This window comes from Dryas octopetala, chromosome 6, assembly GCF_963921425.1.
Source record: "Dryas octopetala chromosome 6, drDryOcto1.1, whole genome shotgun sequence".
In the NCBI taxonomy this organism is placed as follows: domain Eukaryota; kingdom Viridiplantae; phylum Streptophyta; class Magnoliopsida; order Rosales; family Rosaceae; genus Dryas; species Dryas octopetala.
The window spans coordinates 20,284,982-20,356,632 of record NC_141371.1 but is presented as its reverse complement, the minus strand read 5'-3'; the positions used below and the strand labels follow the sequence as shown (position 1 = coordinate 20,356,632).

The window sequence follows — 71,651 nt, the reverse complement described above, 5'->3', positions numbered from 1 at the left end:
TGCTCCCGCAAGGATTGATCATCATGGTGGTTCCATGCCCTTCTCATACCGGGTGGAGTCGCATCGTCAGGTGCACCATTATTTAATTTAATATATATATATTTCTTAGTATTGTTTGAGTTTTAATCAACATTACATTCTTTTTCAGGCTGGTTCGCAATTTCCGGAGCTCGACAACTACGAGGATGTTTATGGCCGACCCGGCAACGAAAAGGGCATGGCGAAGCACGTTAGTTTTTTATATTTTAGTTTTATTGAACAATTTTTAATATTTGCATTTGATTTTCTAATTTCTAACTTGTGTATAACATTTTGAAGGCTGAGATGCTCGCCAAGAAGGCGAGTTATTTGGAGGAGGTGGCCAGCCAGTACCCTCCGGACACTCTGTTGGCGTCGATCTCAGTCCTGATCGCGATGCCGGTCTTCGTATTATGACGGAGACACTGGGTGTTAGGCGTGGTAGGGAGATACGCGGAATGGGAGCGGGTCGGGTTCGTGATTTCAGCGCCGGGTCTTCGTCTCAGCCATCTGCAGAATTAGTCAACCTATCCACTGAAGTGCAGCTGTTGAAGGGTCAGCTAGAAGAATCGAGAGCGGCATATGCGGAGCAAACGAGTAAGGTGCAGCAGATGCAGCAGATGTTTGGCCATTTGGCCAGGATTGTACCTGGGTTTGTGCTGCCGCCGAACATTGACCAGTGCATGCCAGACTCCTCCACCGGTGCCGATGATGCTACTGACCTAGGGGCCATTAGTGATTGTATGTACTAATTATATTTGCATAAAGTATTAAATTGTTCCTACTTTGTATGGATATTTGGATATATAAATTTATTAATTTTGTTTTATATAGTTTTTGAATAAAGATTTTTCTTTTAAATATTAAATTCAAATATATAATTTAAATTAAAAAAATTTTTTAAATAAAATATGTTTAGGCGACGGACAATATTAAAGCATGTTTAGGCGACGAACCTCCGTATTCCTCGCCCAAAGCATGTTTGGGCGACGAATTTCGTTCCTCTCCCAAACTTTTTTTTCTTGTAGTGATAGTAGGTATGTACTAGGAAATTAACCCATAATCCTTATTAGTCTGACTATAACAATTTTAATCCAACATATCAGGATTGTTATATGGACCACACTCATCATTAGCAAACTTAATTATAAAATATTTAATTAATTCCAACAAGGGAAAGCGTATCAGCAGTTTGAGTCGCGAAGGGGCCGCTTGCTTAATTAATTATTATTATAATTAATAATAGATATATATTATAATATGCTGCTGCCGGAGGTGGCTGCACTACTCTGATACCATGATAGCCATGTGAGAAATTGACGAAGATAATGAACACAGTTCAGAGAAAATGAAAGAGAAAGTAACCAAGAGATTAATTGTTTTTGTTTTACACTTACTGAATGAATATACTAGCTGCAGTAGATCAGCTTTATACCGTTCATTACAAAGACAAAAATGCCCTTGTCTTGTCCTAACTATCTAACCAATTATGCAACAACTAACTAAATAATTAGCTGTCTTAACTAACATAGTGAACACGTTGATCACTCATTAATCCTAGACATAACCTCTATCAGGGGCTAGGTGAGTAGGGGGAGCGATGATGCAGATCTCCCCTATTCTTTCTCTTATTTTTTTTTTTTAAATTTTTAATCCTTTTTGTTTTTTTATTTATTTCAATTTTAATATTTTCTTCTTTTATGTTTTATTAATTTTAATCTTTTGTAATTCTAAAAAATTATTTTTAAATATTTTTATTTATTTTTATTATTAATCTTTTTAGTTTTTGAGTTTTCATATTTATTAAATTAGAAATTGAATTAAAATTTTATTTAATATGAAATGACAAAATTATCCCTCATTTGGACGGAAAATGTAACGGAATTGACGACAAATCCTAAATATGTGTCCTACATTAATACAAACTCAAACGTGTGTCCTAAAATAGGATTGACTCCAACGTATGTGTCCTTAACATTTCTCAATCCTGTTTGTTTTTAGAATAAAACTATTTGTACTACATTTTTAGTACTACATTCTTAATAGAGGTGGAGTGCATATATATAACTATAACACATCTCTACTACTAGAAATGTGATACATATGCCTAACACTCTGACAAAAAAAGAAAAAAAAAAAGAGTCGTCTAATTAATATTACTTTTTTTTAATGTTATGATTGGCAATTAATAGAATATCTTGTTTATTTCCATTTATTACTCAAATATGGATTTTAATATATAGAAAATTAGGATTAAATACCAAATATCAATAGTTTTTTAATAAAGCAGCAAGACACTAATTTTTTTTAGTTTAGGTAGTAACCTAGAGTAAAACATTTTGGATTAGGTGACAAATCAGTTTGTTATACAGTTGTGACTGTCGAACAGTTACAGTTGTAATTGTCGAACAGTCACAGTTGTGACTATTTAAAATTTATAAAAAATCAAAATTTTTAAGGGTTTCATACTTTTGATTTAGGTTTGGGGGATGAAGTCCTATAACCCAAAGACTAAATATTAAAGTTTAAGCCTTGCAAATATTGAAAAAAAAATAAATCAATAAAAAAGTTATGTCTGTTAGACAGTAACAGTTCGATATAACCATGTTTTTTAAAGTTGGTACCTAAAGTGAAATGACATAAATGTTTTAGTAGTTGAAATGAAAAAACATTATAATTTGGTACCTAAAGTCAATGTACCTTTTAATATATACAATCCTACTTTAATTATATAAGATTTGGTAGCCAACTAAACAGATCCGCAAGATCATAGCTTTTATGCATCTATAAAAAGCCTTACAAATTCGCAATAAATGTAAGCACAATGTAATATAAATAGGCCTTCTCTGTCCATATGATTCAATCATTCATCAAATATAACAAAAGCTAATGGGAAGAACAATAACCATGGCACTATGGTTTCCACCAACATTGCTCAATGCTTTGTTTGTGGGGCTTTTTTGCATTGCTTTACTTCTTGTGAGCTCAGGTACTGAAATCCCTCTTGAATACTTGCAATGTTGTCGTAGTGTGTATTAATTATACGGTTTGCGCGTGATAACGTAAAAGTAATGTTACATATATTATATTTATTAATTATTTAGGCCACATTTATAATGGTAAGAGAGCTAAGGGTACGTGCACGGACCAAGAAATTTGTATAGGGACTAAGAGTGTAAATGTCTTAATTGGAATACTATTATTATACAAATGTTTTTCCAAAATTTTCAAAAATACTCCAAATATAGGGTTGGGGGTTATGGTGACCTTAGACCTACATATAACTCCGCCTATAGTGAGACTTGCGTATACAAATGGATTTCACTTCTTTAATTTAAAGATGCAGCCTATACAATGTTGTGATAAAAAATTTGATTCAAATAGTTTTATGGACATTCATTATAAGCACGGAAGTAAGATTTATTATTATTTTTTGTTTTGTTTTTTATATTGAATTTGAAGGCCTTGCAGCTGCAGAGGGAACATTACTTAGAGATTTTGGGCCATGCTCAACCTCATCTGAGTGCAACGATAATTGCAACGCAACTTTTTGCCTTGGTGGATTTTGTGATGTGATCCCTCCATCTATAGAAACCAGATGTTACTGTAGACTTTCATGAGTGTGCATGTCATATATGGCTAGATCACATCGAGTTGGAACAACCCCGCCAATTTCATTTTCACTTTTTTAAATTTTATCAAGTGATCGAGATGTACCCAAATGTTTAAATAAAAATTTGCACAACCAATGTGGTTGAATTAATTAGCTTTCTTTTGTTACAATTTTGAATTTCTGAAATGGGTTTTAAGGCAGTTCCATTCCATTCAATATAATTATCTGACTTCAAGATGTTTGTAATGAAGGAATAAGATGAAGAAGAAGAAGATAAATCTATAAAAAAATAATAATAATTAAGATATTCAATAATACTATTATTAAAAAAAACAACCATATTAATAAATTAGAGCGAATTTCATGTTTGGTCCACTAATTATTCCATAATTTTCGTGTTGGTCCACAAATTTTTTTAAGTGTCAAATTAGTCCACGAATTAACGGACTTTTATCAACTTAGTCTATTCCGTCAAAATACCATAAACGGCCGTTAAAGCAAGTCACGTGGCCCGCACGTGGAGGGGGCGAAAGCATCCTTTCAAGTCCTAAACTGATTCCCCGCAACCCAGCACAGTGAACTACATCCTCCTCCCGCCAAATTCTTCCATCCCCGCCAATTTCGATATCATTTCCCTCCAAACTTTAATTTTTTTGGGTTATGTGACCTATCAGATCATAATTAAGATCATTGTTGGGTTATATGTGAGCCTTGTATTTGTAAAATCATTTAATGCCTTACCTTGCTCCTAAGACCTGCAATCAAGATGTCCTCCTCCACATCATCCACACAAAGCAACTATGGTGGAAGGTATTGTGACTGTGGGAGGCTCGCCCGGGTAAGTATCAACTGGACAAATCGTAATCCCGGTAGGAGATTTAAGGCATGCCAATTGGGGAAGGTCAAAAAATTGGGTTTTTTTGTTTTTTGTTTTTTTTTTTTTTTTTTTTGTGTTTCTTGTGTTTTGCATCTGAGGGTTTAACGGTTGGCTCTTTTGCAGCGAAATGGAGGATGTGAGCTCTGGAATTGGTTGGACTCCCCTATGTGTATACGTTCTAAGCAGATCATTCATGGATTGCTTAGAAGAATTGGATCTTTGGAAAATGACATCAAAAGGCAACGGAAAAAAGATAAGGGATTGGTGCTCTGTTTGGGTTTGTCTTGGGTTTTTTTTATGTTGATGATGATGATGCAATTTGAATGGAAATAGGAAGAATTTAGGTGCAAGGAAATTAGGGATCATGTAGTGAGAAGGGATTATAGTTGTGGGATCAGCTAGGTTTTTGGGTAAGGGCTCTGTTTTACTTGCAAGTTGTATTTTGGAATGGAGTTAGCTTTGTAATAGAAATGGAGTTGCCTTTGAAATTTTACCTTACCTAATATTTTCAATTTTAATGCTTTACTGGCTCATTTTTTTGGAGTTAATTACTAGCTCAATTTTTGGCACAAAATGGTTACGAAAATGCATATGAAATGGAAAACTCAAAAGAGAGAATAATGCATAGTCCTCTGCCTAATAATAACCAACAAGCTTCATAACAAATTATTCACAAAAACTCAGCATAGTCCTTTGCATACCAAAATGCATAGTCCTCTGCATACCAATCCATGTACAAAAACCATATGCATAACACTAAAGTAAACATATTCATTCAATTAACATTTTGTCAAGGAACCATAACATGTCACCATGACTTTAAATTGTCCAACCTGTTACATATATATATATATATATCATAGTCACAAAAGCCACAGTTTTCCAAAACACATCGCCTGACAACACAGTTCTCTTAACCCATCAAAATAGCAAAATGATGTATATCCTGCAAGTATACAGGGTGGATGTAATATAGTATATGAAAAAAAAAAAGGTTGTCGTACCCACGAGGATTTTTAATTTAATTCAAAAACTTAAATTCCTTATTTAGATCTAATAAAAATAAATACAACTTGAAAATTAAAAATGACTTTGAGAAGATTATTGTGATGATTTATGATGAGAGCAAATGAAAACGCAACAATTAAAAACAAGGATCAAGAACAATAAGTAAACTAATGAAAATAAAATATTATGGTTTAACAGTCAATTGGAAGAACTAGGGATTCAGAATCAACCACAAGCAATCCAGTTTAAGTTTTACTACATTCAACAAATTCCTTTGATTCTTTAGATGATAATTCTCGTATCTAAGTTCCTCTCAAACACTTAGACCATAGTTTTCCTTAAGTGCACGATTCTTTCCTTCTCAGGCAAAGGTCGTATATCCTAACATGCAATTTATCCTTCTCTGACATAAATTTAACAAGTAGAATTCATTACGCTCTACAAAACAAGATAACCAAGCAAATCATTATTCTCTCTCGAGCACAATGTAATTTACCACACTCAACCACAAGAAGCTAATTCAAATTATATTGCCTCTCAGCCTCAAATTTAACTTCTGTTAGTTTCTAGGATTTGTTATATTGGCTATGTTCCTTGTCAAAACAATTGTATTAATTTGTATTTAATCACTCACAAGCTCTAGGCTAGATTTAGGACAAGTTCTGCTGCTTTGAAGAAGTCAAGAATGATCAAAGACACAAGGTATACTGCACTTCATTCATTTCATGAAATTAACAGATTTTTGTCTATTTGACTAGTCATTCACTGATCATAAAGAACACTGTTTTTCACGTACAGTGACTGTTATTTAAGTCACAGTCGCTACAGTGGGTCCATTTCGGGTCTCTACTTTTTAAGCCCATTTCTTGAAAGCCCATGTTCTGTTTAGTACTAGACATGCATGTGCATTGCACATGGCTTGGTTCCCCTACTGTAGCAATCAGATCTGATTGCATCTTTCCCATTCACGCACACACCTTCACACATCAGCACTATTCATCATCTTCCTCATTTCTGATTTTTAAAAGAAAAATTCCTTTTGACAGCTGCTGATTCCTATCCTTAGTAATACTAGGATACCCCTCTAGGACAAAGAGAATATGCCCTTAATCCGTCTCTTGTGGACAGCCATTGATTGGCTTCCACGTGGCTTGGGCGAACATGATTTTTGCGTGGGTGTGTACGGGCATAAGGGGGCTGGCTGTTCAGATCTTTTTGGTGAGTCGATGAGCAATTTTCAGCGTGCATTCTTGGGGTTTTCACGTCTGGGTATTTTCCATGTGAAGTGCTCATCTTCATTATTTTCAGAAAATGGTCTTTTAATTCTTGAAAAATCACAAAGAGATTTTCTGAACTTGTTTTGTTAAATCTAAAATTCTATATGGGTTTGAGTGCTTAAATGTCTTCATACATTCTTCAAACACATTTATTTTAGATTTAAGTTGAAGGATTCAATATTGATCTTTTCATGCCGATAGCTTGAGAAGGTTGATCTTTGTTTGTGAATCCTACATTTGCATATCATGTTCATGCATTGATGAAACCACAGAGCTTGGTGCGAATTGGTGCCATGGGTTGATGAGTTTGGAGTGGAGCTGCCTTCTTCATGAATGACCAATTGCCTTGCTAATGGAAGTTGCACAAAGGGGTAAGATAGCTGCCACTTAGTCTAGGACTTAGTGATTGAGCTTGTGTGCTGAGTGCCCTCTTTTGTATTGAACTTCTGATTTAGTGGATTGCCTGGTCAGCTGGATAGACCCCCAGTTTTTACCCTTTGTGGTTTTTCTGGGTGAACATCTTGTGTGCATCTGTCTTCCCTGTTTTGTGTTGTTATGATTACTGACTCACTCATCTTTTAAACACAAATCTGTACTGGAGCTATTTGCTTAATATTGATATATGCCTTATATAACTATTTAGCTAATCACACACCACTGTAGTTGTGGATAACACTGGGATGCCTATTGTGATGGGTCCTCTGAGTGTATAGGATGTCACTTGATCCTTGGTGTGTTTGATTTGTGTTGTTTACTGAAGTGATTTTTGGTTTTTAGAAGTCAATGTGGAGTTTCACATTTTTGTTACTGGACTGTCTGAGTTGTGTTTGGTTGACTAGTTCGTGAGTGATCACATAAACCAAAAATTGGGGTCCGATCACTGAAAGTGAAATTAATCAAGATAATTGAGTGAATAGATCACCTAAATTAAACTTTCAACTTCAAATTTACTAGATGCAAAGCCCTAAGGTCAGTCAAAGAACTTAACACATAGCAACAATTAAAACAGTGATTAAGCATTCATCTAAAAAAACTAGAAATCGATTGAATAAATATTAAAAACCATAAACATTCATGCTAGGGCATCATCCTATCCCTAGAAAAAGAGTTTAGTTACTCATGTTTAAAGAAAACATAATTAAAAATCTAGAAAACATTAAAAACTTATGAACTATGATAACGGATGGAAGAAAATAATGATGGCAGCCACTTCTTGTCTCTCCCTCTTCAAAAAAAAAAAAGAATAAACCCCCTTTAAGATGATGATCTCCTCCCTTTAAATAAGAAACAAATCTTTTTCTTCTTTGGTAAAGACTTTCCTTGTTGGATTTGGATTATTCTTATGATGAGTTGTCATTGATGATTTGGCACCCAAAATCCCAACAAAAATAGGATTAGACCTTCAAAATAAACCTGGATCCCTCTAGATACTTCCCAAATACACATAACATCAATTGGGCTCCAAGAAAGAAATCTAAAAAGAATTACTTTGCATTTTCACACAAAATTTTCTGCCTGAACTACCTTCACTCCAATAGTCATAACTTTTCCTAGAAAAATGCAAATCACAAACCGTAAAATTCCTCGGAAAGCTAACATCCGTATCTTTCCAACGGTATAAGGCACAACATCTGGTTTGCTCCGAGGAGGTGCAGTTTATTCCGCGAAGTTGACTGATTTGCCCAGTAATTTCTACTTCGAAAATATCCCTTTTGCTTTGTTTTCTCCTCTTTACTCTTCAAACCTATAAAAATACAAAACTAAATTAAAATAAACTAAAACCACTCAAAAACATAACAATAATCCAAGAACAAGAGTATAAAAGTATATGAAATAATAGTCAGATCACAAAACCTCAAAAATATATCAAGTAGGTTCAAGGCATCCAAGCTTTGCCCCTTGTGCCTTCTCCAGAGGTTCAAACACCATTACCACTGCCAGTCCCAAAGGTTGATACATCTCTGCCAGTGCCTCTCTCTCCCTTCATTCCTCTGCCTCTGCCTCTGCTTCTGCCACTGCCAATCCCAAAGGCTGATACACCTCGGCCAGTGCCTCTCCTTCCCCTCATTCCTCTGCCTCTGCTTCTGCCTTTGCCCCTCCCTCTGCATGTTGATTGTTGAGATTGGACTTGAGCTGTTGTTAATTGCTGAGTTTAGAATTGAGTGGAAGTCCCACTGCCTTCACCTTGCACATTTTGTCAAGGAACAACAATTAGCCAAAAACCAAGCCCAAGCTTGAAATTATGAAAACACAGCATAGAGAATGAGAAATAGAACAACCTAATTTCCTATGACCCTTGTACAAGTCTTGACATTGTGTCCCTCATCTCCACACTTGATGCACCTGATAGTAACCCAGTGTCTTCTCAACACTTGTACTGGGGCTGGTTCTAATGGGTTAGGGTTAGGAGGAGAAGGGTTTGCGGCTAGAAATTCACTTGGCCCTTTGGTGTTTGCGGCTAGAAATTCACTTGGCCCTTTGGTTCTGACTCTCTTGGGCCTACCAGGTTGTTTTTTGAATGGAGGTGGTAGAATCTTGTCTAATTCCCCTTCACCTCACATATCCATTGATGGCATTGGATATATTATAAGATCATATGCCTTAAGATGCTTGACATTGTTTTTTAATTGCAAAATGTCGCACATTTACTGATTTTAAATTAGAAATTGTCGCACAGTTTCAAAATCATATTAGAGGCAATGTCTAATATGCCGATTTTAAATTGAAAATTGTCACACAGTTTCGGAAACAGATTAGACACTGCCAGGTAGTGTCTAATATAATGATTTTAAATTGAAAATTGTCGCAGAGTTTCAAAAACATATTAGACATTGTCAGGCAATGTACATATTATATACTATATGACAGTTACTGATTCGAAATCAATAATTGTGTGACAGATACTGTCACACAGATACTGAAAATCAGTATCTGTACAAACCTAAACAGATACTGTCACACAGATACTGAAAATCTGTATCTGTAAAAACCTAAACAAATATTGTCACACTGATACTTAAACTGATAATGTTACACATATACTACAACATATATTGTCACACATATACTGAAATAGATATTGTCACACAGATACTAAAAATCAGTATATATACTGTCACACAGATATTAAAACAGATAATGTCATACATATACTAAAACAGATACTGTCACACAGATACTGTGCGACAGTCACTGATTCAAAATCAGTAATTGTGTGACAATCACCAATTAAAAAGTGTTTATTATGTTCTTGTGATTTTAGATAGATTAAAGATCAAAAAATTTGGGCACCCCAATTTTATATAGGAAAAACTTATTAACTTGACATTTTAGTGCATAAAACTTTAAGAAAAATTCAATGGGTAATGTTGACTTCACAAAGGGATATTTCACTAATTGCGATCCAAATTAGTTAACATCAATATTAGTGTGCATATTAGACACTATCAGACAGTGTCTAAAAAGTCAATTTTAAATTGGAAATTGTCGCACAGTTTCGGAAACATATTAAACACTAACAAGAAATTGGAAATTGTAAAAACCTAAACATATACTGAAATAGACACTGTCACATTGATACTAAAACACATTGTCACACAGATACTGAAACAGATACTGTCACGCAAATACTGAAAATCAGTATCCGTTTCAGTATCTGTAAAAACCTAAACAGATACTATCACACAGATATTGAAACAGATACTGTCACACATATACTGAAACAGATATTGTCACACATTTAGTGAAATAGATAGTGTCACACAGATACCGTGCAACAGTCACTGATTTGAAATTAGTAATTGTGTGACAATCACCAATTCAAAACTGTTTATTATGTTGTTGAGCTCATCATTAGTTCATACAAAAGTGTCAAAATGATAATTAACAAATGCAAATTCAGTTTGAAAAAAATAATAGTAAAATTAGTGACAGTGCGACAGTGACTGAATCTACTGCATACCATACCAATTAGACACTGTCAAGCAGTGTGCATATTATACACTATCAGACAGTATTCATATTATACATTGTCAGACAGTGTGCATATTATACACTGTCAAGCAATGTGCATATTAAACACTATCGCACAATTACATTAATGTACAAACAAACAATTGTAGGCTTTGATGAACCCTAAAAGCAGTAAACCATTGCAGACATTTAAACTTACAAGCTACAAAAGGCATTATAGCAAAATCAAAGATTGGGTAGATTTGGCATGCATTTGGATCCGCTCCATTTTGTTGCTAAATAGAGAAGTCCATTTAAGAAATATTGGCCCTTTTATCATAATCAGCAAACTTTTGGATACATCTTATTCGGTAGTGCAGTTTACATCATCTTATTCAGTTTATTTGTAAATGAAATTATCAATTCAGTTCATTTCCAAAGCAATCATCTTACCCATGTATCATGTACTATTCTATTGTTACATGAAAGGAATTGTAATATTAACATTTTTCTTTTGTCAAAAAGAAACCTGTAATAGTAACTCAGTTTATTTCCAAAGCAATCATCTTACCCACGCATCATGTACTATTCTATTCTATTGTTACATGAAAGGAACTGTAATATTAACATTTTTCTTTTTGTCAAAAAGCAACCTGTAATAGTAAGTAACAATTTGAATCAGAACAAACACAAAAGAACTTCAATATCAGTCAAAGAATTACAAAAAAAACCCAACCCAAGAAACAACTTTTTTTTCTATACTTACAGAAATAAAAAAAAATCATGAAAATATGTTGTGTAGATGCATGTGTACCTCGAAAAATTATTGTGTATATCCGATACACCGCCACGTGGTGTAACCAATTCAACGTGTAAGGGTATTATTAGACGGTATATTTATATTAGTAAGGTATAATATTAATAACATCCACCCATATTATAACACGTTAGATTGGTTGCATGCACCACGTGGTGGTGTATTGAATACACAAAATAATTTCTCGTGTACTTGAGGCAAGCTTTAGAGAGCTCCCAATAGCAGTGAGCATAGTGGCAAGCCAAGTGCACAGCTTTGGAGGCCGAAGACGCGAGATCAACAGCACCAGGAGCTTAATCTCCGAGTCCTAGATTGCTCCACCCCTCCTTCCTGAAACTCCTGCTAACAATCAGATTTTAGATACAAATTAACACAATCAGAATCACATACATACAAGACATGGATCGAAGATGACACGTACATCTGGTTTCAAGTGCTTCCTCAAAGATTCAATCACTTCGCTCTCCATTCAATCAATTTTCAATTTAGCGATCGATTGAACGAAACCTCATTCAATAATTATATCCCCAGTGTGACCTGTAGCATTAACACATAATAATTATATTGAGAAACTTAAGTTTAAATCAACTTGATCATACTAATTAAATTAAACGAGACTTAGAATTCAGTCCATTTTATGAGTCTTTCTTTAGACTAAGACCGATAGTGATTTAGGATTTTTAATCAAGTCTTTTTATTTTTCTTCTTTGACGGCTTTATGTCCACCCAAAATTCCAGAGTTAAAACCTAATATACAGCCTCTACAAAGCCCACTCTACACCCTTCAAATCGGAGAAAATACCCTTCAAATCGAGGGAGGACTTTATTATGAATTAAAATAATTTTTTTATAAATTTTAAAACACCCCTAATCTCCATCTAAAAAAATTTTTAAAAAGAATTTAAGCCTAATTATCTCTTAAATTAATCGCAAAGGGAAACCATGTTTCTAGATATAAGAAGACAAAAAATGAATGGAAAATTGGAAAGCATTTATTCCTGAAGGCCAGCCATGCCAACAGTAGCTCCAATCAAAGATCGAACTGTAGGATGTATGTCAAACTTCTTTGTTGACCACCACAAAGCGCCAATTGAAAATAAAGTTGCAGTTGCAAGGATCCGATGGTCAAGCTACATACATGGAAATATAGATGTGAAGCTATGAGTTATAAAAGGTTTAATTATCGATTTACCACCTAAAACTGTAACTCATTCCCATATTACCACCTCAAAAATTTTTTGTCCCAGATTACCACCTGTAACTTACATCTGTATCCCATTTTATCTTGTTCTATCAACAATTCCGTTAAAAATGTTGACTTGGAGTGGCGCGCTGGATGTGCGCCACGTGTCACATCTTTGCTTTTATTTTTAGATTTTTTTTATTTTCTTATTTTTATAAACTTTGAAAATTAATTAAAAATAACTCTGAACTCAGAAAAATACATAGAAAATTTCTACAGACACATCTTGACTAGTACTAATTTAATATAGGGTTAAATTACCAATTTGCCCTCTAAAAATTTCCAAAAAAATTGGAAAGTCCAAATTTATTTCTAAAAAATTGTTGCAGATAATCAAGGAGTAAAATTTCGGTTTCGAGGAAATTTTCGATGGAAATTTCGACGGAAATTTGGATTAAAATTTCGATTTCGATAAAATTGGACAAAAATGACGAAAATTGCTATCAAAATATGAAAATTTTGAATGAAACTTGACCATATGTTTATTTAACATATTATCTACTACATTGATAAAAAACATTGAAGAAATTAAATAATATAGTAGATTTCATGTGATATGTGATGAATATAATGCGCGCTGGAGATAATACTGTTAAAAAAATATTTCACTAATTAATAATTACATAATAAAATTACACGAATAAATCACCAATGTGGCAACGGAAAGTAGCAAGCTTACTCAAAGAGACTTGGAAATTGTCTTCGATAGTTAAATTAAGCCGAATTGGGTTAAAATAGAACCAATCCGATGGCAGCAGCGATGATAACAGTTTACCTAAAATTTCAATTTTACAAATTATCGAAATTGGAAAACCAAACAGTAAGGAAATGAAACTTCATCATAAGGGGATAAATTTCTTTTTCATAATTTATGTTTACAACTAAACGAAACACCAAAATGACCAAATCAAACTCCAAATAAAATCTCAAACCTTTTTTTTTCTTTCCAATTGCCTAAAGACTCCAAATCTCAATCTACCTTAAAAAAAAAATTTCTTTCCTTTTTTTTTTTCTCTTCTTTTTTTTCTTTCCTTTTTTTTTTCCTTTTCCTTTCTTTTCTCTTCTTTTTTTTCTTTCCTTTTCCTCTTCTTCCCACGTGACTTCCTCCTTTTTTTCTTTCCTTTTCCTCTTCTTCCTCCAGTGGCCTTCGTCTTCGTCTTCTTCCTGTTCCAGTGGGCAGTGGCCTTGCTCTTTTTTTTTCTCCAGTTTTTCTTTTCTTCTCCCTTCATAATCTCTCTCTTCCATTTCCCTCCTCCCTTCCTAATCTCTTTCTTCCCTCTCCCTCCCCGGATATCTTCTCTCCCTCCGACGATGGCGCGGCTCTGCAACACCCTCTCCGATCTCTTCTCTCCCTCCGGCGACGGTGCTCTCCTCCCCTCTCCCTCCGGTCTCTGCCTCCCCTCTCTCTCCGGCCTCTACATCGAAAATTTCGCCGAAATTTCGAGGATTTCAGAAAATTTCGGCGAAATTTCGGCGACATTTTTCGAAATTTATTTGATATGGTGTTAAAATTTCCATACCCCTTAAAAACGAAATTTTACTCCTTGCAGATAATTACATACCACATTTCATGTATTTATCTCCGTAGATAATCTCATATGATATTAGCTAGATAAATACTCATCCTATTTTCCTGTTTTATCTTAGTGATAATATATTTATCATAAGAGTTATATCTTATGTAAATGTTTATCACTTGAAGCCTATAAATAGAGGCTCTATGGAATGGAAAAAGACACATTGTTCTCTGATCGATCTTTTCTCTTTAAATTCTTTTTATTTACAACACGTTATCAGCATGAGAGCTCTAGTATATTTTTGTTCTTTATTTTGTTTCTTTATTTCTAATAGCAATTTTTATTTACAAGCCGATGACACTTGTGAGAGGCTTTATTATTATTATTATGAGGCAAGAGCCTATGTGCTCAAATTTACGATGCCCGTACTATTTTCTACTACTGCAATTATATTTTATACTGTGTTCCCTATCATGTAGTTAATCAAATGTAAAATCAACAATATTTTCTTGTTCGGTTTTGCACTCAGTTGATATTGCAGTTTATTCATTACATGCTATTTGGATGGTTTTTCTTTTGTCTTTTGTTCATTAATAAATGCTCTGCCATAATGCTTTATAGCTAGACTTATAGTTTGTATAAATTTATACTTGTTATTCTCTATAGAAAAACATTCTATGTAAACAATTATGATTGGTTTTCAAACTTGGCCTCACTGAATGCTTTTTCTAATAGAATAGTATTCAATCTAAAGTTTGTTTTGACTACAACCAATTACGTGTAGAAGTAGAACTACCTATCTAGTTTAATTGATTGTTTTGTATTCTTTCTTTCTTTCATGTCAAATACTGTTTTGATTCCACCATTGTTGTTAACACGAATTGCATGAGTTATTTATACTGTTAATTAAATTTCTTTATGCAATTATACTGATGTTTATATATATGGCTATACTTTCATACGTGACTTATCTACTATTGTTCCTAAGTCTTTTATTTGTACCATTACTTTATCAATTATTTATTACTCAATTGATTCATATTTTGAACCTGAAATTCAAATATATGCCATAGAACATGAAGTTCTAAATTAACTTTATATGTTCTTATATCAATGAACCTGAAGTTCGAATAAGATATGCGAAGATTTTAGAACCTGAAGTTCTAATTGTATTTATGGCTTCTTTTACCTTAAACCTGAAGTTTTTGGTATATGTGTATATATATTGGAAATATTAAGAACCTAAAGTTCTATAATTATTTTTCATGAGTTCTAAATATCTATTTTCTTGATGTAGAAAATGACGAAATTGACCAAACGAGAATTTGTTGAACTCGACATCTCTGGAAAGAACTATTTGTCCTGGGTCCTTGATGCTGATATCTATCTTGAATCCATGAATCTTTGTAACACTATCCAAGAAGGCAATAAAGCGTCCCCGTAGGACCATGCCAAAGCCTTGATCTTTCTTCTCCATCATATTCATGAAGGGTTGAAGAGTGAGTATCTCACTGTCAAAGATCCGCTGACTCTCTGGGATAATCTGAAAGAGAGATATGATCACTAGAAAACTGTGATCCTCCCTAAGGCACGTCATGATTGGATGCATTTGCGTCTACAAGATTTCAAGACAGTTTCTGAGTACAATTCTGCACTTTTTCGAATAAGTTCTCAACTCAAATTATGTGGTGAGAAAATGACTAATGCAGAATTGTTGGAGAAAACTTTCACCACTTTCCATGCTTCAAATGTGCTCTTGCAGCAGCAATACCGTGAGCCTGGGTTCAAGAAGTACTCTGAACTAATCTCTTGTCTTCTCCTTGCTGAGCAAAACAATGAGCTCATGATGAGGAACCACCAATCTCGTCCAACTGGGGTGGTATCATTCCCTGAAGTGAATGCTACTTCATCTCGTAGCCGTGGTCTTGGTCGTGGCTATGGGCGTGGTCAAGGACAAGAAAGTGGTAATAGGGGCCGTAATGGTCAAGGTGGTCGCAATAATAACTTGGGTCTTAAAAATACGCAAGCATCACATACCCACCAGAAGTGGAACAAGCAACACAAAGGGAAAGGTTAAATGGACAAAGCCCCTAAAGCTTCTGAGGGTGCCTGTCACAGGTGTGGTGGAACTGGACATTGGTCGCGTGCCTGTCGCATGCCCAAGCACTTGGTAGACCTTTACCAAGCCTCTTTAAAGGGAAAGGTTGAAGTCAATTATGTTGACTAAGTTCATGACCCAATGGACACTTCAGACCCAGTGGACATAAGTCATCTTGATGTCTCTGATTTCTTCGCTGACACCGATCCAAAGTCTTTTGATGCTATGATTGGTGGTGGGGTTGTCCATCCCAATTAATTTGTCGTTTATTTAATCAGTTTATTGCTTTCCTTAGGATTAGTTTCACATTTGCATCTGTTACTTTTATTTAGTTGTTTTTCAGGTTTTGCACCTGTCAGAATAATTTTTTATTATCGAATAAAATGTCGTAGTTATTTCTTTAAATTGAAAGTAATTATTTTCATTTATTTTATTAGAAGGCATTAAATATGGATTGCGGTGGTCAAAATCATGGCAAAGATATTTGTCTTGTAGACAGTGCGACTACGCACACTATACTTCGAGATAGGAAGTAATTTTCCAATATAGCATTAACAAAAGCTAGGGTAACCACTATATCAGGTTCTGTAAACCTGATAGAAGGCTCCGGAAGAGCCCACATTACGTTACCCAATGGAACTCAACTGTTCATTAGCAATGCTCTATACTGAAGCAGATCTAGAAGAAATCTGCTTAGTTTTAAAGATATTTGTTTAAATGGTTATCACATTGAAACCACAACTGAGCATAATGCTAAATATCTTTGCATTACATCCAATATTTATAGCCAGAAGCGTATATTGGAGAAACCCTGCTTTCTCATCTAGGTTGTATTATACAACTATAAAATTTATTGAGGCCCATGCTGTCATGAACCCGAAGTTCATTGACCTAGATATTTTCATGCTTTGGCATGATTGGTTGGGTCATCCTGGATCCACTATGATGCGTAGGATTATTTCAAATTCTTGTGGGCATCCATTAACGACTCAACATCTAGTTGGATCTAACAAAAATCTTTGCACAGCTTCACAAGGAAAGTTGGTTATCAGACCATCTCCCTTAAAGCTTGATATAGAATCTCCATCATTTCTGCAAAGAATTCAAGAGGACATTTGTGGGCCCATCCAACCATCATGTGGTCCATTTCGTTATTTTATGGTTCTAGTTGACGCATCCAGTAGATGGTCACATGTTTGCCTCTTGTCAACTCATAATGTTGCATTTGCTAGGCTATTGACTCAGATAATTAAATTACGAGCCCAGTTTCCAGATAATCCTATCAAGTCGATTTGACTTGACAATGCTGGTGAATATATGTCTCAAGTCTTTAATGACTATTGCATGTCGATTGGCATTGATGTTGAACATCCTGTTCCTCATGTCCATACCCAAAATGGTTTAGCAGAAGCTTTTATCAAGCGCCTTCAATTGATTGCTCGTACTTTGCTTATGCAATCAAAGTTGCAAGTTTACGCATGGGGACATGCTATTTTACATGCTGCGTCATTAGTTCGACTGAGACCGGTGAATGATTATCAATACTCCCCTTTACAATTAGCACTTGGGAGCCAGCCAAATATTTCACATTTACAGACTTTTTGGTGTGTCGTATATGTACCTATTTCACCTCCACAACGCACTAAAATGGGTCCTCAACGGAGGCTGGGGATATATATTGGTTTTGATTCATTCTCTATCATTAGATATCTCGAACCCTTAACGGGTGATATCTTTACGGCACGTTTTGCGGATTGTCACTTTGATGAAACAGTCTTCCCGCCGTTAGAGGGAGAAAAGACCACCGTTCTTGAAAAACGGCGTGAATTATCGTGGAATGTATCCATTATGTCTCATTTTGATCCTCGTTCTATGCAATGTGAAAATGAAGTACAACGGATAGTTGATCTTCAAAAGATTGCTAATCAAATGCCATATGCATTTACAGAGATAGCAAAAGTGACAAAATGACATATACCAGCTATGAATACACCCGCAAGGATTGATGTCCCAGTTGGACAATCAAATGTGCCAACAAATGATTCTTCTGTTGCACGCCTGAAGCGTGGCAGACCAATAGGTTCAAAAGATACAGTTCCCCAGAAGAGGAAATTAAAAGTAAATTCCAGCAAAAATAGGGAACCCACACTTAATGATTGTTCAGTCTTAGAACAAAAAATGGTCCATAATGAGACCCAAGCCCCAGAAGAGGCACATGTACCTAACAATAAAGAGATTTCTATAAATTTTGCATGCAATGATGAACTGTGGGATCGCGATGAAATGATCATTGATGATATATTTTCATTCGCAGTAGCCACTGAGATCATTAAAGCTGATGATAATCTTGAACCTAGATCTGTTGATGATTGCAGACATAGGCATGATTGGCCTAAATGGAAAGATGCAATATTTCAGGCTGAGTTGAACTCTTTAGAAAAACGTGGCGTATTTGGACCTGTAGTCCAAACACCGCACAATGTGAACCCTGTAGGTTACAAGTGGGTGTTTACGAGAAAGCGTAATGAGAAAAATGAGATTGCAAGATATAAAGTACGACTAGTTGCACAAGGTTTTTCTCAAAGGCCTGGAATTGACTTTGATGAAACATACTCTCCTGTTATGGATGCAATCACATTCAGATATTTGATAAGTCTGGTAGTTTCAGAAAAACTCGACATGCAACTTATGGATGTTGTTATTGAAAGTCCCAGAAGGACTCAAATTGCCTGAAGCAATTAAAACAAAACCACGAAATATGTACTCTATCAAATTGAGACGATCACTATATGGGTTAAAACAATCTGGACGAATGTGGTACAATCGTCTTAGTGAATATTTGATAAGAGAAGGATATATCAATGATCCTATATGACCATGTGTGTTCATAAAGAAGTCAAATTTTTGTTTTGCCATAGTGGCAGTTTATGTCGATGATATGAACTTAATTGGAACTCCTGAAGAGCTCATAAAAACTGCCGAGTACTTAAAAGATGAATTCGAGATGAAAGACCTTGGGAAAACCAAATACTGTCTCAGCCTGCAGATCGAGCATTGTGACAAAGGAATCCTTGTCCATCAATCAACATATACCGAAAAGGTATTGAAACGCTTTAATATGGATAAAGCTCATCTGTTGAGTACCCCAATGGTTGTTCGGTCTCTTGACACTAAGAAAGACCCATTTCGTCCTAAATAAGATAATGAAAGGGTCATTGGTCCAGAAGTACCATATCTCAGTGCAATAGGTGCTTTACTATACTTAGCACAATGTACAAGACCACACATAGCTTTTTTGGTAAACTTGTTAGCAAGATATAGCTCCACTCCAACACATCGACATTGAAATGGTATTAAGCATATCTTACGCTATCTTCGTGGAACAACTGATATGGGCTTATTTTTTTCAAGTGAATCCCCCAATGGCACAAATTTTGTTGGATATGCGAACTCTGGATATCTATCCGACCCGCACAAAGGTCGCTCCCAAACTAGATATATATTTACTTGTGGAAATACTGTGATTTCATGGAGATCTACAAAACAAACATTGGTCGCTACATCTTTCAATCACTCAGAAATACTTGCCCTCCACGAAGCAAGTCGAGAATGTGTTTGGTTAAGATCAGTAATACGACATATCCATAGTCCTTGTGATCTACCTCTAATAACAGATATTCCAACTATCATGTATGAGGACAATGCTGCTTGTATTGCTCAAATCAAAGGAGGATACATCAAAGGTGATAGAACCAAGCACATTTCACCAAGATTCTTCTACACGCATGAACTTGAGAAGAACCGGGAAATCGAAGTCAAACAGATCCGTTCTTGTGACAACCTTACAGATCTCTTCACCAAAGCTTTACCAAAATGTTCATTTCAGAAATTTGTACATGGTATTGGACTTCGTCGACTTTCTCAACTATTAAATTAATGGATGCAATCATCAGGGGGAGCATCCAAGTACATCGGACATATGCGGGTTGTACTCTTTTTCCTTCGACTAGGTTTTTATCCCACATGATTTTTCCTAGCAAGGTTTTAATGAGGCAACATAAGCACGTCCAACGCTATTTCAATGATCAAGACAAGGTTGTACTCTTTTTCCTTCGCTTAGGTTTTATCCCACTGGGTTTTCCTAGCAAGGTTTTAACGAGGCAGCTCATCATTGATTTGCGGACATCCAAGGGGGAGTGTTGCAGATAATGTGAATGTCCTCATCAAATAATTACATACCACATTTCATGTATTTATCTTCGTAGATAATCATATGATATTAGCTAGATAAATACTCATCCTATTTTCCCGTATTTATCTTAGTGATAATGTATTTATCATAAGAGTTATATCTGATGTAAATGTTTATCACTTGAAACCTATAAATAGAGGCTCTATGGAATGGAAAAAGACACATTGTTCTCTCATCTTTTCTCTCAAAATTCTTTTTATTTACAACAAAAATTAAAATAAATTTCCCTATATTAAATAAATTCTATAATTTTCATAAACTCTCGGACGAATTCTCAAAAATATTTTGGAAATTACCAAAAGCCTATTTTAGAGAATTATTTTGAGACTTTGTAGAAATTCTAGAATTTTTCTAGAATTCATTTTATAAAGGGAAATTTATTTTCCTCTAAGACCGAGAGGTCTTTTGGGTAGCAAGTGTTCACAAGAAAGGTATTGTTAGTTTTTAAAAGACTAACGGTGCAGACCTCATATTTTTTAGAGTTCGGGAGATTATCCTATAAATTTCCAAAGAGTGTAAAGTATTTTAATTTTGTAGAAATAAATTTGGACTTCCCAAATTTTCTGAAAATTTTTAGAGAGAAAATTGATATCTTGACTGCATAATAAATTAGCACTAGTCAAGATGAGTCCGTAGAAATTTTTCGTGTATTTTTCTGAGTTCAGAGCTATTTTTAATTAATTTTCAAAGTTTATAAAAATAGGAAAATAAAAAAATCAGAAAATACAAGAAAAGATGTGATATGTGGCGAGCATTAACGGCCAAGTTAGCATTTTTAACGGAATTGTTGTCAGAACAAGGGAAAATGGGACACGGATGTAAGTTACAGGTGGTAATCTGAGACAAAAAAACTTTCAGGTGGTAATGTGGAATGAGTTACAGTTTTGAGTGGTAAATCGATAATTAAGCCATTATAAAATGCTAATATTTATACCTTTCTGTGAGATCCCGTATTTTTCAAAGTTTTATTTTAAATAATTAGAGAATTTATTTTAATCATTTTAAGAATTTATTTGGAATTTAAAAAGGTTTTGGATTTATTTTAAATTTTGTTTTAAATTGGGATTGACCCAAAGTTGACTTTTAAAGTTAGTGGGCTTTCGTCTTTGACTTTGGGCCCGTCGGTTAGATCTCGAGTTCACGAGTTCGTAGACACGAAGCACGCATAAATAAGAGTTAGGGTTTGAGAGATATGGGCATTTGAATGGAGAGGCAATTTTGTAATTTTATATAAGGAGTTTTAAATACTCAAATCCAGAAAATTCTGGGGGCATTATTCTCTCTCCCCGCTGGTTTTTCTCTCTCCCCCCCCCCCGATCTCTCTCTTCGACCTTCGGTTGTCCGGCATCGGATTTCAGTGATCCGACTGGCGTTGAACTCGTCTCCACGCCGCCGACCTTCCAGTGGGGTCCGATCAGCCAACCAAGCCGCAACGGCGACGCAGCGACGCCGTTTCTGAACGAAGCTCTCCGACGGCAACTCGACTTTTCCGACGAGTTCGAGGCCGGCGACCACTTGGGTTCTCTTCCCCAGGCTCCGGCGAGTTCAGTGGTGCCACCCCTTGCTCCGGCGACTGCCCACAGCGGCGAATCGACGACAGAAAGGCCGGCGGCTTCCGCCGTCGATTTCGGCCGTTTCCGGCGACAGTTGGTCGGCGATCCAGTTACGAAAAACGATCCTCTAGGTATTGGCTTTGTTTTCCCCTTGGTCTGATTGTTCAATTTTGTGAAAGTAGAAATTTGAATTTATGGGGTTTGACCCATTTCGGGTTTACCTTGAATTGAGCCTACTTGAATGATTTCTAAGTTGTTTTTCATCCAATTGAAGTGCCTAGGTTGAATTTGGGTTGATTTTTAGTTGAAGAATCTATTGTATATTGTTGGTTGTCTGGTCTTAACAGGTACGTTGGCTCGGGAGAATTTGTAATCCGATGCCATTTCGATTTATGAACCCAAAATCCAAAACCTGGAATCTTAATTTGGTATTTTACCGATGAGGGCATTCGTATTCATTTCACTAAAACTAATCGATTTAGTTTCGAGATAACGTTTGAGTAAACCCTAGGCTTTTGGTTAAGTTCTAAGAGTAGTTTGGTCATTTTACGTAACCCTCGAGAAACGGAACGGAACAGAACGTGATTGGAGATATTGAGAATACCTTGTTCTTATTTACCTAAATTAAATTGAAAAGATAATTGTGGGGAGCGAATAAGTTTTACATTGTTTGACATGTTTACATGAATTGACAAACTCCAGAACTTGTTCGGATGATGTTTTTGTGTTGTTAGTGCACTATATGAATTGCTAGGGATTGACCATTTAATTGCTAATGTTTTACTATTGATTTGATAAGTGGATTGCTATGGAATGTACAAATGTGATGAATTGCTATTACTTGGACAATCAATAACCTTGGAATGTGCTTTAATTGAATCGAGTTGAGTATTTGGCGAGGGGTGTGACAAGTTTGAGACCTTGTTAATACCGATTTCACTCTAGGACGAGCTTTCTGAATCGAAGTGAGCCTCGGACAAGTTTCTTTTTTTTTTAAGTTTGGGATTTATTTTGGATATGTGAGTGGACTTTGTTCTTTTTTATAAATGTTTTTATGAAGTTTCATGATTTAAATTCTTACTTGTTGCCTTGAGCTTTACTTGGATTTGTTAAATAGTGAGTTTGATTTTGATATGAAGAGGTTTATGGTTTCCGAATGATTATTTATTTATTTTTTTTCCAATATAATCCATTGAGAATTGAATTTGAGATTTATTCTTATTTTTAATGAATTTATAATGTTTTGGCTTGACATTTGATTTCATGGTTTTAAGAGCTATATTATTTTGAGACGATTTATTAATTGCATGATTTGAGGATTTGTGAAAAGCTTAAGAAATCGTTGACTTTATCTATTTACAAGAATGGTTTTAGAAAGTGGCAGAGCGATTTTCAAATCGCCATATAAGTACCCTCACCCACAGGTACAAATACAGATAGGTCTTTGTGACCCATAACGGCACACACATAGGCTTTGGGCTGTGTGCCGGGATGCCTCGCCCTTTGGGGGTAGTCTACGTGCACGTACGACATTTTGGCTTGTTGTACGACGGCGATTCGACGGTACAAAGGCCACTGTATGTCCACTTGTATGACGGCGTTGCGACGGTACAAGGGACACCGTAAGTCCACTCGCATGACGGCGTTGCGACGGTGCGGGTGGAAAGGCAATCTACATGCATGTACGACACTTTGGCTTATTGTACGACGGCGAATTGACGGTACAAGGGCCACTGTAAGTCCACTCGTATGACGGTGTTGCGACGGTGCGAGTGGAAGGTTATGTAGACGGTCTACTTGGTGCAACAGTCTTGTACGGTACCAATGTGGAGCCTGTTAATTGGGTGCTTATATGACCAACTTTTTTACTAAAAACTTTATTAGATAAAAACATTTTTAATTATTTTCTATGTTCAAAAGGAATTTCAAAGTTGAAGTTGTTATCTAGAACCTTTCTATTGGAATTATGTTGATGATGTAAGGTATTTGTTAAGTTGTGAAAGAGTTCATTACAACGAATATTTGATATATTTCCATCTTTTGGTCATTTGGGATAAGTTTCAAAACGTATTAAAAAAAAATTGGGGGTTTTCAAAGAGAATGAGTAGTTTTATAAAATGGTTTTCAAATGAAAGGTTTTGAAGTTTATTTTGTCCACTCACTGAGAGTTTTTCTCAAAATTTTGTTTTTGACGTTCCCCCAGGTAATAGCGACCACCGAGGTCGGACCGTACCACGTCGATGCTGCGGGACCCATTTTAATTTGATTTAATCGATTTTATACAGTGAATTTTACATAAATATTTTGGACTCACACTATGATTTATCAAATATATTTATTATGTTAAGTGCATGGCTCATTCTTTGAAAAGAGGTTTAAAGGTCAAAGTTTCAGTGTATTTATGGGCCCGAGGTTCGGGGCGTTACACTTTCATCTTCAAGAAGCCAAAAGTTTAAGACATACGAAATGAGAGACATTCAGGACTAATAAGCATTAAACTAAACATGAATTAATTGATTAATAAGGATTAATAAGCATTCGTACCTTCAATTTCAATGTCAATCTGATTGACTGCGATGAAGACGACGATTGTGACCAAATGACGAACGCTTGAACTCGATTCAAACCTCCTTCGATCGAACAAAACCTCCAATAATAGCAATTAAAGCATTAAACTATACATGAATTAATTGATTAATAAGCTATGTATAATTGATTAATAAGACAACGTGGCAACGGTTGGTACGAACATGGCGGTGATTGTATGGACTAAGCTCCGGCTATTGTGAAAGCAGCAATGCTTCGTGATGTGAATCAATGGAAGTGTGCGAAGAGAGAGAGAGAGAGAGAGAGAGAGAGAGAGAGAGAGAGAGAGAGAGAGAGAGAGAGAGAGAGAGAGAGAGAGAGAGACAGACAGACAGACAGACAGACAGAGAGTGAGGAAATGCAGATGAGTGATTTAATCAAAAAGGGGGCGCGTGTGAAGACTAAAATGAACACAAGGGTAAAAATGTAAATGAACAAAATTACTATTTAAAGTAAATGTGATACTGGACTAGGTCATTGATTAAAATGTAATTTTTGATAATATCACATTGACCATTTTGGGAACTCAAATTACATATTGACTAATCTGTAATTTTGAAATGTTTTATTGACTTATTTGTTATTTTTAAAAATACTTTCCAATTAATTTTCTTTAAAATCCAAAATTCCTCATTAAGGGCATAATCGTCCAAAACTTAAACAATTCACAAATAATGGATTCAATGTCCGAAAAATATTCTGTAAATTCCTATGGGCTCCTCTTGCCTTATACCATTTTCCTACCGCCTTAATTTCAAATTTTGAGTCCCCAAAACTTATTCAACTTAATTTAAATGCTTCCAAATAATTCTCAATAAATCATTGATAACTTAAATTTAATCTCCAAAAATCATTTTAACCTCAAATAAATCACTATAAACTCCAAGACTTATCATTGTCTCCAAATTAATTTACAAAAGTTATATTGGGTCTCACAACTCAACTTTCCTTTGTGTTTCTTAGGTCCATAACCAATAAAATGTTAAATTCCTAGTGAAATTTAGGTGGGATCGTTACCTTAACTTTTCATCTTAGATATAAGTTAAAGGTTTAGATATTAGTTTTTAACCAATTGTTAATCAAAATGGAAAACTTAAGACATCAAAATAAAAATCTGGTGATATGTTAATGGATTAAGACATCGCCAAAAAAATCAACCGATATCTATATATTTATAATATCGACTATTATAAAAACTTATATTAAAAAAGTGATGTCTATTAAAGTTTTTTTGTAGTTAATTTCTTTGAAATATGTAAGAAAATATATCCTTTTCTTGAGACTACTGTCTAACTGGTTTTAAAAATTTTCAGCTTCGGGTGTATCTTAGGACATATGCACTTGAACAAATGATCCAAGCTGCAAGGTAGCTCATCTGCAGGACTTCGGACTATCAAGCGGGTTGAGCAAAGTCTACAAGAACTTGCGGGGTCTGTCCATGCTTCTTAAACTAATGACTTAGAATATATGCTAATTTCCATGTCACACTTGTGGGTTGAGCAAAGTATATCTTTGTCTTGCACAGCTGTTTTTTCAGATATCCCCTAGCCGCTGCTATGTATGTTTCCTAATTTTCTATTAATTTCACTTTTGTTTAAATTTTTCTTACCTTATCATGATACATGCTAAGATCACTTGGAAATTTAGTTTCAGTGGAATATCTGTCTTATCACAGATCTGTATGAATTTCTGGACAATGCTTCTGTTTTTAAAAATTTTTAAAATTTCCATCCAACAGAGAAGCTATATAGTTTTTGGTGTAGTATTTTATATCTTATTTGAAAGTCAGAATCATTTATGCTCATTTATGGTTGTCCTTTCCTTTAGTTTTTCTTTATTAAAAATAAAAAATTAATCTCTACTGGACCTTTTGGTCTTTGATTATCATGAATATTTCTATGTTAAATATTCCTAAGTACTTGTTTATATGAGCAACAAGTCCTATGATTATCTTCCTTTCTCTCACTTAAATTACCTTTAAAAATAGCTTAAATTGTGCATTCATCTTTACAGGTTAATTTAGAACCAAGAGTTCCAAACTTCCAACTAATTAAAGCCGTTTGTTCAGAGCATGTTGATTAATTAAGAAAAGAAATACTGACTCTACTGAATCTTCAAAAAACAGGTAATCCTTAGCTAATATTTTTTTTTTCTTTTGTAAGGACTGTTCATATTCATATGTAATTTATAGTGTCAAATATTCCATTCACATGTATGATGTATCAATGAATATATTTGGATGGTCCTATTTGAATCCCCAAAATTGCTCACTCGACCCCCTTTTATGTTTTTTTTGTAAATATTTAAATCCACTTTTTGCCCCAAGGAAAAAGTGAAAGGGAAAAATAAAAAAGCCCTTTCAACTGGCATCTTGGTGTAGCTTCTGATCTCCAAAAACTGGTGTGGCTTTCCTGGCATTGGATTCTTAGGTGCTCTCCTTCCTCTCCGATCATTGCTTGTCTAAGGGACCCTCTCCCTCTCGTTTTCCTTGATCGTCTACCCGCCCCAACCCCAACCGCACCTCATCCTCTTCAGAGACAACCCAGGGCTTCGACCAGCACTCCCTAAACCAAGTGAGGTGTTACCCCAAAGTGTAATAAAAATAAAGAAATTTGCACATTTATCACTCAGACTATAGGGGTGTATGCATTTACCACCCAAACAAAAAAATTTTAGTAGCTAATTGCCATACAAACTTTACTCGGTGTAGCAATGTTACACTTACCGTCAATTCCGTCTATTTTTCTGTTAAATTAAAGGGTGATTTTGTCAAATCATAAAAAAATTTGCACATTTACCATCCAGACTATATAGGAGGAGTGTGCAATTACCACCCAAACAAAAAAATTTACTATTTGCCACCCACACTTTGTGTCGTGTAGTAATGTGGCACATACGTGACAATTTTTGTTAAAATCATAACATATTTTCACCAAATTTCCTATTTTACCCTTGAATTTAAAAACATTAAAATTTTCTTTAATAAAATGTTTTATTTTACTGTAATCAAATTAGAAAAAATAAATAAAACCCAACTTAATCCCTCCCCTATCCGATTACACCCGACCACTCAGCCCCTCCCATTTTCTGACGTTAGCGTCCCCTTCCTTGACGCCGGCGAATCTTCCTTTTATCTCTTCTTCTCCTTCTCTTTCTCTCTCTTTCTTTCTTTCTCTTTTTTTCTTTCTCACTGCATATCTCCACGGTCTCCACCACCCTCCAATGGCAGTGGCAGAGAAAATGGATGCGGCAGGTTTAGTGATTTTCTGGTGCTGAGAGGTGGAATTATTGTATGGGTTGGGGGTGTCCCTAACTCGGATTTTAATGGATCTTAAAAGTCCAAAAAAATTCAGGTGTTCTCAATTTTTTAATGGATTTCATAGAAATCTAAGTGTTCCCAACTTGGATTTTAATAGATTCCTTAGAAATTCAGATGTTCTAAAAAACTCATATTGGATTTCATTAAGTGGTGGATTAGAATGAATTTTGTTCAAATAACAAAGACCGTGAGAATTCAAGACTTTTTCCCTTGAATTTTGATGAATTATATGGAAGTTAATAAGAATTCATAGAATCTATGAAATCTGCAAATTCCTTTAAAATCCATTAAAATATGAGTTGGGGACACTCATTTTATAGATCGAGGCCTCACGAGCACAATAGTGAAAGCAATGTCTTTGGTGAAGTGACGGTGACCATCGTCGGACAAAGAGGTAGAGACGAGCTGGGCTTGTGCGACGGCATTGGATTGCGATGGGCTAATTTCTTATTTAATTTAAAATATTTTTATGAGATAAAATGTTTTTTAATTTATTTTTAGTTTTTTAAAAGCCTATATATATTTCACGAAATCACCCTTTAGTTTTACAAAAAAAAAAAAAAAAAGAACGAAAGTAATAGTAGGTGTGACATTGCTACACGGAGCAAAGTATGTATGGCAATTAGTAAACTTTTTTTTTTTGGTGGTAAATGCACACAACCCCTATAGTCTGGGTGGTAAATATGCAAATTTCTTTATGATTTGACGATCGAAATCACCCTTTAATTTAACAGAAAAATAGATGAAATTGACAGTAGGTGTGACATTGCTACACAGAGCAAAGCCTGTATGACAATTAGTAAATTTTTTTGTTTTGGTGGTAAATGCACTAAACCCTAATGGTCTGGGTGGTAAATGTGCAAATTTGTCATAAAAATAATAACCAAGGATAAAATTGTACCTTCATCAACAAAAACTACTAAGAGGGGTCAAATGAGCTTTTTTTTTTTTTGGGTATAAATAGAACCAGCATATATATATTTGTATCTCCAAATGTTTATGTAAGGTGGCTACTTATATGCTGTTTTTTGAACACATTTGAGCAACTGTGCCATTGTTTCATCCGTTGCAATTCATTTCTCTTCACTTGTCACTTGGTTGTTAAACTTCAGTTTGAAAAATGAAGAGTATCTTGCTTAAGTAATGTAATATTATAACTTATGTTTTATTGTTATCAGTTGGAATATAAGAAGGCAGAAGGCTCATCATATCGTGATAGTCCATATGAAGCGCCAGGCACACCCAAGGTCAGTTTTCCTCCTTGTCGTAGGCTTTTTAGTTGGTAAGCCTGTTTGTGTTTCAAAGTAATGAGATTTTTTTGACACTACTAACGGTCTTCACGCTGTGGTGATTAGGATCGCACGTTTATTCCCGACTCAATGAGTTTTGGAGGTAGCAGTTGGAAGGATTGTAGAATTATCCACAATGCACCTAAGTTCGATCCCCCTAAAAAAAAAAAAAGGTTTTGGAGGTAATGTATTAGGTGACTATCGGCAATTTTATCTAGTCCTGCATCGTGTGTCCAATTGTTTGCATGTCTTATTTTTCTTGTTTGTTTTGAGATAAGTCAATTTGTTGTACTATTGAATGATAGAATTAGAGCATCCAACCCAAAATCAATTGGCAATGGGTGGAGAGGCCCAAGACTTATAAGCACATATGCTAAGCTCTAGTTTTTCGATGTGGGACATTGCTCCACATTACTCTCAACATTGAACTCATGTATATCCTCCATTGGGGTTGTTAGGGGAAGGAAAAGGTGTAAACGAGACCAGAAGTGCAAGGTACATACTAATTCCTGTAATTATTATTTTTCTTTCTTTTGCATTATCTGTGTGTTTTAGCAGAAAAATGCAATGACCATGTGGAGGGCCGAGATCTTTGCAAAAACACCTCGCCGGGACAAGAGGCGAGGCTTCCAACCTTTGAGTGCGGGCATGCCACTATTCGGCTTGGTGTAGCCGAATAGAAAAAGTACGTGTTGTGTAAAAGAATAAAAATAAATGCGATGCGCCAAATGAAAAAACCTAACTTCTAAAGACAACTGTGCGATAGAAAAGGAACAGAGAAAATCTAAGTTCTTTTCTTACCTAGGACGATCTAGGACTTTGGGAATGAACAAAAAAAAAACAATAATAATGCTGAAACAAAATAAGCAAGTGCAAGGCAAGGAAATTACTTTAAATGATAAAAGGGCCGGAGCTTGAAGAAAAGTAAAGGCAGAAAATGTAAAGGGTGCTGAGAGTTTGGATAGGAAATTAAAAGATTACTGAGAAATTAAATGGGAAAATGATGAAGAACAGTAAAAGATGCTAAAAAGTAAAGAAATATAAATATTGAAAAGTGTGGAGTTTGGAGAAAATACAAAAAGAAATCAAATACAAATGAAAGGCCTTAAAAAGCTACAAAAATGGAAATTAAGAAAGCTTTGAAAATGTAAAAGCTTGCTGGGAATTGAATTGAAAATCACATTGTAATAAGGCTTTTGGTTATGTGTGTTGACAGGCGTTCCTTCAATTGTCTGCAACTTCCCGTTTTATATTAAGCTAGTCCTTTATCCCTAAAGTTTGATAGTCACATATATAGTTTAGGATAACTTGCTTTTGGAAGTTGTTAAACAGTTGTTAACAGTTTTTTGGATAGTGGGACAGCTGTCTAAAAAGATAAGGATGATGAGATGAGCTGAGTCACTTTTTGAGATAAAACAAACATTGCTCAGAATATTTGTGCATGTCAGCCGAGAGGAATTGTTTATTGAGCAATCAATTGACCATGCTTGGTCAAAAGCTTTTAATAGCTGAACGGCAGTGAACCAAAAGGCAAAAACTTCAATGCATGCAGACCCATATCATTATTTTGTCTCAATCTCTACTTGAAGCACATGTTGACCATTTCTCTTAGACTAATGCTACTTAGCAAAGTTCTCACTTTGATATAATGATAACAGAGTGAGCAAATCAACTCTGATCGAGTTGATTGGGAATGTAGATTGCATAAATTAAATTGCGAACAGCTGATCTGAGATCTAACACGAAGCCATGATGTTAGGAGCAATCAAAATAGGAGTTGTATTTCCTATCTTAATTTCATGTGGTTGGCAGTTAGCAGTGAATCCTCTTTGATGGTTTTAACTAGAAAGTAAGTTCTGAGTCGGCTCATGCTTTTGACAGCCCTGAATTGGCATAAGTGGAAGCCTCAATTTGTGTCTGCCTTTAGGGAACTTTAGATTATGTACAATAGCTAATCACATTGGGAGCTGAATTCAGAGCTGAACTCTGGTTATGGAGAAGGCGTTTTATTTATGTAAATACATTTTGTATAAGAATAGCATTCAATAATCAATACAGCTATCCCACATAATGTTGCATTCCCGATTAGTTCCAATATTAAATTCGCATCAGATAATCATTATTATTTTCTGGCCTTGAAGTACAAATTCACCTTTTTTTTTTTTTTTTGGGGTTCTGTTTGGCAATGCAAGGAATAGCTGATGGATCATTAGAAAATCCATTAATTATCAGGGTGTCTCTATATGAACATGGATGATTCTTACAAATTAAAAAGGTAGTTACTAAATGGAAAATTCTATTTATACACAACAATCTGTTTTTCGTACCCAACAATTTTTTTTACCATAAATATTACATCTCATTATGAAATGAACCCAATTTTTTTTCTATACCCATCAACCCAACCCTTTATCAACCTCACTCTCACTCTCAAACATACTTTCAACCTCTCTCAAACCTAACTCCAAACCCTAAACAATTTTTATCCCCATACCATCGAAACAGAGTTTTTTAGGAAAATGGAGAGTGAAATCGTTCCTTGGGAGCCTTTAAATGAGATGTGTGTGCATATAATTTTTTTTTTCTGCAATTTTTCGTGCATATGACACTGTGGAGAACTTCTAGTGAAACTAATTTAGTAGCATCCATCGAACAACACACAATATGGGTATTTTAGATATTTCTCCTCCTTTCCTGCCCATAAAAATTAAGGGAAAATGTCTAAATACTCATTTGATGGGCAAAAAAGAGTAAGCTTTAAATCCAAAGTGTTAAAAAGATGAATCCCGCTAGTGCCATATGGCATTTAATGTAGACATGTAAGCATAAAACATATCTAATGAAAGGGTGACATAATGTATGTAATTGTCAAACAGAGCAAAAGTTGTGTACCTAATTATCAGGTTTTAATACTCATGTACTAAATTAAAAATGACACTATAGTTAATGTAAGTATTTTGTAATTGATCCAAATAAAATTGTTGGGCATAGAATTTCCCTTACTAAAATGACTAGTCATGCAAAATTGAAGTTTGATATGGACCACAGTGCCCCTAGAGCTTGTGATTTCACTGATTCGTGAGACAATTGACATGATATATGGATGGAGAGGGCAAATGCCCCCAAAATATCCACTGCATTTTGTGGTTCAAAATTTATTGTTGTGCAAAGGACCATAACTACCCCTGAAAAGAATCAAAATTACCCACTATCTTAATCTGAAACGAAAAAAAAGCAAAAACGAAAAAACGATATTGTGGTGGTTTCTGAATTCCTAGATGCGAGCCCTCATTGCCACGGGCTTCTGCTTTCTTCAGAATTTCCCTAACAGTGCCAACTGCAGACATGTATTACCTAGTAGACCTTCCTGCAGCCTCAGAAAGCAAAGCACAACAACAAGAAGCAGCCTCAAAACATCTTGGCCGTCCATTTCACTTGCACTTTTCGGTTCGGGTTTCTTCCTGGGTCCTTTGATCGATGGACTTCATTCGAGGGTAGATCTTGTAGTTTACCAAAATGGGTCAACAAATATTGGTCCTCTTCACACAAACGTTTGGGTAACTTCAATTCCTCAGCATTTTTTCTCAACCTTCTTTCAATTAGTGAAGTAATGCAAATGCACAATGCAGCTCATTAATACTGTTCTTGATTCCATTTAATGCTGTTAGGTTCCTTTCTTGCTCGGTCTGTTCTACTGCACTGTTGGGTTGCTGCAACTCTTCTTGGACGAAAGGGCCTCTTTAAAGATTCCAGAGGGGAATCAACAACAGAAAATGATTGCTTCTTTGCTGTGAGTATATGTAATAACTTACCTGTGGCAGCAGCATACAGTCACAGTTAATTAGAGAAAATAAACAAACTTATGCATATTCTATTATGTTGTCAAACTGTTAATCTAAATCACATCTTAACCAATATTTCATCTAGTCAATGGTTTCGATTGATAATCCGACAAAGTAACATGATAGATGATTTTGACAAAGAGAAAATTTCCCTTTATGCACATTTGTACACACTTGTGAACTACATTATTTAAGGGTTCATATGCTGTGAATGAAATGTGCAAGCAAGATTGAGACTTTCTTGAATTTTTGCAATTATATAGCCTAAGTTGCTAGCATGTGTTGCCTATAATGACGGACATTGTTGTTCGATGCAGAGCACTTGTGCTATTTATAGAGTTGAGCGCTGAAATGTACAAAGCAGGAATAGCAGACAATATTGAAGCCTATGTCTTATTCACAGCAGCAGAGTTTATATGGCTTTTCGTGGACAGGACAAGGTTCGGCTTCCTCCTTGCAAGCATTGTCGGCCTCAGCTGCCCGCTGGCTGAGATTCCATTAATGAAGTAAGGATTCCTTTTCTTCTTTCTTCTTTCTCTAAGGATTATGCAGATACTATAGATGTTGATGGAAATGTCTGATGCTCACATAATTCAGGTTCTTCCACCTTTGGTATTATCCTCAAGCCAATGTTGAAATCTTTGGCCAGGTAATTAGTAATTGATGGACCAAACCAACTCAAGGAATCCTATTTTCATGCCTAAATAAAATGAAAGATTTGTCACTTGTGAACTCTTCATTTTTCTGACACATTTGAGCTGTTGTTGTTTGCAGGGACTAGTGAGTTGGACACTCACTTGCTATTTTGTTTACACGCTGTTTTTGATCAATTTGTCACGTTGGCTGAAATCAGTGATCATAGCTGCTGACACAGAGGAAAACTCCGACTAGAGACATATTCACCAGTCAAGACTTCCTCATGTCTCAACCCATTTATAAATTATAATAACTCAAAACAACCTTTTGTTTGTCACATACTATTGTACTAACTTCCTTTTTCTTTTTTGTCCTTCCATATCCTACTGAATAATATGCAGAATTTATAGAATTTCTCTTCAATTTACAACTTTACAAGAACAAAGTTGGAGTCGCACAAATTTAATTTTTGCTAAGGAAAAGTAACATATTATTCAAAAACATACCGACGTTCGAAATTGTGAATTAGAGGAGTCTTATACATCTGAAGTTGAGCTCAATGTCAACAAGACAGAAAACATGTCCATTCAGCAAGCTATCCCGTAAACACAACATTGGCAATATCTGGGAACTTCTCCTTGATAGCTGCTTTGATTCCTGATCCAATGGAGTCAGGCCCCACATAATTTACATGGCAATCCCCACCTTCTACAGACAAGACTTCCACGCTTCCACCAAAGTTCTTTATGGCAGGTCTCAGTATGTCAAGATGACCATTCACTGCCTGCATTTGCAATTTTGGCACACCATCACAACTTGTCACCATGAACAAACACCGAATAAAGTGGTTTGTTGAGCTTCAAACCTATAATTCATTGTTTTTTTTTGGGTAAGGAGGACAATCATGATTCATGACAAATACAATTTTAAGGTAAAGCCATATGCATGCAATCACCACCTGCAAATCATACGTATCGGATAAACCGGACAGTTTTTGTGCATGTGAAGGTTAGAATGTAGGACGTCTAAGTTTACAATCACATGCTCATCCTTAGGGCATCGGGGTATCATAATCCCATTGTTATTACATGAATTTTGCGTTAAATATCAAATGCAATGTTATTGGTCTAGTGGTATTTTTCTCTAACAAACAAACTGAGTGTTCATTATAGAAAAAGAAATAGAAAAAGTATATGCCATCCATTATATGAGTGGGAAACTGACCTCAACAGTGGTCTCTGCTTTTTCTTCATCAAAGACTTGTTGAATATCCTTGAGGGCATCTCCAAACTTTTCCTTGAGTACACGTTCAATTCCCATCTTCATTGTGGTTGTTGAGCTCGGACAGCTCCCACAAGCCCCTGTTTATTATTTCATCACCGCCAAAGCCAACACAGTTATTTTTCTTTCATGCCAATGCAATTTCAAGTTTCAACTCCCCAATTGGAAACTAAAATAATTGATTTTCTTCTTCACCATTGTTTCTGATCAAATTAGATGCAGAGAATGAGTAATCAATAATCCCCTATCTCATTCAAATTAACAAAACCCAATATTATTTAAGGAATCAAAGAAGAGTTTCATTGCCTTAATCATCAAAATAACCCAAGCCATATTTAAAATGAAAAATAAATGAGATTGAAAAAGAAGTCAATCAAACTCAAACCCACCTTGGAGCTTGAGCGAAACGACGCCGTCTTCAACGGACACAACGTCAACGTTACCGCCATCGGAAATGAGATAGGGGCGCACGTCCTCAAGAACCAGGTCGACGTTTGGAACGGTGAGTTCGAACTTCTTGGCGGAGTAAAGTCCCGGAGAGGAAGACTCGGAGGCTGCGCTTGGGTTCGAAGCTCCAATGGCCGTTTTAAGAGAGATCGATCTTTGAGAGGTTGATTGGCGCCGTTTAACAAAAATAAATTGTGGGTATCGGTGGGTTTTGGCTGGGGTTTTCGGAGAAGGCGTTGGGGTTTTGGGCAACCAGGTGGTGGTTGTGAGAGACGCCATGGATGAAGCTTCAAGCTTCACTTGAAGGAAGTCCTGGAGTATGAGGTGGGTTAAGTTGAGTGCCACACACAGTCTGTCTTGGACCTCTTGGTGGTATGTGTGCGGGTTGAATCTATGATTTCAACAAGTAAAAAGGGTGCCTTTGTATATACATAAAAGTTTAGGGGTGCCTTTGTAGCAAAGACAAGTTGTCTGCTGTGTCACTAAGTGGCAATGAGTTTTATTTAATGAGAATTTGTTGTTTTTTTTTTTCGAGAGAGTATATTTTTTCTTGGATTTTGACATTTGTATAAAGAAATATATATACATAATTTCTGGTAATTATAAGATTATAACTGGGTAATTGCATGGCAACAATCATAAGACCAATTTATCAAATTTTTAGAATGTATTTGGTCTCCCTCATTCTTGAAAGTTAATCATTAATTTATTTAAATGATGAAATTTCATAATTCAAACAAACAAATAGTAATATTTTAACTATATTAACTAACCTCATTATATGGTGATTATTGATATTTCTATTTATAGCTGAACATAATAATTATAAAAATATCATTACTATGTAAAATTCAATTTCAAGTTTTCATTGGAACTATGTAAAACTTTCCTTTATATGGGAAAAAGAGAATTGAACTTAAAATCTCTACTAACAAATGCATGGGAAGAACAAACGCATAGAAAAAAGAAATGCATGTAAAAAAGATATTCAAACTTTAAACTTCTATTAAAAAAAAATATTCGAACTTAAAATCTCTACCGACTCTAAACGTATTATATTCGAATCGACCGGCTCTAAACGTATTATATTCAAATCGACGTCGTTTTGAGCTTGACTTATCAATTTTGATTTGGTTTAAGAAAAAAATAAAATTCTACTTGAATGCTTTGTAAGAATTCAGGTAAAAAGCGTGAGTAAATTTCAAGACAGAGATGTAAAATTGTGTAAGAATAGTTCCTCTGTCACAGACTCACAGCTTTGACCGTGAAGATATTGTTAAAGAAAGTTGTGTGGTGCCCATTTCCCAGTACTCACTTAGGGTTTCTGATAGTACACAACAATGGCGGGCTTCGAAAGTAACGAACCCCACCAGCAGCAGCAGCAGCAGCAAGTATTCAGCGTAGGCTCAGAAGTGGAAGTGAGGAGCGACGAGGAAGGGTTCAAAGGCGCGTGGTTCAGAGCCACCATTGTGCAGAGTCCTACTAACTCTGCCTCAAAGAAGAGAAAAAGGGCCTTAGTCGAGTATAAGGATCTCGTTACCGAAGATCGGTCCCAGAAGCTGAAGGAGTACGTTGATTCGGGTTATATAAGGCCCTTGCCTCCTCAGGTGGGTGAGCAAGATTTCGAAGAGGGTGTTGTGGTGGATGCGGATTATAGAGATGGGTGGTGGACTGGGGTTATAAAGAAGGTTCTTGATAATGGTTCCAAGTACAGTGTCTTCTTTGACAACCCACCAGATGTGATTGAATTTGAGAGGAACCTTTTGCGACTGCATCAAAATTGGGTTGATGGCCAGTGGGTTCGGCCCAAAAAGCAGGTATTCTAGCTTGGTCCTGATCTGGGATTTTTTTTTTTTTTCATAAATTTAATTGGCTAATTCATCTGTTGATGGTGATACGGTGATGTGGTGTTTTGGAGATTCCGGTATCATTATGTTTTTATGATTTTTGAGATTGTACTAATGCATGTAAGGGATGTACATTTTCTATGAATTACAGATGTTAGCTCCGATGGGAGTTATTCTTGGGCTTAATTTCGTAAATTAGACACTGCATTTTGTTATTGAAATGTAATATGATATTGATGGGTTGTGTTGATCTATGTACATGTGTGTTACATGTGGGTTTAAGTGATTTTATGAACGGCATATGGCATTTCTTTGTACTTGGGATCTGATATTTTATGAAACTGAATGGCTGCATTGGATGTTTTATTACCACATGTTCTTCCAAGTGTTGCATGTTTGAACTTATGTGTGCAATCCTTAAAGGACCTAAGAATTATTCTAGCCTCTTGCCGTATTCTATTCAGTTTATTTTTTAGGTTTCTTTTCTTTACAAATAAATGCTTTTGCGTGTGGATTGCATAGGCTTTTTGTGATTGTGAATTTCGCCTATGAAGTTAGAGTTGAAAATGTATGCTATGTGGTTAACCTTTTGTGATACAACTGATTTGGCTTTTCGATTGAAAGCAAAGGGCAGGATCAATTTTCAGCTCAGGATCAGACGTAGAAGTTAATTTTGACAAAGAAAATTTATTTGATGCGTGGTTCCCTGCAATTGTTGTAAAAGAAAATGAGGATAATACATTTCTGGTGAAGTATGAGAACTCAGATGCTAGGGTTCAGAAAGATACTGTAGATTTCCGACATATCCGCCCTCCCCCTTCTCATTATACGGATAGAAGTTATGAATTGCACAACAAAGTAGATGCTTTCTATGATTTTTGTTGGCGGGCTGGTGTCATTTCCAATGTTCTAGCTGAGAGGATGTATACTATCATTTTCAAGCATGAGATTAAGGGTAAGGAACTTAGTTTCTCAGAAATAAGACCCCTTGTGGAATGGAAAGATGGCAAATGGATTGGTGGATCCAAGGTATAATCTCTTTTCTATTTAATCTTTTGTGGGTGGAAGAGAGAAGGGGGGAGGGGGTCGCGGAATCTCAATCTATAGTGAGGTTTGTTTTGTACTATGTGTGGAGAAATCAATCCACACAAAGGGAATCGAGAGGGTTTCAACTTTTTATATATGGAATGGTGCCTACTATGGAGTACAGATGTAATGAACGTTAATAAGTTATTTTGTGTTTGGTGGTCATGAAGTATGTCAAAGCAAAAACCTTAGCTGCTTGCATGAGTTCAAGTTTAGTTAGTGTCTCCTAGGGATTATATTTATTTATGGGTAGCTAATGCGGGTTTGTTCCAGGAAGTATTGATGGCTTCGGATTCTCCGCAAGGGTTAGAGAATGTGCTGCTTCCTGAAAACAATTTCAACCATCCTGAGGCGGCTACTCAACTAGAAAATTCAGGTGCTGCAGGGGAAAATCCTGAATCAAACAATTTAAGGAGGAATCTTATGGAGCAGTCAAGTCATCCCCAAAGCATCAGGGTGATCAATCTGCCAGCCCCTAATGGTAGTGCTACAAAGTTACGTCCTTTGAAAAAGTTAAAGGATGACAAAGCTTCAGAGATCGTATTATCTCTTGAAGCACGTCAATCAAAAAAAAAGCCAGGTGATAAAGAAATGCTTCATGAATTAGCCACAATGACCAGAGGAGCTAAAGGAACAAGACGCTCAAGAAAACCTGTTGTTACCCATCAGCTTTTTAAAACAGAGAGCTTGCTTGGGGAAAAGGAAATTGTGAGTTGAATGTCTTCTCTTAACCTTTATTTGTTTGTCTTTACTAAATTTATAATCTCTGTTCAAGAGTTATTGACATGAGAGATCCCTGACCTTGATGTGATGTGCCATTCATGACATAGTGGTGTTTGTTGGTTCATGAATCAGTCACACACATGCAAGCATACACACACATCTTGTACACCTAAATTTTTTTTTGTCAGAGGACCTAAATGATTGGTTACAAAAGCAAGTAGCTATTGAGTTTCTACTCTTGTGGACCTATATACTACTATGAAACGGGGGTTATTTGGTTTTGGTTGGGATTGATACTGTTTCATATGGGTCAACTTCTTAAGTATTTAGTGAGAAAAAATTGATCCATAGTAAACTGCCTGCGATGGTGTGTTGTTCTATTCCCCCTTTCTTGATGGGCAATGAGGATCAAGTCACTACTTTGGTTTTGTTTTTGTGTGACCCATTGTTCCTGATCAGCATTTTCATCATTGTAGAAAACTAAGCAACAGAGAGATGGTGAGGTAGATAGTCAATGGATACATCCTATCAAAAGTAAAGGAAGACGTACAAAGTCTCAAGTTGGAATCCGACTGACCCAAGAAGCAGGTATATATGTGCACTGTCTCTTGCCAAATGAAAATATATATAATAGACCTGCATTGGTTAGGTTTCTTATACAAAAGAAAATTGGTTTTTGATGATGTGCAGGTAAGGAAGGCTATGCAAGTGTTGATTCTGCTGGAAAAATTGTTCAAAGGGAGGGTATAAGTAACGAAGCTGAAGTGCTTCTCACCTTAGGGTCAATAGCTAAGGGAAAGGACGGTTCACCGGCTGAAAATCCTTGTCAGCTTCCTAATGAAGATTTACTGAAGCTAATGAGAGATCAGAAGAAGAATACAAATGATCCAGCACAAGAAAAGAGCATGGTAGGAATATACTAAAAAATGACCCCATAAAACTCATAGGATGGTATTGGAGCAATTAAAATTCAACCTGCTTGGTGGATTCTGCCATAGAGAACTAGAACTTTTCTGTTCTCTAAGAAAAAAAAAATGGAACTTATTTTGGTAAATTCAATTGGATGGTTTGAGGAGTGATTGGCTATGTCACTTCTTGTAAGCAAAGTAGATTGGTGTTGACTGTTGGGAGTGGGTCATCCTTAGCTTGACACAACTTGATTGATGAGTCAAATCACAAACTAAAAGTAAAAAAACTATTTTACAGCAGAAGTGAAAATTCTATTTAATAATTTATCTAATCTATTTATTAGGCCCTTATATTCAAATATTGTGGAAAGAGGAGGAACATGAAGCATTAGGGATTTAAGCTATCAACAATGACAACATTGGATATTATCTAAAATAAGCTATTAACACCCAGGTTTTGTCAGCTGAACTTGGCAGTGATTCAATTTTGGCTAACCTGCTCCGTAGCCTGGTTCTTTTTCCAGACATGGTATAATCATGGAGTGAGACATCCACAGTAACAATTTTATCTTTCGTCTTCTGTTTGTTTCTTAGCTCAATGGCATTGCTATGGATGTTTGTCTTTATTTGAGCAGGACTGTAAGCAGCAAGAAGCTGGAGGAAGCAGTCATAAAAGAAAGAGGGGCAGGCCTCGAAAGTTAGTGGCCATAAGCCGACAAGCTTCAGAGGGAGGTAATAATGCATTAAAACTAAAATCATTAGTATTTATTATGAATTCGGCCAAAGGACATTTTAGCCCCTCTAGTTTGGTCAAGTTTCAATTTGAACAATCCCAACAGTACACTTTTCAATGTGTTTTAATTTGGTCCCTTTAGTTTTAATTTGAACAATGCCAACTCTATACTTTTTAAAATTTTCAATTTGGTTCCTATAGTTACAATTTGAACAATGTTTAATCCTGTATTTATCAATTAGAGGAAGGATGATTTAGGTGCAAAAGTGATCCCATGTGAACTTGAGATCATATTGGGATGTGCATGCTTTTTTCCATCCAGTCAAGTTATGGTGGTGGATGGAGGGAACATTGGTGTGTTGAAATATGTAAGGGTTTTTGGCTTTAGTTTTTTTAAACGTTATAGAAATACCAACTGCACGCACTCTACAAGGTGTGATTTTGAACTGCCTACTCTATTATGAGTTGAACCCAGCATATCCTCCTTTTACTACTGTACAAGTGGTGAAATATATAAGGTTGGTTGACATTATTCAAATTGAACGAGAGGACCAAATTGAAATTTTCGGCAAATTTGTACATCAGCCAACTTATCCAAAAAACACAAATTGTTATTTTGACCAATGAGTTTTCAGATTAGATTACCATGCTTTGTGAATTGTAGTTAAGGAGCAGAATGGATCAGGAAATGTTGCTGAGGAAAATGTCATAAATGATCAGACACTTCATGAAGTTGCTGTGCGTGTGGTCAAAGGGATTGATCCTACAGGTTTGAGAGTGTGCAACTTAAATTCATTTTCAGCATATCAGCAAAGGAACCTCTTAACACTGTGAATGATTAGAAGAAGTTATAATATAAGCAGCACAATTAGGCTGCTCTCAACAAGGATAAACTGAGCATGTTGTAGAAGTGTTACGGAAGCAACATCAAAAACATCCATGGAAGACAGGAAGGACATGAAGCAAACTATACTTTTGGAAAAATTACTGGAAATACCAAACGTAAAAAAAAAAAAATTATCTATTGTCACCATTAGCAGACAATTAGATTGTTCAACAAGGTTGTGAAGCGAAACATTTTCTCTGTGCTGTCTATCAACTTCAGAGAAAGAATTAGAGCCAAAGAGAGTATTTCTTGTTATTCTATCCACCTTGTGTTTTCTGGAACTGAAACCATATCTGGAATTTTTGTAGATTCACAAGATGCTTCTAGAAGAAATACAGCTGAAGTCAATGGAACAAGGTGCATGACAAGTGAAGCTGCAACCCTTGTTGGAGCGTCTGACAATATAGATGATGATGACCGACCTCTATCCATGTGGTTTGGAGGGGTGCAGTGTCCGGCAAGCGTGGGTGAATCAAGTAAGCTACTTTATATATTATTTATTTTTCTGTCCTAGATAGAATTTGACTATATCTGTTTTTTTTTTAATAGGGCCATACCCTGATAGGACCGTTGACCAAAATAGCGATACAAAAGACCAAGTTGAGCTTGCTAGGGAATCTCCTGCAATTGATGCAGCCAGTGACTGTGTGCGTGATGTGAATCAAAGTATGCCTTTTGTGAAGTGCTCACCAGTTTGGAAAACAATTGAATCTTTAGAAGTTTTCAGAATAATGCCACAAAAGCCACATTTTCGTCCTTTGGGTAAATGTAAAGAGGAATATCGGGAGGGATTTGCTATTGGCAATATGGTAACATTCTCTAGTTTGGTGGAGAAGGTATCCACGCTGCATTTTGATGACCCAAGAAATGTTTTTGATAGCATTTTGGAGAGTCTTCTAGACTTGGAAAAGTATGGATTCAATGTTACCGTTCTACGTGGGCGTGTGAATGAATTGTTGTCTATTAAAGATAGGAAAGGACGGTTTCAGGGCGAGTCAAAAGATGCTGAATGTAAGATAGCGAAGCATACTCATGAGAAAACAAAATTTGTAGAAGAGGCTGATTGTATTGCTAAGAAAATAATTGAGTTACAGGAGAAGCATGCATCAATCAAGTCAGAAATGGAGGCTAAAGATCTTGAGATTTCTAGGTTGCAGTTGCTTGTGGATGATATCAATAAAGGCATTCAGAGCGCCAGGACAGATTTTGAAAAGCTAGCTTTCGCTCCGTTGAAATAGACCTGAGAGTTTTACCCAATTTGCTTAACACCCTTGGATGGGTGGCGCACAACCCTTAGTGAAAGTTGTTAGATTTGCTCCTCAGAGTAGGGATGTCAAGCTTAGGTATCAGTTTGGACACAAATTTGTGCTTTGTACAATTTTTTATAGTATCTAGTCTTGAGTTGGATGGTTAGAGAATAATATTGTATTCGCTTGTTGTCTGGATTCTTGCCAAATGGAAAATGCTGGTTTCTCTTTTTTCTTCGATTTCCATTTGTGAAAACATACTTGGGAGTATGGTGGAATAAAACCAAATTTTCCCAATCATATTATTAGCATGTTATCAATGTAGAAATTTTATCATTTCTTCTCAGGCCATGAAAAATTTCTTCCGTTCATGCGAATTCAGCTTAAAGGATTTTGTGATCTGCTCAAGCATAGCAATAATAACATAAAGAGATGCTTTTATCATTTTACAGAAGTCTCACTTTGAATCTAGAAATACAACTATGAAGAGTTATATTAATGCATGCCTCGATCTTCCCTGTCACTATGAAGAGTTATTTATAAATTAGTAAATTTTAAAATTTCATAAATCAGTAAAGTGAGACTTGAAGTTATTTCAGGGGGCAGATCTTGTAATTTCATAAGGGACGGAAAAAAGTGTAAAAAAGCTTTATTTTTAAAATATTATTTCTTTTAACACAATAAAAACATGATAACAAAAGGGTAACCTTGGGTACAATAAAATACAATGCACATTTCCTTTTAGCAAGCCCAAACAGAACAAGCTCACTCTACATGCAGAAGCACCAAAACTAGCTAAATATATTCAACAATTACACCATAAAGTTTACGTACTATGTTATTAAGGATTCGTGAAAGACCAACGCTCCATGGCATGTTTACTAGCAGCGAACCAAGAATACTCCAAAACCCGAACGCGAATCCAAGTCCCAAGCTAAGGTAGAACCACTTGTCTTCAAGTAAATGATATCCTCTGTGTTCCCCAATTGCTGGTGGTATCACCCTATTTGCACTGCAATTCTGGTTCAGCGGAGGTCCGCAAAGGTTATTGCCAATAAAACTAAACTGATCAAAGCTTTGAATCTGAGTGCTTTCTGGAATGTGACCCTTCAAATTATTGTAGGACAAGTTCAAGTGACTGAGAAATGTCAAACTTGCCAAGCTTTGAGGAATTTCACCAGAAAGTTGGTTCATCGACAAATCAAGAGATTCTAAACTTCTCATGTTACTGATGTTTGAAGGGATTCTTCCAGCCAAAAGATTATTTGATAAATTCAAAGTTTGCAAGGCAATGAGGCTGCCCAGTTCCTCAGGGATCTCCCCAATTATGATGTTGTTTGAAAGATCAATGCTTGTAACCAAATGCAGCGTTTTGTCGTACTCCACTTCTCTGCCTTTTGTCACTAAGATCGCATTCTCCATGTAACGGTCCGCAAAAAGATCGTTCACAAAATAAGAAAAGGGATCGTGGGGCTTTGACAAGGTGGCCATGCCGGCACTGAAATTGTGGAAGCACTTTGGAATTATTCCTGACATATTGTTATATGCAAGGTCCAAGATTTGTAGATAACGGAGATCACAGAGTTCGTAAGGAATGTCACCTTGAAGTTTATTCGAACGAAAGTTAAGAACCATCAAAATTGAAAGGCTTTTCCCTATCCATGTTGGTAAGTTCCCGACAAGTTCATTCCCACCAAGCTCAACAGCAAACAATTGGGTACAGTTCTGAAGAGATTGTGGTAATTTTCCAGATAGGTGATTATTGCGCAAGTGCAATGATCCAAGGATTTGCAAATATCCCATGGAGCTTGGAATATTCCCAGTGAAGTTGTTGTTGTCTAAATTTACGAATCTCAAGTTTGTCCAATTCATCCAACAATCAGGAATTTTTCCAGAGAGAAGATTGTGTCCAAGGTGGAGGAATTGTAGTTCTTTTGGTCCATCCATCTGATCACAAAAGAAGTGGAACACTGATCCAGAAAATGATGATTTGGAAAGGTCTAGGAATACTACTGAAGAGGAAACGAGAGGTAAGGAACCGTTGAACTGGTTAGAGCTTAGATCAATCGTTTGAGCAACTATTTTATTTTGAATCTCCCCATACAATTGATTGTGTGAGAGATTCAGGGAACTTAAATCGGAAGATAAGTTCCACAGCCAAGTCGGAATGGTATCTGAAATTCCTGTACTGGCTAAACTTAACTCCTCTAATTTGTTTTGTCTCTGAAGCCAGGTAGGAAATTCATGCCCCAAATGCCAATTATCTAAATTTAATTCTCGAAGTTGAAAAGGAGGAAGCCAATCTCCACTAGTTTTCAGGGTCAATGAGTTTCCATTTGCAATCAAGGACTCTAATCTTGTAAGATTAGTAAAAAGAACTTCAGATACTACACCTTCTAATGAATTATCAGAAATATCCAACAACGACAACATTTCCAGTTGACCAATTGTTTCTGGAAGAGCTCCATTAAACTGATTGTTATAAATGAATAAAACTTCTAAGCATGACAGATTTCCTAGGGAGGCTGGAATAGGACCTGATATTGAATTACCAGAAAGATCAAGGAAGGTTAAATTTTTCAAATTTCCTACATGCTCTGTTAGATGACCTGAAAGATTATTATACTCTAAGAACAATGACTCTATTTGAGGACCTGAACTACAAATTGACAAACTTTCAAACATTTCTGATACGTTTCCGCTGAAATTGTTTTCACACAGATCAAGATGCATCAACTCACAAAGATTTACAACTGGAAAATCAGTGATAGGAATTGGACCATGGAAACCACAATGATAGAGATCAAGAGAAACTAGATTTCTAAGACCAAAAAACCAACTGGGCATCAAAGAAGCAAAGTTGTTGAGAGAAAGATCCATGACGACAAGTGAAGTAAAATTAATGATAGGAAGAGGGGGAATGTGATGAAGTCCACACTCGGACATATGCAACTCTACCAAAGAGGGGAGCATGTTTGTTACTTGCAACCAATGATCAGATGCTTTGCTAAGATTTACACCACTCATGTCCAAGTGTTCCAAGTGAGAAAGACCAGAAATCCATTGGAGGTTTTCAACCTCCAAATTATAGTTATCAAGACGCAGATCGCGTAGACTTGAGAGATTTCCCAATTGAGGAGGAATTGTTCCACCAAACCCTGCGGCTGAGAGGTTAAGATATCTTAAACTTTTCAGAGAACCAAAGAATCTAGGAATTTGTATTCCTTCAAATTCATTATGGCTTAGGTCCAAGTAGCTGAGATGCTTTAAATTGAGAAGAGAAGGATTTATCTTACCACCCAAAGGAGAGTAATTTGAATAAGAAGCATAAGAAGCATTAAGCTGGAGCTCGCGAATGTGACCGGTGAAGTTATCACAGACAACTCCAGTCCAATTGCAACAGTCTTCTTCACCAACCCATGATGAAAGTCGATTTCCAGTATCATTAAGATCTTGCTTGAACATGAGAAGCGCTTGTTTTTCACTTTCGTTGCAAGGCACACCCAGACTTCCATTGCATAAGCCAATACTAAAAGTAATGGTTGCAATAGTCAGAAACCGGACAAGTAAAACAGCTCTCATGGTTCTCCCCAAAGTTTAAATTGTATAAAGTAGGTTATGCGTAAGAGCAATGAACCATCAAGAGCAGTGCTAACCTATATATAGATATATACTAGGGAGGGCCCTATATATTATTGCAGCCCCACTTTTTCTAAATCCATCCTCTACGGCACGTCTGACAAATTTCTTGACTAAGAGTTATAGGTCCGTCAAGAGAATAGAACCAAAAAAAATAAGAGTATCACTTTTTCTAAGTCCACCTCCATCAATGTCTGGAAAAGTCCTTGACAAGGTAAAAACTTCGTGGAGAGCAAGAGAAAAAAACACGACACATTAAATACAGGGTGACTTTTATCATATCACAACACAACATGTTCGATCAAGTGGCTGTGGGACTGGGGCCAGAAAGAAAATTTGAGTGGAAAATTTGGGCTAGAGTGCCTCAATGACGTGAAATTTTATATTAACTTAAATATTTAATTTTATTAAATACATGTCATAATCCACTTGCCACATCAGCTTTATCAAAGTAAATTAATACTCAAAATCATTGTTGTTCAATAGCCGAAACCATCATTCAGAGCTAACTACTTAGAAAAACATCAACAAAACAAACAAACAAACTCCGTTGGAATTGCTTACCAAATCTCCTGATGCCATGATCAAAGCTTGTGTTCTCTTTCCTCTGGATACTCAAACAAGAAAAACTCAGACCCTCTTGCTCTCTTTTTCACTCTTTTTCTTTCTTAATTTAGATTTTATTTATTAATAGGAACAGGTTTTTCAACCTTTCTAATAAATTTATAAAAAAAAGATTACAATCCCAAATTAAAAAATCTATTACTTATTTTTTACAAGGAAACAAATTCAGCCCCAAATGTAGAACTCTAAAATTTCATATATTAAGTCTGTCTTTAGTCCAATATCCTTAAGAACTAGTTTATTTTCATAATTTGTATTTAATTAGAATTGATCATTATTATATGCTGCAACTTGAATGCTAGACTTGTTCTGGAAGGCAATATCAACATATAGCTATTTGATTTGTGGTTGGCTATGTGGGTAGGCATGAAGAACAAGTTGGATTTTGGGAATACTGTGTATGGCTTGATCTCATGAATCTTATAGTGAGATCGACATAGCAATTTCAACTAAAAAAAATTATGATGAAAACGTGAAAACAAAGAAAGTAAAAAATGATGGTGCAGAGGCTTAAATCTAATAGAATTTGTAAGATGGTTTTTCACAAAAAAAATGTTAATAAGATGTGTCAAATATATAATGATGTGTAGAAATAGTTGTGCCACATATGATTAAGGTATATTTAATTTCAAATGGCATGGAGTTTGAGGCACAAATTTTGAGGCTCATAATCTTTTCACTTATATTTTAAGTCAAATTCTCCGCATCACACAAGAATGAAATATCTAATTTATCCATGTGTGTTAAAATCTTTTAGATCCAATTTAATTGAATATTTCTGTAAAACGGGTTAGATACATAATTCACAATTGTAATCTTCTTCCTTTCTTTTCTTTCCTCTTAAATTTGTATTTGTTATTACCTCTATTTATTTGCAAACTTTTTCCTAGCTGTATATCCAATTGCAAATGTTGACCTAGCAAACATGACCGATGAAGTTATCGCAACTCCAGTCCAATTGCAACAGTCTCCTTCCCCAACCCATGATGAAAGTAGAATTGCAGTATCATTAAGAACTTGTTCGACCATGAGAAGTGCTTGTTTTCAGTTTCTTTGCAAGGCACACCCATATTTCCATTGCATAAACCAATACTAATGACATGTTCACTAATTCGTAATCAGAATCTAATTCCTCTAAAATAAGGAGTTGGATTCTGATTATGGATGACTCATATGTTTACTAACTATATGGAAATAAAAACACAAGTGGAGCCCACATGATATCAAGAATTCAATTCCTTATTTTGGAGGAATTGGATTCTTGGGTAAGGGATAGTAGTTTGATTCTTTATTTTGGAAGAATTCAATTCCTTATTTTTTTTTTCATCATACTCTCATATTATTAATTAATATATAAAATAATTTATTTAAAATAAAGATATTTTAATAATCAAATGCCTATATTATATCATTTCTACTCTGACAGGTAAGGAACCATATATTATTGCTAACCTCTATATATTATTGCAACCCCACTTTTTCTAAATCCATCCTCTACGGCACGTCTGACAAATTTCTTGACTAAGAGTTATAGGTCCGTCAAGAGAATAGAACCAAAAAAAATAAGAGTATCACTTTTTCTAAGTCCACCTCCATCAATGTCTGGAAAAGTCCTTGACAAGGTAAAAACTTCATGGAGAGCAAGAGAAAAAAACACGACACATTAAATACAGGGTGACTTTTATCATATCACAACACAACATGTTCGATCAAGTGGCTGTGGGACTGGGGCCAGAAAGAAAATTTGAGTGGAAAATTTGGGCTAGAGTGCCTCAATGACGTGAAATTTTATATTAACTTAAATATTTAATTTTATTAAATACATGTCGTAATCCACTTGCCACATCAGCTTTATCAAAGTAAATTAATACTCAAAATCATTGTTGTTCAATAGCCGAAACCATCATTCAGAGCTAACTACTTAGAAAAACATCAACAAAACAAACAAACAAACTCCGTTGAAATTGCTTACCAAATCTCCTGATGCCATGATCAAAGCTTGTGTTCTCTTTCCTCTGGATACTCAAACAAGAAAAACTCAGACCCTCTTGCTCTCTTTTTCACTCTTTTTCTTTCTTAATTTAGATTTTATTTATTAATAGGAACAGGTTTTTCAACCTTTCTAATAAATTTATAAAAAAAAGATTACAATCCCAAATTAAAAAATCTATTACTTATTTTTTACAAGGAAACAAATTCAGCCCCAAATGTAGAACTCTAAAATTTCATATATTAAGTCTGTCTTTAGTCCAATATCCTTCAGAACTAGTTTATTTTAATAATTTGTATTTAATTAGAATTGATCAGTATTATATGCTGCAACTTGAATGCTAGACTTGTTCTGGAAGGCAATATCAACATATAGCTATTTGATTTGTGTTTATGTGGGTAGGCATCAAGAACAAGTTGGATTTTGGGAATACTGTGTATGGCTTGATCTCATGAATCTTATAGTGAGATCGACATAGCAATTTCAACTAAAAAAAATTATGATGAGAACGTGAAAACAAAGAAAGTAAAAAATGATGGTGCAGAGGCTTAAATCTAATACTTGCGATGAGAACTTTAATCCAAAGATTGTGATACAAATTTGATTTTAGAAATCATGAACTTTGAACATGATCGAATTAGAATGGCGAGAGAAGGAGCAGGTGCCGTTGCAACCTCTAAAGAAGAAACATGGGGATAATAAATTTATTGAAAACCAAAAAAAAAATAGTTGGATTTGGAATTTGTACGATGGTCTTTCACAAAAAAAATGTTAATAAGATGTGTCAAATATATAATGATGTGTAGAAATAGTTGTGCCTAGCGAACGTGAGAAATGAAGTTATTTGCAAACTTTTTCCTGGCTGTATATCCAATTGCAAATGTTGACCTAGCGAACGTGACCAATGAAGTTATCGCAGACAACTCCAGTCCAATTGCAACAGTCTCCTTCCCCAACCCATGATGAAAGTAGAATTGCAGTATCATTAAGAACTTGTTTGAACATGAGAAGTGCTTGTTTTTTCAGTTTGTTTGCAAGGCACACCCATATTTCCATTGCATAAGCCAATACTAATGACATGTTCACTAATTCATAATCGAAATCCAATTCCTTCAAAATAAGGAGTTGGATTCTGATTATGAATGACTCATGTGTTTACTAACTATATGGAAATAAAAACATAAGTGGAGCCCACATGATATCAAGAATTCAATTCCTTATTTTGGAGGAATTAGATTCTTAAGTGGGGGATAGTATTCTGATTCCTTATTTTGGAAGAATTCAATTCCTTATTTTTTTTTTTTCATTATACCCTCACATTATTAATTAATATATAAAATAATTTATTTAGAACAAAGACATTTTAATAATCAAATACCTATATTATATCATTCCTACTCTGAGAGGTAAGGAACCATATATTATTGCAATCATCAAGAGCAGTGCTAACCTCTATATATATATATATATATATATATATATATACTAGGGAGGGCCCTATATCTTATTTCAGCACCACTTTTTCTAAATCCATTCTCTACGGCAGGTCTGACAAATTTCTTGACTAAGAGTTATAGGTCAGTCAAGAGAATAGAACCAAAAAAAATAAGAGTATCACTATTTCTAAGTCCACCTCCATCAATGTCTGGAAAAGTCCTTGACAAGGTTAAAGCTTCGTGGAGAGCAAGAGAAAAAAACACAACACATTAAGTGCAGGGTGACTAGCTTTTGTCATATCACAACACAACTTGTTCAATCAAGTGGCTGTGGGACTGGGGCCAGAAAGAAAATTTGAGTGGAAAATTTGGGGTCAATGATACAGATAGTCAAGTAGTACAATTTTCTATTTGCAAGGAAAATTTAAGTTTTCTTTGCAGTTTGCTTGGAAGTGCCACTTGTTGCATTTGGATAATCTTGCCAAGAGCCATTGCTTATTGCAGCCTCACTTTTTCTAAACCCATCCTCTACGGCAGGGCAGACAAATTTCTTGACAATGTTATAGGTTCGTCAAGAGAAATGACAAATAAATAAGAGCATCACTTTTTCTATGTCCATCTCCATCAATGGCAGACAAAGTTCTTAATTTCTGAGTCAAAGTTCTTATCTTATCACAATACAACTTGGGGTCACTGATACTGATAGTAAAATAGTACAATTTTCTGTTGAAAGGTAAACTTAAATTCTGTTTCCAGTTTTGTTTGGAAGTGCCACTTGTTGTGTTTGGACGATCTTGCCAAGAAGCTTGCCATCAGCTAGCTTCTTAAGGTGCTCAGAATCTTGGGTTCGCCTAAAGAGTATTATAACAATGACTGACACAAACATCCCTGTCATGCATATAAGATAATTCAAGCAGTAAAAGATTTACAATTCTAATTAAAATTAAGATGATGTTTAATGCAGACTAATGCTAGATGAATACATTTTTGGTCCGAATTATCGAACCACTTGTTACACCATTGACTAGTTGGTAATCGACACAACACTAGCTAATTATCAAATCGATCAGTCTTATCACATAATGTGGTTCACTAACGTAGTCTAAAAATATGGTCCTATATAGATGCATAATTCAAAGAAAGAAGAAGGGAAAGTGCTTGAAGTGATGGAGGCTTTGAACCCAACCTTTGAGTGTCTCAGCCTCTGGGAGATGTGATCTCCTTATCCATGCCCACCAAGGTATGATGGAGCTTCTAAAAAGTACTGGGTCCTCCTTAATTGGTAGCTGCTTCTGGATGAAGTTCAAGAAACTTCCTCCTCTTTGCTTCTGCAATGCCAATACATATAAAATAAACAATAGTTTCATGAATGTATGAAAAAATTTGAATTGGACGCAAGCATAGAACAATATATTACTCCTATACTCGAATCCCACATAAAACACATGAAAATTGTATAGAAACACAACTTTTAATTTGTTATAAATCACAGAGACCAATTGGAGAACCTGCTAGAATGATACCATCCCACTCCAACTTGCCATCTTCGGAAAACATATTCAGATCCCATGTCACATTTTTCCACCGCTCATCGGTGAATTTCATCACAGACAATTCTGTACCCGAGCCATGCTTTGATTTATAGTCAGCAGACACAGTACCTCTGATTTGTGAAGCAAGCTTCTCTAACTTCTCTATGTCAATTTAGTCCTTAAGTTTCTTGTTCTTTCCCTTTCTCAAAATCGTATAGATAGAAAGTAGGAGGAATCCCATGCTTCGAAATTTGAAAGCTTAATTATCTTCCCCCCCGTTGTTGTCAGTGAAGTTATGGGCAAGCTAGCTATTTTACTGCACCTGCCTTTAACCATTTGTAATTTAAAAAAGGGGAGTGTTAGGGTGCCCCTAATGGTAATGACATGTCATTTAAAATATTAAATACTGTTAAATACATGTCACAAATAATTTTTTACATAAGCTTTTAAAAAAACTCATTTAACTTTTCTTAAAATTATAAAAAACTTGAATTAAATTACAAAATAAAAAACTTTTTGTTGTAAAAGTATGTGAAAATCTAGGGTTTGTGGAAGAGAGGAGGCAGAGAGAATATGATCAGTCTCCTTCATTCATGTTATAAATATCCTTATATAGAGGTAGGGTTTACTAGGTTTTAAATATTTACTAGTATACCCCTACCACTAATTACAGGAATAGCCACTTAATTATAACAATATATTTACAACACTCCCCCTTGGATATTCCATGTCATTAGTGTTGTCTCTGCTATGCGCTTCTAAGTTGCCTCGTTAAAACCTTGCCAAGTAATAAAAACCCTGTGGGAACAAAAACAACCTTGGTCGAAGGAAAAAGAGTGCAACGCGCTTGAGTGTGGAGTAGTCACATCAGAACCTCGAAAGTAGGTGAAGTCATATCTTCTGGATCATAGGCGAATAGTATGTCAATGGGAGCGGGGTGCATTAGAGTTGCTACACCAAAACCTTGCCCGGTAAACCCAATGGGAAAAACCCGTGGTCGAAGGGAAAAGATGAGCAAATGCATATATATCAGATCAACACATCTTCAGGATGTAGTATGAGTAGGGTGACCATGCCAAGATGTGCCTCATTAAAACCTTGCCAGGTAACAAAACCCAGTGGGACAAAATAACCCTGGACGAAGGACAAAAGAGTACACGATGGTCAAGTGAGTATGCTTCGGGATACTCCCCCTGATGTCGACTCCCCCTGAAGATTACATACTAGGTAAATCAGCCAATCTACGCAAACCAATACCTCGAACATGCATCAAGAACGTGGACTTTGGTAGTGACTTGGTAAAGAGGTCTGCATGGTTGTCTTGAGATCGGATCTGCTTGACTTCAATCATCTGATGCTCTTGTTGCTGTTGATTGAAGAAGAACTTTGGTGCAATATGCTTGGTGTTGTCTCCTTTGATGAAACCCGTCTTCATCTGCTCGATGCAAGCGGCATTATCCTCATAGATAATCGTTGGTTCATCAGTGGTGAAATTCAGCCCACACGTACTTCGAATATGTTTGGAAACTGCTCTCAGCCATATACATTCACGAACTGCTTCGTAAAGGGCTATAATCTCAGCATGATTCGAAGAGGTAGCAACAAGGGTCTGTTTCGTTGACCTCCAAGATATTGCTGTATTCCCAATGGTAAAGACGTAACCAGTTTGAGAACGCGCCTTGTGCGGGTCTGATAGATACCCTGCGTCAGCATATCCAACAAGGCGGGCATCGTTCCGAGGATCGAGGGGGTTCGATCCATTCCTTGATGCATAGGGATAGAATAAGCCCATATCCGTCGTACCTCTAAGGTAGCGGAAAATGTCTTTTATGCCATTCCAGTGGCGGCATGTTGGCGCAGAACTATATCTAGCTAACAAGTTCACAGCGAATGAGATGTCCGGTCTAGTACATTGAGCCAAGTACAATAATGCGCCTATTGCACTTAGATATGGGACTTCTGGTGCCAATATCTCTTCGTCATCATCTGCGGGACGAAACGGATCCTTCTTAGGATCTAGACTACGGACGATCATGGGTGTGCTAGAAGGCTTCGCTTTATCCTCATTAAAGCGCCTTAACATCTTCTGGATGTAATTCGATTGATGGACTAGAATTCCATCTGCACGGTGCTCGAGCTCCAGGCCGAGACAGAAATTCGTTCTCCCAAGATCTTTCATCTCGAATTCCAACTTCAGGTGTTTAGCAGTTTCCTTGATCTCTTCAGGAGTACCAATTAGATTCATGTCATCGACATAAACAGCTACAATAGCAAAACCAGAACTTGTTTTCTTAATAAACACGCAAGGGCATAGATCATTATTCACATATCCCATCCCGATCAAATACTCACTTAGACGGTTATACCACATCCGTCCGGATTGTTTCAATCCATATAGTGAACGCCTCAAACGAATGGAGAGCGTGTTCCGTGGTCTGGAACTATTTGCATCGGGTATCTTAAGTCCTTCGGGAACTTTCATATATATCTCTGTATCAAGATCCCCATAGAGATAAGCAGTGACCACATCCATAAGCTGCATACTCAGTTTTTCGGAAACTACCAAACTGATAAGGTAGCGAAACGTTATCACGTCCATTACGGGAGAATACGTTTCCTCGTAATCAATCCCAGGGCGTTGAGAAAATCCTTGCGCCACTAGACGAGCCTTGTATCTTACAATCTCGTTTTTCTCATTACGCTTCCTTACAAATACCCATTTAAATCCTACAGGTTTAACATGGGAGGGTGTAGGAACGACAGGCCCAAACACCTTTCTCTTTGTCAAGGAATCTAATTCGACATGGATTGCTTCTTTCCATTTTGGCCAGTCGTCTCGACGTTGACATTCATCAACGGAGCGAGGTTCGATGTCATCGCTAGTTATGATTTCGGTAGCTACCGCGAATACAAATATATCATCGATGATAATCTCGTTTCGATTCCAGAGCTCACTTAAGCATGCATAATTTATAGAGATCTCTCTGTTCTCGGGAGTGGGTTCAGATGTTGGAGCGTCCCCCAACACCGTCTCTTCCAGGACGGACCCATAATCCGGAACTATTTCGTGAGATGGATCGGTTGAGATTGCGATGTCAGGAAGACTCGTTTGTGCCAAATTTATCCTCTTCCGGGGATAAGAGTCCTTCGAACCTAGTGGTCTACCTCGCTTCTGGGCAGGGACATAAGACTGGTTAGCCGCTATGGCCGTACCTCGTCCATCTGGGACGACGCGTCCTTCGGGGACAGATATCCTTGCAGGCACATTTGCAGCAGGTATATGTGATCTCGTCACTTTAGCTAGATCAGAGAAAGCGTCTGGCATATTATGAGCTACACTCTGTAGGTCTAGAATTCTCCGCACTTCACTATCACATTGTGCGGTTCGGGGATCGAGATGAGACATAGTGGGGACATTCCACGTCAATTCACGTCGTTCTTCAGGAACGGTGACGTTCTTATCTCCCCCTAACGGCGGGAAGACTGTCTCATCAAAGTGACAATCCGCAAATCTGGCGGTAAAGAGATCGCCTGTCAAGGGCTCTAAAAAGCGTATAATAGATGGGGATTCATAACCGACATATATGCCCATCCTTCGTTGAGGACCCATTTTGGTACGTTGTGGCGGCGCAACTGGCACATAAACTGCACACCCAAATATGCGTAAGTACGAAACGTCAGGTTCGTACCCAGTCACCAGCTGTAACGCAGAGTAAGGTTGGGTAGCAGTGGGCCTCAACCGGACCAACATGGCTGCATGCAAGATTGCATAGCCCCACGCAGAAATTGGAAGCTTGGTGCGCATAACCAAGGTTCGTGCGATCATTTGTAATCTTTTAATGAACGCTTCTGCGAGACCATTCTGGGTGTGAACATGGGGAACTGGATGTTCAACATCAATCCCAAGGGACATGCAATAATCATCAAAAGTTTTCGATGTAAACTCTCCGGCATTATCAAGTCTTATAGACTTTATGGGATAATCCGGGTGGTGAGCCCTCAATTTAATGATCTGGGCGAGGAGTTTAGCAAAGGCAGCATTTCTTGTGGACAATAGTGTAACATGTGACCACCTTGTCGATGCATCAACCAAAACCATGAAATATTTAAATGGTCCGCATGGTGGTTGGATAGGTCCACAAATATCCCCTTGTATCCTTTGCAGGAAAAGGGCGGAGTCTTTACTAGTCTTTGCATATGATGGTCTAGTATTCAACTTTCCGAGCGAGCAGGCTTGGCATAGTGTGTCACTAAACACAAGATCCTTATTAGTAAGGGGATGCCCGTGTGATGAATTGAGGATACGGCGCATCATACTTTGACCTGGGTGTCCCAACCGGTCATGCCATAGCAAGAAACTGCTCAAATTGGTTAACTTCTGGTTAACTATGTGATTTGCCTCAATCGATCTAATGGTGGTCATATAGAGACCGCTCGATAGGCATTTCAATTTCTCCAATGTACGCTTCTGGCCATACAAATTGGAGGTTATGCAAAGATATTCCACTCCATTTTCCTCAGTGGTTTCAACGTGATAACCGTTGGCTCGAATATCCTTAAAACTCAACAACGTTCTTCTGGAACATGGAGAATATAAGGCCTCATTAATGGTAAATTCGGTACCATTGGACAACATAAAATGGGCTTTGCCATGACCCTCTATCAGGTTGGATTGGCCTGATATGGTTGTCACAGAGGTATGAGTAGGCAATAAGTTTGAAAAATACTTCCGATCTTGGAGTATGGTGTGCGTAGTAGCACTGTCAGCCAGACAACAAACTTCCCCACAAAACATGCCTATTCATAAATTTAATTCAATGGATCACATGTATGAAAATAACTTAATTGAATTAAATAATATTCGAGCATAACCAAATTTTCCAAAAATAAATAATCCAAGTCATAAATCACCAAAATAATCCAAATAAGAAAAACATTATTCAGAAAATAAATACGGCACAAGCGCCGATCATATCCATGTCATCGAGTTTCTAATCCTCGAAGTGTCCAGTAGCAGCCTGGAAATCAGTGACCTCTAAGGTGGTATCCATAGGAAATGATCCCTCAACGAGATTGGTCTCTCGAGTTCCGCGACTGGCGTGATACTCATTTACAGCTTGCGCTGATGCACGGCAGGTGCGAGACCAGTGATCAGTTCCTCCACATCGGTAACATAGATTATTCTGATTCTGATTCTGATTTTGGTTCTGATTCTGGTGGCGACGGGCCGGACCAGTGTTCCTCTCATCTCGAGTTCTTGGGGCCGAGGGACCGCGGTTCCTACCACGTGGGCCTTGGCCACTAGAATTCGGGTTTCGTGGGCCATGACCGCGTGGGCCTTGGCCGCGTTGGCCTCGATCATACGGGCCATTCCTCTGAGAACCTTTCCTTCCATTTCTCGGGCGGTCGGACTTCGTGCCCTTTCCATGACCTCGGTATCCTCTATCGCGGTTTGAGTTGCGATGAGCAACAGCATTTGCTTCAGGCAATGGTGCTGCTTTAGTACCGACAGGTCGGGCTTGATCATTTCTCATTAAATTACCATTTTTTTTCTTCTTTCTGACGTGTGCCCATTTGGCGAGTTGTCAATCCCACTCACCTCTTTAGTCTAGTAAATTACCAAAATGGCCATCCACATAGGCGCAACGTCAACTTTTTTAACGGACTAATGGATGGAGTTGACTAAATGAGTCATTTGTAAATTTCGAGAAGCAAAGTGAGAAGAATTAACTTTAAGGAAGCAAAGTGAGAAAAAAAGTTAGTTTCAGGAGGCAAATTAGCAAATAAGCCTTCTATTAATTGGTGAACGTACTTGAAATATTTTGTGCCCGTTTGAAATAGTCCCCATAGTTCATGGGAGATTTTTGTAATCGAGCTTTTTTTTTTTTTTTGTTAATTTACTAATTCATATACCAAAAATAAACAAACAATTACATTTTTTTTGGCCAATAATACTAATAGCTCTTTTTATCAAATGTTTAAACTACTAATAAATCTTTGAATACCAGCGAGAGCACATCCAAGATCAAATAAAAATAGTGGATACGATACAAAATTAGACTATGGAAAACTAATACTCAAGAAGATGGTACACACAAGCCTTTTCCCCAACTACTGGGACAACTGAGCTGCTGGGAGATGCAAAAATGCTTAACTTAATATGATAAAGAATCTAGACCAGTTCTCATTGCACCTTTGCTACTCAAGTAGAATCCACAGTTTCCGAAGATCCAGAGGTGAGAACTTCATTTTCTGTTTTTGTTCTCATCCTGTTCTCCCACTTCTTGTAAAGCCTCTCAAGAACCTGCTTGGCCTCACATTGGGGAAATTAAGTTCGCAAATCAGAGTAGTGGGGTGCTATATATATAAGAAAGAATTACTCTATACTACATCTTTGTTATGATTTTTAACTTCTAATACCATAATTATTAATATATAACAATCAGGTTAGTTTTATTAACAGTCAGGTTAGTTTGACTGCATGTCATTCCGTTGACTCCAGCTGAGTGGGCTGCTTGCCTGGTGGGTGTTTAATTTTATTTAACAACAAGGTAAGTTGCAGCTAGCTGGCTTATTTTGAAATCTGGTCAATTGCGATTTTATTTCTTTTTTGTCTCTCTCTTTCTTCTCTCATCACTTTCCTCTTCTTTTTCTCCCCCCGCTATGTCTCTTTTCTCTTTCCTCTTCCTCATCTTCTTATTCTTCTTCTTTATAGAGCAAGCAACTCCGGGACGAACACCACCACCACGAGCAGTGCTGCCGTCAACGGCCTTGAAAATCTCAGAGTCGACCAGGAAGTAATGGATCTGCTCCGATCAAAGCCTTCTGGATCTTCTCCGACCACTTCGGCTTCTCCTTTGGCCTGTCCACGTCGACGTGCTTCCCGAGCTTGATCAAAGCATTCTGGAGCTTTTGCGCATTCAAGGCCTCAATGGCGGCGTCAATTTCCGAGTTGACCGCGCAGACGGTTTTGAGAGCCCGAACCTAGTTGCCTTGGCTCTCCACCTCCGAGAGCTTATGGGCAAGGGATTTGCAGTTGGATGGAGGATTGGGCATGATCACAGCTTGTTCTTAATTTCTTATCAGTAGCAAATTCTTGATTTTTTTTTTTTTTTTTTAAGTTTAGTTTCTAAAACTGCAACTGAAAATGTGAAATTGCAATTTTTGGAACTACAAATGAACTGAAACTGCAGTTTATTGGAGTTGCAGACTTGCAGACTTGCAGTTGTAGTTACTAACGGCAAGTGAAACTGCAGTTTAATAATTGCAGACTTGCAGCTGCAGTTACTAGTTGCAAGTGAAACTGCAGTTTATTAGAGTTGCAAACTTGCAGTTGCAGTTACTATAGATGAAACTGTAGAGATTGAACCCCTTTTTTTGGTTGTTGCTGTAGCAGTTGCAGAAGGATGCTTGAGAGTGAAGATAAACAGTTGTCAGTTTGGTAAAGTTGAAGAAAGAGATTGATTTGGCCAAGAAAAGAAGGAGATCGGTTTTGGGCTGTTTTGTGTAGTTGTTTTGGTTGTGATGCATTGATGCTAGTCTTTTGGAAGGTGTCCACATGTTATGTTTTGGGTTGGAGGAAAGTGTCCGCAAGTTAATAGAAATGGATTGAGTGTTTTTAGTTAATGTTTTGCTTTGTTAGTACCTTATAATTCACGGACTCATAAATATAATAAACTGCATGCCATGGTGTGTTGTTCTATTTCCCCTTTCTTGATGGGCAATGAGGATCAAGTCACTACTTCTTTGGTTTTGTTTTTCTGTGACCCATTGTTCCTGATCAGCATTTTCATCATTGTAGAAAACTAAGCAACAGAGAGATGGTGAGGTAGATAGTCAATGGATACATCCTATCAAAAGTAAAGGAAGACGTACAAAGTCTCAAGTTGGAATCCGACTGACCCAAGAAGCAGGTATATATGTGCACTGTCTCTTGCCAAATGAAAATTATATGCTCATCAATAGACCTGCATTGGTTAGGTTTCTTATACAAAAGAAAATTGGTTTTTGATGATGTGCAGGTAAGGAAGGCTATGCAAGTGTTGATTCTGCTGGAAAAATTGTTCAAAGGGAGGGTATAAGTAACGAAGCTGAAGTGCTTCTCACCTTAGGGTCAATAGCTAAGGGAAAGGACGGTTCACCGGCTGAAAATCCTTGTCAGCTTCCTAATGAAGATTTACTGAAGCTAATGAGAGATCAGAAGAAGAATACAAATGATCCAGTACAAGAAAAGAGCATGTTGGAATGTACTCAAAAATGACCCCATAAAACTCATAGGATGGTATTGGATCAATTAAAATTCAACCTGCTTGGTGGATTCTGCCATAGAGAACTAGAATTTTTCTGTTCTCTAAGAAAAAAAAAATGGAACTTATTTTGGTAAATTCAATTGGATGGTTTGAGGAGTGATTGGCAATGTCACTTCTTGTAAGCAAAGTAGATTGGTGTTGACTGTTGGGAGTGACACAACTTGATTGATGAGTCAAATCACAAACTAAAAGTAAAAAAACTATTTTACAGAAGAAGTGAAAATTCTATTTAATACCAACTGCACGCACTCTCTGAATCATTGCCTGAAGAACCTAACCATTGCCGCTCGACCTATAAGATAATTCGTGCAGTAAATGATTTAGAATTGAGATGATATATAATGCAGAGTAATGCTAGATGACTACATTTTTAGTCCACATTATCAAACCACTTGTTACGCCATTGACTAGTTGGTAATCGGCACAACACTTATCACATATGTGGTTCGCTAATGTAGTCTAAAAATATGGTCCTAGATGCATAATTCAAACAAATTAGAAGGGCAAGTTCTTGAAGTGATGAAGGTTTGGAACCCAACAATTGAGAAGCACAACCTTTGGGAGATGGGATCTCCTTATCCATGCCCACCATGTTATGATGGAGCTTCATCACAGACAATTCTGTATCTAAGCCATGCTTTGATTTTTCGTTAGCAGACACAGCACCCTCTGCCTCTTGTCTATCGATTTGTGGAGCAAGCTTCCCTAACTTCTCTAAATTCTTGTTAATTTAGTCCTTCAGTTTCTTGTTCTTTCCCTTTCTGAAAATGGTCGTATAGATAGAAAGTAGGGACAAATTCCATGCTTCGAAATTTGACGGTTTATCTTCCCTCCCCTGTTTTTGTCAGTGAAGTTATGGGCAAGCTAGCTATTTTACTGTATCTGCCGTTAACCATTTGTAATTTAAAGGATCAGTTGTTTTTTAAAGTTACTTTAAAGGATCAGTTAAAATCGGTAGAAGTAAAATAGGTCATAGAACTACCAACCAAAGCAATCAAGTTGTGATGTAATTAACGTAAACATTCAACAATTACACCATAAATGCTCTGTAGTATTGTTTAGTAAGAGTGAAAAACCATTTCCTCTATATGTTGTTCAACTGTACGTTGGTGGTATCACCCCATTTGTACTACAATTCTCTTTTAGTGGAGGTCCACAAAGGTTAGTGCATACAATTCAATTCTTCACAAGTATCTGATCTCATATTTTCAAGAGAAATCCACATTCACTATCGCTAATTGAACAATTTATTATTCCAAAGACTCCAATCAATGTCTGGAAATGTCCGTGACTAGATTAAAGCTTCGTGGAGAGCAAGTGAAAAGAACCGAACACATTAAATACAGGGTGAGTTTTATCTTATCACAACACAACATGTTAAATCAAGTGGGTGTGGGACTGGGGCCAGAAAAAAAATTTGAGTGGAAAATTTGGGGTCACTGATACAGATAGTCAACCATGCATGTACTTTTTAAAATTTTCAATTTGGTTCCAATAGTTACAATTTGAACAATATACGTTTAATCCTGTATTTATCAATTAGAGGAAGGATGATTTAGGTGCAAAAGTGATCCCATGTGAACTTGAGATCATATTGGGAGGCATGTGCATGCTTTTTTCCATCCAGTCAAGTTGTGGTGGTGGATGGAGGGAACATTGGTGTGTTGAAATATATAAGGGTTTTTGGCTTCTGTTTTTTTAAACGTGATAGAAATACCAACCGCACGCACTCTACAAGGTGTGATTTTGAACTGCCTACTCTATTATGAGTTGAACCCAGCATATCCTCCTTCTACTACTGTGCACAAGCGGTGTATAAGGTTGGTTAACATTATTCAAATTGAACGAGAGGACCAAATTGAAATTTTCAGCAAATTTGTACATCAGCCAACTTATCCAAAAAACAGAAATTGTTATTTTGACAAATGAGTTTTCATATAGATTACCATGCTTTGTGAATTGTAGTTAAGGAGCAAAATGGATGAGGAAATGTTGCTGAGGAAAATGTCATAAATGATCAGACACTTCATGAAGTTGCTGTGCGTGTGGTCAAAGGGATTGATCCTACAGGTTTGGAGGGGTGCAGTGTCCGGCAAGCGTGGGTGAATCAAGTAAGCTACTTTATATATTATTTATTTTTCTGTTCTAGATAGAATTTGACTATATCTGTTTTCTTTAATAGGGACATACCCTGATAGGACCGTTGACCAAAATAGCGATACAAAAGACCAAGTTGAACTTGCTAGGGAATCTCCTGCAATTGATGCAGCCAGTGAATGTGTGCGTGATGAGAATCAAAGTATGCCTTTTGTGAAGTGCTCACCAGTTTGGAAAACAATTGAATCTTTAGAAGTTTTCAGAATAATGCCACAAAAGCTAGATTTTCGTCCTTTGGGAAAATGTAAAGAGGAATATCGGGAGGGATTTGCTATTGGCAATATGGTAACATTCTCTAGTTTGGTGGAGAAGGTATCCACGCTGCATTTTGATGACCCAAGAAATGTTTTTGATAGCATTTTGGAGAATCTTCTAGACTTGGAAAAGTATGGATTCAATGTTACCCTTCTACGTGGGCATGTGAATGAATTGTTGTCTATTAAAGATAGGAAAGGACGGTTTCAGGGCGAGTCAAAAGATGCTGAATGTAAGATAGCGAAGCATACTCATGAGAAAACAAAATTTGTAGAAGAGGCTGATTGTATTGCTAAGAAAGTAATTGAGTTACAGGAGAAGCATGCATCAATCAAGGTTGCAGTTGCTTGTGGATGATATCAATAAAGGCATTCAGAGCGCCCGGACAGATTTTGAAAAGCTAGCTTTCGCTCCGTTGAAATAGACCTGAGAGTTTTACCCAATTTGCTTAACACCCTTGGATGGGTGGCGCACAACCCTTAGTGAAAGTTGTTAGATTTGGGATGTCAAGCTTAGGTATCAGTTTGGACACAAATTTGTGCTTTGTACAATTTTTATAGTATCTAGTCTTGAATTGGATGGTTAGAGAATAATATTGTATTCGCTTGTTGTCTGGATTCTCTTGCCAAATGGAAAATGCTGGATTCTCTTGCCAAATGTGAAAACATACTTGGGAGTATGGTGGAATAAAACCAAATTTTCCCAATCATATCATTAGCATGTTATCAATGTAGAAATTTTATCATTTCTTCTCAGGCCATGAAAAACTTTCTTCCGCTCATGCGAATTCAGCTTAAAGGATTTTGTGATCTGCTCAAGCATAGCAATAATAACATACTGAGATGCTTTTATCATTTTACAGAAATCTCACTTTGAATCTTGAAATCTCACTATGAAGAGTTATATTAATGCATGTCTTGATCTTTCCTGTCACTATGAAGAGTTACCTATTTATAAATTAGTAAATTTTACAATTTCATAAATTAGTAAAGTGAGACTTGAAGTTATTTCAGGGGCAAATCTTGCAATTTCATAAGGGACCGAAAAAAGTGTGAAAAAGCTTTATTTTCCAAATATTATTTCTTTTAACACACTAAAAACATGACAACAAAAGGGTAACCTTGGTACAATAAAATACAATGCACATTTCCTTTTAACAAGCCCAAACACAACAAGCTCACTCTATATGCAGAAGCACAAAAACTAGCTAAATATATTCAACAATTACACCATAAAGTTTACGTACTATGTTATTAAGGATTCGTGAAAGACCAACGCTCCATGGCATGTTTACTAGCAGCGAACCAAGTATACTCCAAAACCCGAACGCGAATCCAAGTCCCAAGCTGAGGTAGAACCACTTGTCTTCAAGTAAATGATATCCTCTGTGTTCCCCAATTGTTGGTGGTATCACCCTATTTGCACTGCAATTCTGGTTCAGTGGAGGTCCGCAAAGCTCATTGCCAATAAAACTAAACTGATCAAAGCTTTGAATCTGAGTGCTTTTTGGAATGTGACCCTTCAAATTGTTGTAGGACAAGTTCAAGTGACTGAGAAATGTCAAACTCGCCAAGCTTTGAGGAATTTCACCAGAAAGTTGGTTCATCGACAAATCAAGGGATTCTAAACTTCTCATGTTACTGATGTTTGAAGGGATTCTTCCAGCCAAAAGATTATTTGATAAATTCAAAGTTTGCAAGCCAATGAGGCTAGCCAGTTCCTCAGGGATCTCCCCAATTATGATGTTGTTTGAAAGATCAATGCTTGTAACTAAATACAGCGTTTTGTCATACTCCACTTCTCTGCCTTTTGTCACTAAGATCGCATTCTCCATGTAACGGTTCTCAAAAGAACCGTTCACAAAATAATAAATGGGATCGTTGGATTTTGACAAGGTGGCCATGGCACTGAAATTGTGGAAGCACTTTGGAATTATTCCTGACAGATTGTTATATGCAAGGTCCAAGATTTGGAGAGAACCGAGATCACAGAGTTCGTAAGGAATGTCACCTTGAAGCTTATTTGAACGAAAGTCAAGAACCATCAAAATTGAAAGGCTTTTCCCTATCCATGTTGGTAAGTTTCCGACAAGTTCATTTCCACCAAGCTCAAGAACAGACAATTGGGTACAGTTCTGCAGGGATAGTGGTAATAGTCCAGATAGGTGATTATTGCGCAAGTGCAATGATTCAAGGAATTGCAAATATCCCATGGAGCTTGGAATATTCCCAGTGAAGCTATTGTTTTCTAAATTTACGGCTCCCAAAATTGGCCAATTCATCCAACAATCAGGAATTTTTCCAGAGAGAAGATTGTGTCCAAGACGGAGGAGTTGTAATCGTTTTGGTCCATCCATCTGATCACAAAAGAAGTGGAACACTGATCCAGAAAATGATGATTTGGAAAGGTCTAGGAATTCTACTGAAGAGGAAACGAGAGGTAAGGAACCGTTGAACTGGTTAGAGCTTAGATCAATCGTTCGAGCAACTATTTTATTTTGAATCTCCCCATACAATTGATTGTGTGAGAGATTCAGATAATAGAAAGGTACGTTCCATAGCCAAGTCGGAATGGTATCTGAAATTCCTGTACTGGATAAACTTAATATCTCTAATTTTGTTTGTCTCCGAAGCCAGGTAGGAAATTCATGCCCCAAATGCCAATTATCTAAAAGTAACTGGCTAAGTGGAAAAGGAGGAAGCCAATCTCCACTAGTTTTCAGGGTCAATGAGTTTCCATTTGCAATCAAGGACTCCAATCTTGTAAGATTATTAAAATGAACTTCAGACACTACACCTTCTAATGAATTATGAGAAATATCCAAATACGACAACATTTCCAGTTGACCAATAGTTTCTGGAAGAGTTCCACTAAACTGATTGTTAGAAAGATGAATTCTTTCTAAGCATGACAGATTTCCTAGGGAAACTGGAATGGGACCTGATATTGAATTACCAGAAAGATAAAGTTCGGTTAAATTTTTCAAATTTCCTACATGCTCTGTTAGATGACCTGAAAGATTATTATACTCTAAGAACAATAACTCTATTTGAGGACCTGAACTACAAATTGACACACTTTCAAAGATTTCTGATACGTTTCCGCTTAAATTGTTTTCAGTCAGATCAAGATGCATCAACTCACAAAGATTTACAACTGGAAAATCAGTGATAGGAATTGGACCATGGAAACTACTATTAAAGAGATCAAGAGAAACTAGATTTCTAAGACCAAAAAACCAATTGGGCATCAAAGAAGCAAAGTTGTTGAAAGAAAGCTGGATGACGGCAAGTGAAGTAAAATTAATGATAGGAAGAGGGGGAATGTGAAGAAGTCCACAGCCGAACATATGCAACTCTACCAAAGAGGGGAGCATGTTTGTTACTTGCAACCAATGATCAGATGCTTTGCTAAGATTTACATGACTCATGTCCAGGTGTTCCAAGTGAGAAAGACCAGAAATCCATTGGAGGTTTTCAACCACCAAATGATTGGAATCAAGACGCAGATCGCGTAGACTTGAGAGATTTCCCAGTTGTTGAGGAATTGTTCCACCAAACTCTGCTTCTGAGAGGTTAAGATATCTTAAACTTTTCAGAGAACCAAAGAATCTAGGAATTTGTATTCCTACAAAATCATTGTAGCTTAGGTCCAAGTAACTGAGATGCTTTAAATTAAGAAGAGAAGGATTTATCTTACCACCCAACCAAGAGTTTGAATAATAAGAATTAAGGTCGAGCTCACGAATGTGACCAGTGAAGTTATCGCAGACAACTCCAGTCCAATTGCAGCAGTCTTCTTCACCCACCCATGATGAAAGTCGATTTGCAGTATCATTAAGATCTTGCTTGAACATGAGAAGTGCTTGTTTTTCACTTTCTTTGCAAGGCACACCCAGATTTCCATTGCATAAGCCAATACTAAAAGTAATGGTTGCAATAGTCAGAAACCTGACAAGTAAAACAGCTCTCATGGTTCTCTCCATAAAGTTTAAATTGTATAAAGTAGGTTATGCGTAAGAGCAATGAACCATCAAGAGCAGTGCTAACCTATATATAGATATATACTAGGGAGGGCCCTATATATTATTGCAGCCCCACTTTTTCTAAATCCATCCTCTACGGCACGTCTGACAAATTTCTTGACTAAGAGTTAAAATAAGAGGATCAGTTTTTCTAAGTCCGCCTCCATCAATGTCCGAAAAAGTCCTTGACAAAGTAAAAGCTTCGTGGAAAGCAAGAGAAAAAAACACGATACATTAAATACAGGATTTATATGTTTTGCTTTAACTATATGAAAGTTATTCTACTTTAATTATTAGGTAGACTCGTTGCTCTGGGTCGGTGGACTTCCACTAGACTAGCTGTAATGCTTTTGTAAGAAAATATCAATACATCAGAAAAGTGTGGCAATTAATCAATTCTGCTTCCTTTGCATTGGTCTTTACTGTTTTCAGCTTTTGTGTGTTGCTGGAAATTCTAGATAGCTTGCAGGTATAAGGATTCAATTCCAACACCTCTGCCTCTTCTCTATCGATTTGTGAAGCAAGCTTCTCTAACTTTTCTATGTTAATTTACTAAATTTAGTCCTTCAGTTTCTTGTTCTTTCTATTTCATGTCATTTAAAATATTAAATACTGTTAAATACATGTGGCAAATAATTTTTTACATAAATTTTTAAAAAGGCTAATTTAACCTTTCTTAACATTATAAAAAACTTGAATTAAATTACAAAATAAAAAGATTTTAAATAATATTTCATAAAATTGGATAAATCAAAAGAAGAAGAAGGCGTTTGACCGATAATTTCAAAAGACTTATAGGTGGTTGTTTATTCATACTTTTTTTTTTTTTGGGTATTATATGTTAGGGTGCCTCAAAATTTGTGCCTCAAATGTGCCTCAAAGTCATGTAATTTAAAACCAATTATATTCTAAAATTATATATATTGAGTCTGTCTTTTGTCCAATATCCTTCAGAACTAGTTTATTTTCATAATTTGTATTTAATTAGAATTGATCATTATTATATGCTGCAACTTGAATGCTAGACTTGTTCTGGAAGGCAATATCAACATATAGCTATTTGATTTGTGTTTGGCTATGTGGGTAGGCATCAAGAACAAGTAGGATTTTGGCAATATTCTGTATGGCTTGATCTCATGAATCTTATAGTGAGATCGACATAGCAATTTCAACTATAAAAAACTATGATGAGAACGTGAAAACAAAGAAGAAAATAATGATGGTGCAGTGGCTTAAATCTAAAACTTGCGATGAGAACTTTAATCCAAAAATTGTGATAAAATTTTGATTTTAGAAATCATGAACTTTGAACATGATCGAATTAGAATGGCGAGAGAAGGAGCAGGTGCCGTTGCAACCTGCAAAGAAGAAACATGGGGATAATAAATTTATTGAAAACAAAAAAAAAAAAAAAAGTTGGATTTGGAATTTGTAAGATGGTCTTTCACAAAAAAGCTGTTAATAAGATGTGTATAATGATGTGTAGAAATAGTTGTGCCACATATGATTAAGGTATATTTAATTTCAAATGACATGGAGTTTGAGGCACAAATTTTGAGCTTTTCTCTTATATTTTAAGTTAAATTCTCCATTTCACACAAGAATGAAATATCTAATTTATTTATGTGTGTCAAAATCTTTTAGATCTAATTTAATTGAATATTTCTGTAAAGTGGGTTAGATACAAAACTGACAATTGTAATCTTCTTCCTTTCTTTCCTTTTCTCTTAAATTTGTATTTGTTATTACCTTTATTTATTTGCAAACTTTTTCCTGGCTGTATGCCCAATTGCAAATGTCAAGCTAGCGAACGTGACCGGTGAAGTTATCCAGACAACTCCAGTCCTTATTTTAGAGGAATTCAATTCCTTATTTTTTTTTTCCCATTATACCTCACATTAGTAAACATGCCATAAAAGTAATGGTTGCAATAGTTTAAATTGTATAAAGTAGGTGATGCGTATGAGCAATGAACCATATATCAAGAGCAGTGCCACTCTATATATACTAGGGAGGGCCCTATATATTATTGCTAGCTAAATCCATCCTCTACGGCAGGTTTGAAAAATAAGGAGTTGGATTCCAATTATGGATGACGCATATGTTTACTAATTATATGGGAATAAAAACACAAGTGGGGCCCACATGATATCAGAAATTCAATTCCTTATTTTGGAGAAATTGGATTCTTGGGTGGGGGATAGTATTCTCATTCCTTATTTTAGACAAATTCAATTCCTTTTTTTTTTTTTTCATTATACCTTCACATTAGTAAACATGTCATCAAAGTAATGATTGCAATAGTTTAAATTGTATAAAGTAGGTGATGTGTCTGAGCAATGAACAATATATCAAGAGCAGTGCTAGCCTATATATACTAGGGACGGCCCTATATATTATTGCAGCCCCACTTTTTCTAAATCCATCCTCTACGGCAGGTTTGAAAAATTTCTTGACTAGAATAGTAACAAAAATAAGAGTATCACTTTTTCTAAGTCCACCTCCATATATCAATGTCTAGAAAAGTCCTTGACAAGGTTAAAGTTTGGTGGAGAGCAAGAGAAAAATACACAACACATTAAATATTGGGTGACTAGCTTTTATCATATCACAACACAACATGTTCAATCAAGTGGCTGTGGGACTAGGGCCAGAAAGAAAATTTGAGTGGAAAATTTGGGGTCAATGATACAGATAGTCAAGTAATACAATTTTCTATTTGCAAGGAAAATTTAAGTTTTCTTTGCAGTTTGCTTGGAAGTGCCACTTGTTGCATTTGGTTAGTCTTGCCAAGAGCCATTGCTTATTGCAGCCTCACTTTTTCTAAACCCATCCTCTACGGCAGGGCAGACAAATTTCTTGACAATGTTATAGGTTCGTCAAGAGAAATGACAAAAAAATAAGAGCATCACTTTTTCTATGTCCATCTCCATCAATGGCAGACAAAGTTCTTAATTTCTGAGTTAAAGCTTCGTCAAGAGTAAGAAAAAAGAACATAACACATCTAATGCAGGGTGACTTATATTATCACAATACAACTTGGGGTCACTAATATATAAAGGGATATTTTGGTCTGAAAAAAATATAAAAGTCATTATTGTTAGTTTTGGGGCTAAGGGGTCAACAAAGTTTGGGAGATATTTAAAAGGGTTATTGAATAAAATTTCTCATAATTCAAGCAGTAAAAGATAGGGTTTTTTTTTTTAAAGCCCAATTATTAAATAACCCTGACTGTGCGGCCCAGTTGCAAAAATGCAATACCAACGCGGCCCACTTTTAAAATGGCCCGGAAGACTCGCAACAAAAACCATTAAAAAGCAGCAAAATTACGGGCCCTGCCACCGGTTCCTTTAACTATCCGTTAATTGCCATAACTGCAATTAACCTCTTAAAACTTCTTTAAACTGTATTAGCAGATGATTATAAAAAAATAAAATCACAGAGCCTTCTGGAATCACAAACACGAAGAACAAAAACCGTCTTCGATTGCCTTGAAGAATAAAAAACCACAGACCTATTCTGAACGAGAGATTCAAGCAAAGAGAAACAAAACCTGGTAGCTACTGACCACCATTGTCGAGGAAGAAGAAGAAGCGACACCCAATTTCTACCTCAATAGCTACTGACTTCCAGGTACAATTTCTTCTACAAAACATTACATATTGAACCGAGTACCAAAAATAATTTTCAACGAAAAACCTAGACCCATTTCAATGAAAGACAGTATTGTCAATATCTACTAATAGCCATAAACCCATTTCGATATTTACTAAACGGTTGCTTTTTAATGGTTTTCCAGACCCATTCTCGAAAATAGATCCGAGCAGAGAGAAAGGAAACCCTAATAACTACTGACCAACATTGTCCAAGAAGAAGAAGAAGAAGCTACCTCAATAAAACATTGAAGAAGAAGAAGAAGCTACTGACAAACAGGTACTATTGGGTTGCTTGGTAATATATGTCATTGTCTGGTTAAATTGCATATGTTTATGTAATATTCCCCAATGTCAAATATGTGGGATACTAATTGATCTATATGCATATGGTAGTCGTCTAATTGATATAGATTAATATCTAATATGTGGGAGTCTAATTGTTACTGGCTGGTAGTAACAATTAGAATCTCACATTTGGTGGGATTCTAATCATTACTGGATGGTAGTAAAAATTGGAATCTGACAAATTAGATATCTCCACTACCTATGTATTGCCACTGCCTATGTATTGCACATTTTCTTTGAATTGGAGACTGGGGCATTCGGTTAGACTTAAAAACAGTGTTGCATTTGAATTGTTACTGAGGGAAAACAGTGAGGATACTTAGGACTGAAAAGTGGAGGAAGTGGAATTGTTACTGGCTGGTAGTAACAATTGGAATCTCACAAATTAGATATTGGCACTGCCTATGCAGATTTTCCAATGACAAATATGTGGGAGTCTAATTGTTACTGGCTGGTAGTAACAATTGGAATCTCACAAATTAGATATTGGCACTGCCTATGCAGATTTTCCAATGACAAATATGTGGGAGTCTAATTGTTACTGGCTGGTAGTAACAATTAGAATCTCACATTTGGTAGTAACTATCTGCTTTATTGCAGGATTCAAAGAAAATGGCCACAAAAAAGGCA

General features: G+C 36.3%; 6 protein-coding genes, 1 long non-coding RNA gene and 1 pseudogene across 10 annotated transcripts; 4 read left to right on the top strand and 4 right to left on the bottom strand.

Annotated features, from left to right (window-relative positions):
* Positions 1–15,621: 15,621 nt before the first annotated feature.
* LOC147283155 (uncharacterized) lies at positions 15,622–16,548 on the top strand (annotated as a pseudogene).
* Positions 16,549–17,763: 1,215 nt separating this feature from the next.
* On the top strand, positions 17,764–18,390 carry LOC147283154 (uncharacterized). Its single transcript, XM_086248371.1, has one exon. It carries the CDS (start codon positions 17,764–17,766, stop codon positions 18,388–18,390), a length of 627 nt encoding a protein of 208 aa, XP_086104497.1.
* Positions 18,391–32,622: 14,232 nt separating this feature from the next.
* On the top strand, positions 32,623–34,233 carry LOC147283153 (insulin-induced protein). Its single transcript, XM_086248886.1, has 5 exons — positions 32,623–32,975; positions 33,087–33,208; positions 33,578–33,766; positions 33,858–33,909; positions 34,035–34,233. The coding sequence occupies exons 1-5, from the start codon at positions 32,697–32,699 to the stop codon at positions 34,149–34,151; spliced, it is 759 nt and encodes a 252-aa protein (XP_086105012.1). The 5' UTR covers positions 32,623–32,696; the 3' UTR covers positions 34,152–34,233.
* A 44-nt stretch (positions 34,234–34,277) lies between these two features.
* On the bottom strand, positions 34,278–36,002 carry NFU1 (NFU domain protein 1). Its single transcript, XM_086248887.1, has 3 exons — positions 35,567–36,002; positions 35,121–35,257; positions 34,278–34,680 (listed from the first exon to the last, which is right to left on the bottom strand). Exons 1-3 carry the CDS (start codon positions 35,901–35,903, stop codon positions 34,492–34,494), a joined length of 663 nt encoding a protein of 220 aa, XP_086105013.1. The 5' UTR covers positions 35,904–36,002; the 3' UTR covers positions 34,278–34,491.
* Positions 36,003–36,854: 852 nt separating this feature from the next.
* Positions 36,855–43,300, top strand: LOC147283151 (DUF724 domain-containing protein 7-like). Of its 2 annotated transcripts, XM_086246751.1 has the most exons (10): positions 36,855–37,441; positions 38,096–38,500; positions 38,831–39,265; positions 39,757–39,868; positions 39,971–40,188; positions 40,643–40,717; positions 40,824–40,920; positions 41,586–41,690; positions 42,116–42,283; positions 42,357–43,300. In XM_086246751.1, exons 1-10 carry the CDS (start codon positions 36,965–36,967, stop codon positions 43,043–43,045), a joined length of 2,781 nt encoding a protein of 926 aa, XP_086102877.1. In that variant the 5' UTR covers positions 36,855–36,964; the 3' UTR covers positions 43,046–43,300. The 2 variants fall into 2 exon arrangements, with proteins under 2 accessions (XP_086102877.1, XP_086102878.1); XM_086246752.1 differs by lacking the exon at positions 40,643–40,717 and having other exon boundaries at positions 36,857–37,441.
* A 391-nt stretch (positions 43,301–43,691) lies between these two features.
* Positions 43,692–46,672, bottom strand: LOC147283150 (receptor-like protein EIX2). Of its 2 annotated transcripts, XM_086246753.1 has the most exons (2): positions 46,351–46,659; positions 43,692–46,212 (listed from the first exon to the last, which is right to left on the bottom strand). In XM_086246753.1, exons 1-2 carry the CDS (start codon positions 46,634–46,636, stop codon positions 43,850–43,852), a joined length of 2,649 nt encoding a protein of 882 aa, XP_086102879.1. In that variant the 5' UTR covers positions 46,637–46,659; the 3' UTR covers positions 43,692–43,849. The 2 variants fall into 2 exon arrangements, with proteins under 2 accessions (XP_086102879.1, XP_086102880.1); XM_086246754.1 differs by having other exon boundaries at positions 43,692–46,672.
* A 4,766-nt stretch (positions 46,673–51,438) lies between these two features.
* LOC147283149 (uncharacterized) lies at positions 51,439–52,469 on the bottom strand. 2 transcript variants are annotated; one of them, XR_015122837.1, is made up of 3 exons: positions 52,252–52,469; positions 51,930–52,071; positions 51,439–51,631 (listed from the first exon to the last, which is right to left on the bottom strand). It is a non-coding gene; the product is annotated as an uncharacterized LOC147283149 (long non-coding RNA). The 2 variants fall into 2 exon arrangements; XR_015122838.1 differs by having other exon boundaries at positions 51,439–51,594.
* Positions 52,470–64,032: 11,563 nt separating this feature from the next.
* On the bottom strand, positions 64,033–67,017 carry LOC147283148 (receptor-like protein EIX2). Its single transcript, XM_086246756.1, has one exon. The coding sequence runs from the start codon at positions 66,979–66,981 to the stop codon at positions 64,204–64,206; it is 2,778 nt and encodes a 925-aa protein (XP_086102882.1). The 5' UTR covers positions 66,982–67,017; the 3' UTR covers positions 64,033–64,203.
* Positions 67,018–71,651: the final 4,634 nt, after the last annotated feature.

Coding starts and splice junctions, on each gene's coding strand:
- LOC147283154 (XM_086248371.1), top strand. CDS start 17,764: ATGTCGATTGGCATTGATGTTGAACATCCTGTTCCTCATGTCCATACC.
- LOC147283153 (XM_086248886.1), top strand. CDS start 32,697: ATGCGAGCCCTCATTGCCACGGGCTTCTGCTTTCTTCAGAATTTCCCT. Junction 33,209..33,577: donor AAAATGATTGCTTCTTTGCT/GTGAGTATATGT, acceptor TGTTCGATGCAG/AGCACTTGTGCTATTTATAG. Junction 33,910..34,034: donor ATGTTGAAATCTTTGGCCAG/GTAATTAGTAAT, acceptor TGTTGTTTGCAG/GGACTAGTGAGTTGGACACT.
- NFU1 (XM_086248887.1), bottom strand. CDS start 35,903: ATGGCGTCTCTCACAACCACCACCTGGTTGCCCAAAACCCCAACGCCT. Junction 35,258..35,566: donor CGTTTCGCTCAAGCTCCAAG/GTGGGTTTGAGT, acceptor AATAATAAACAG/GGGCTTGTGGGAGCTGTCCG. Junction 34,681..35,120: donor AAGCAGAGACCACTGTTGAG/GTCAGTTTCCCA, acceptor TTGCAAATGCAG/GCAGTGAATGGTCATCTTGA.
- LOC147283151 (XM_086246751.1), top strand. CDS start 36,965: ATGGCGGGCTTCGAAAGTAACGAACCCCACCAGCAGCAGCAGCAGCAG. Junction 40,718..40,823: donor TGGTTCTTTTTCCAGACATG/GTATAATCATGG, acceptor TTATTTGAGCAG/GACTGTAAGCAGCAAGAAGC. Junction 40,921..41,585: donor CCGACAAGCTTCAGAGGGAG/GTAATAATGCAT, acceptor TGTGAATTGTAG/TTAAGGAGCAGAATGGATCA.
- LOC147283150 (XM_086246754.1), bottom strand. CDS start 46,636: ATGAGAGCTGTTTTACTTGTCCGGTTTCTGACTATTGCAACCATTACT.
- LOC147283148 (XM_086246756.1), bottom strand. CDS start 66,981: ATGGAGAGAACCATGAGAGCTGTTTTACTTGTCAGGTTTCTGACTATT.